The 72,089-nt window shown below is 36.0% G+C and overlaps 1 protein-coding gene across 2 annotated transcripts; it reads left to right on the plus strand.

Moving 5' to 3' along the window:
• The first annotated feature begins 14,516 nt into the window (after positions 1 to 14,516).
• Positions 14,517 to 58,403, plus strand: LOC122404105 (gamma-aminobutyric acid receptor subunit beta-like). Of its 2 annotated transcripts, none has more exons than XM_043407999.1 (6): positions 14,517 to 14,920; positions 16,062 to 16,199; positions 21,253 to 21,537; positions 23,427 to 23,575; positions 39,212 to 39,356; positions 57,176 to 58,403. In XM_043407999.1, exons 1-6 carry the CDS (start codon positions 14,794 to 14,796, stop codon positions 57,319 to 57,321), a joined length of 990 nt encoding a protein of 329 aa, XP_043263934.1. In that variant the 5' UTR covers positions 14,517 to 14,793; the 3' UTR covers positions 57,322 to 58,403. The 2 variants fall into 2 exon arrangements, with proteins under 2 accessions (XP_043263934.1, XP_043263935.1); XM_043408000.1 differs by having other exon boundaries at positions 39,215 to 39,356.
• The last annotated feature ends 13,686 nt before the right edge of the window (positions 58,404 to 72,089 follow it).

Below are 72,089 nucleotides of genomic sequence, written 5' to 3' on the forward strand. Positions count from 1 at the left end.
TTATTTTCTTCGAATTAACGTTTTTAGAGGGTGTACGAAGACTTTCGTGACTGTGTGTACATATTTGAGTAAGATGAGCCGAATATAAAAGTTAAAGATGCAGTTGATAGCAAAAATAAATAAAAACAAATGGAAAAATAAAATGAGTAAACACTGTAAGTTTTTAAAAAGTGTTAAAAAAAAGTAGAAGTTTAGTCATTAAGTGTACATTGAGTTCGAATAATAGATTAAAGTTTAAAGAATATCATCTCGTAACTTATGAAATTAAATGTTTGTTCTTTTAATCTAATGATAAAAAAAAGAGTTAGAGTTATAAATTAAAATCGCTAGTATTAATCAAATTCTAAAAATGGAGGCAATGCATAATCACGCTGACCATCAAGTAGGTTTGTAATATGGTAGTATAATAAGTGGATAAACACTGATAGACAGAAATCATGATACTTCAAAATTTTTATATTTTCTTTTTTAAAATTTTCAAGAAATTAGAATAATCGTTCTTTATAAATAAAAGTTATTCAAGAAGTACAGTACATTGAAAATAAGTTATATAACAACTAAGATTGTAATATGAAAGAAGTATCCACCTAAGGATCTTAACTAATTATTTATACAATTATTCAGTGCTCACTCTTGCAAGTCTTTTTATTTGCTAAAGCTACTTTCTGTCACAAATTACAAATACATTGTGTTAATAGTAAGTATTCCGGAAAAGGAAGAAAATGCTTCTGCTTAAATTTTTTGTAAATACACATTTTTCAAGATCACTGGATGATTTTGTTTTCACATTTATTTTTGCATCATTAAATTTAAAATAGAAATACAATATCTCAAATATTTATATGAGAAACTACTGACAATTATTTTTTTGCGCAAATGCTCTCTCTTAACCCTTTATCGCATAATATATCTGATTTGGAACTTAATAAAAATACTCCTTGTAACGTCCACTGTGGAAATTTTACAAAATTTTCGCATATTGTTTTTTTTTAAATTGTCTAATAGCTTTACAGATTCAGCTACTTATTATTTAGCTCGAACATTTATTAATTCGTAACTGTATGTACATACAGTGTGAACCACGTAAATTGTTTACTCTTACTATTTTTATTGTTTGACATGATTCGGAATTTCTAAGCTTTATGTGACATTTTTTTATAAGTTCTCGAGGTCATCTTTAATTTTCGTTTATTTATCATTTGACAGGAAACTGAATAATGTCTATGAAAACATAACCATGAAATGTTTATATTCAAAGTCATTTGAAGGTCATGTTTTTGTAACTATTGATTTCAATTCAGCTCTTGATAAATGATAGGCAAAAAAATACAAAGTTGTATGCACAAAAATTAAATATGACCTTGGAAACTTGTTAAAAATAGGGCACATATAATAAAAAATGTTTATCTGTTTACTAACAATAACAATAAGAGGAGTAGATATGTCAAGTGGTTCATCCTATATAAATACCAAAGAAATAATTTTCATTTGCGAAAGATAAAATTTATGCGATAGAGGATTCGCGCGTCAAATGCCGCGTCTATCGTTCGCGTGATTCGTCGTGTTTACAGGAAGCAAAACTTTCGTTTAACGGACGAGCGTATTCCCTAGTTCGATGTTGATACGAGAAAATGAAAGATGGAAGCACGAAGAACTTGCAAGCAGCGAGGTAGCAGAACAATGGCGGACTCATCGATTTCGATAAAATTCTTTGTGGTGCGTCCAGAACGAAAATAAAGAGACAAGCGTTCGAACGTTTGTGCTAGTGCGCAATGTTTAGGAAGATATTCACTGTTAAGGAATTGTAAACTGAAAGTGCGACTTGATCATTACAGTAAGAGATGGAGTTATGCTGTGTATCAAAAAATGAGTAACACAGATGCTTAACATATGTAAAAATAAACAAAAAACGTAAAATGAAATTTGTTCGCACGATGCTTCCTTTTCGAGAATATTGATTTTAGAAGTATGTACGTTATGTACGCCCGTGCCCCAAATATATTCAAAATCGTTTTTATCGGAAACGAAGCCACGTACAATAAATAATTATTATATGTTTTTGATTTACTTTTGTACGTAGAATTGCCTTCCTCTCGATTACATTTCTCGTTGTTCAACATTCTATATATATATATAGAATACAGATTATATATATAGTATTATTCGGTAGTTTGTTTACTTCTCTTGCATCACATTGCCTTTGTTACATTTTCTGTTGTTTTACATATAATTGTTTTAACAATTATTGGTATGTATTGTTACTACGGTGATATAAAAAAAAATTGTTTGTATTTGTTTATGTATAAAGATTAAAATTTATAATTATATTTTAATTTTTTTTAACTTTATTTTAGAAATGAAATATTTTACAATGAATTAAAGAACAATACGTAAATTTGAAAAATTTATTTAGTTATAAATTATAGTAAGATTAACGTAGTAATGTTGCAAATGCAAATATTTCCTACTATAAAAGTGTTTCATACATGCAACTGTTCTTGAAAGAAACTTCGATTATTTAATATTGTTTCAGGAGAAAAATTAATTTATATCAACTTAATATCAAAATGAATTATTTTTTTTTGTTCTTTCCTTACTTCATAAGAACAACGAACTTTTACGTACGTAAATTTATTTGTTTTAAAAGCAATAATACATGCAGTAGGAAGTCAATTATTTTAATGATACTTTCAATATTTCTCTCTTAATGTATGCCCTCTGCAGGAAAATACACAACAATTCTACAAATAAACCTAATGAAGTATATAAGAAACTGTATAAATAGCAATATTTACAAATTATATTAGTGAAGACAGAGAGACAAAATGTAAATAATTAACAACAGAAATTGAAAATATACTTATGTCATGTAATTATTACGTTTTATAACATTTAAAACAAAGTTTATTCATTAATAACGATTTCCAGATTTGCAAAAAATGTTTTTCAAGATATTAACTTACTTAAAATATTAACAAAAAAAGTGAATGTATTGGACATATATACATGATTGTTTGTCATTAACATTTAAAACGAATAGATTTTTCATGTTAAGTAAACAATTTAAGATAAACTTTCTAAAAATTCTCGTGACACGTGTAATCGTAATTGATCAGAATTAGCATCTGGAAGAAGAAAACAGAATCTAAAATAAGATAAGTTTGATTTAATCTTTCAGCGTCAGTTAGCTGACTTGAAGTGTATTGTTGAAAAGAATTGATGTGGATCATTACTGATTGTTCATTATCTTATGGAGGTCCTATACGAACCTCAAAATATCAAAAATATCTTTAAATTTATTTACTTTGTACAGCACTTATTATTTCTCTTAATACCAGCCAATTTACTTACGTTGATGATTTATAATTTATATGAATAAAAATGGATTATTGAAAAATAACAAGAGAGATATTTTATCGCGTCTTTCTTACGTAAAATTTCCCAGTTGTAAAACATCGATAAAATTTTCTAATCTTACTATGCATATCTCAACTCGACGAAAGAAATTTCATCGAATTTAATATAGAGGAATAATTTGTATAGTTAAATAAAAGCTTGTGTTACGCAATAAGGACAAATAATAGTATAGAATTAAACTCTTACGTTTGCGTAAACGTCTATAATATATTCCGCACACAGCATGTGTCTTACATCGAATTTATTCGCGGTAAAGGTTAAAATACTCAAGGTACGCTTCCAGTTTTCTCAATCTTCAACACTGAACGCCTTAATAAACAACGCGTATTGACACAAACTCTGAACACGCGTTTTTCTTATTTTCATTTTAGATACATCGGATTGTAACAAATCGAAATCGACGACCACCGCTGCAACACTCTGTCCTTGTTGATCCCAATCGCTACATTCCCACAGTTGGTTATTGCAACTTTTTGATTCGTTTCTACGATTCTACCAAAAACCTCGAAATCGTAACGCGCTGAACATGTTCACATTCGGTTCCTTTGGATGACACATTGGAATAGCTCAAAAACGCTGCTATTGTTCGTTTGATACCTGTCTCACGTAATTTTTGCTTATGCTAAAACGCGCATCGGTGTCTAGAAAAGAAAGAAAGGACGAATGAGAGAGAGAATCTGTGTGTGTGTAGAAAGAGAGCGAGAGAGATAGAGTAGAAAGTTGTGCACAACAATCGTTAATACCGGTCCAGGCTTAACAGAACCCAATAATGGCTTACTTTGCAAACGCGAATATTCCCCATCGCGAGTAAAAAAAGAAGTTAAATTCCCGTGTTCAAAATTCGTGTCACTGGTAAAGCACAAAGCATGTGGCATCCGTCATTACGTAAAAAAATTACGTGGCACGAAGTATGCTATTGTATACGCTGATGCATGCATTTACGTGTACGCGAAGGTATGTATGCGTGCGTGTGTAAGCGCATTCGCGCGAAACCAACCTATTTTCCAAATCCCGCATGCCGAAGCACAAAACTTTTTTTCTTCGCTTCTCCATATCTACTTATATACACTTTCCACTTATCGTCTTATACCTAAACTTTTTGCTACCACCACTACGACATCCTCGGTACTCTGCTAATGTTGCCGCAATCCTCCTTTCTACGGCGTTCAACAGCCGTTACTCGAACCTATCCCTCGCTCCAGTTGTATCCCCTACGACCCCCCTCACCCCGCCACGCCCCCCTTACCAGTAATGCTTAACGTTGCCCCAGTCACGGATATTTTTATTGAAATGTTTCAACTGTATCAGTTTATGTATGCAGCGCCAAAAACGTACAACGACCCTCGGCGAAAAAGAATATTGTTTCACTTTGATCGAAGCTTTCGCCACGAAAAGTTGAAATACTTCTATTATACGTTCTTTACCGCGAACTACTTTCGTTCAAACGTCTCGCGCACAATTCCGGTGCTTTAAATGCCGCACGGTGCTCGATATCGTACTTGCAACTAAAATCAGTGCGTTCCGTATTTTCGCGAGTTCGATACAGTCGTCAGGAATTATTGACGTTCCGCTTCGAGTTCTTACGAACGTAAACGCTTCTTTAAAGACGACGTACACGTTAGTTTTCCGTTTTCGTTGCAGCGTGGGAAATTATATTCTAAAAAAAGATTCGAGCAACTGATTTCTTAAATCGTACCTCCTCGAAAGGTAGTGAATTTGTAAACGAAAATTATGAAAAATATAGTTAAGAAGAATGATTTATTTTACGAGTATACAGTTTAACAATAAGTAACGAAAAACTTTTCATGAAGCATATTGTCTCAGTAGAGACAATAATTAATTTTATGTTTTTTTCATGCTTCACAACTTCCATGAATTTTATATTATGCACTTGATCACCTTAAATCGTACCTCCTCGAAAAGTAGTGAATTTGTAAACGAAAATTATAGAAAATATTGTTAAGAAGAATAATTTATTTTACGAATATACAGTTTAACAATAAGTAACGAAAAACTTTTCATGAAGCATATTGTCTCAGTAGAGACAATAATTAATTTTATGTTTTTTTTATGCTTCACACTTTCATGAATTTTATATTATGCACTTGATCATCTTAAATCGTATCTCCTCGAAAAGTAGTGAATTTGTAAACGAAAATTAAAACAAATATTGTTAGAAAGAATAAAAAAATTGTTTAACAATAAGTAACAGAAAATTTTTTATGAGCATAGTGTCACAGTAGAGACAATAAATTTTATGTTTTTTTCGTATTTCACAACTTTTATGAACACATATGTAGATATTATGACTAGATCATGTTTTCTACACGTGTTACCATAACCTGTGTGATAACAGGTTAACTGATATGTGTGAGCAAGCATATTAAAGCATAAGTAGTGATACAATTTATGAAATTTTTTGACGGTACGGTTTAGTAATCGTGACAATTTTTAGAAAAATATTTTATTGACTGTAATTCGTGAAATAAATGTAACAAATTTTACTGTGAACTTACCTTTATAAAAATGTAAACATGTACAATAAGACTGAACTGTTACATTTTTATATGCTACATAAGTATGATAAAGAATTATTTGTCAATTTGTTGTCTATACTTTTCATTACTCGGTTATTTTGTACATTCACTACTCGATGGTACTTACATTGAATAATAATAAAGAAATTGATGAAATACAATTTAAGTAATAACTCTTTAATATTTCTTGAAAAATTAATTGGTTTAAGCATTTTATCGTAGAATGCTTTCGACTCTGTTTTTTGAGTCATTTTCAGTATAAAAGATACTTGTTAAATATCTAAAACATAGTGTTTACAAATAAAAATGAAAAGAGGAGAGTGCTCGTAAATGAGTTAAATAGAAAAACACAATTAAAAATTGACATTTCATATAAATTGTAATTTTCATGTATCAAAACGAAGTATTAGTATATGAACCAAAGTATGGAATATAAAATTAAGAAAGATACAAATATTGGCGATACTGTATAAAAAAAATTCAAAAATGGTGAAAAAAGATGTGGCAGATTTATTTTCTACACAAGACAACTTCTCTTTCTTGTATGAATGTGGTTACTTATACAAGCGAGATTAATATCAAATTTTCATTTTATTATTCTTAAATATTATGTTTTAGATGTTTAACAAACTTCGATTATACTTGGGATAATTCCAAAAAGGAGACGTTCTATAATGAAATGCTTGAACGACTGATTTTTCAAAAAATTTATTCTGCAACACGAGTAGATGTTAATTAATCGAAATAGATAGTAGCAATATAAGCAAAGTTATAAATTCTATTACAACCATGAATTCGTTTTCTAGACTACTCTTCAATATGCAAATTATTGTATTAACTTTAATTAATTAAACAATAAAAATAGTATATTTATAAGGAAATTCTAATATAACAAAATAATTAGTTTTTATAGGAATTTGCAAAATTGTAGACACTTACATGTATTCACTTAATAGACAGTCGGATTCTTAAAAACCCTTGTACAGAATTAGAAGATTAGATTTAGATACTAATCATAAGCAATTGAATTAATATGTTTATTGTTAAAGTTAGAAAATGTTGTGTTATAAAGAACATTAAATATTATATAATTTATACAATATATAATTATGTAATTTTTCTTATGTGTCATAGGAAGATTAATGATATACAGGGTGTTCGGTCACCCCTGAGAAAAATTTTAATGCGGAATTCTAGAAGCCAAAATAAGAGGAAAATCAAGAACACCAATTTGTTGATGGAGGTTTCATTAAAAAGTTATTAACAATTAAATTCAAAAATTTCAAATCGTTCTGGAAAAATTATTTTCGGTTGCGGGGGTCAATTACAATCATTTTTGGTGAACAGACATACCCCCGAAATCTAGCGCATTTTGGAGAAAAAATTCGGTACGAGCGGAACTTTAAACATTAATAAGTTTTTAACGTAACCTCCATCAACAAATTGGTATTCTTCATTTTCGTCTTATTTTGGCCTCTAGAATCCCCCATTAAAATTTTTCCCAGCGGTGGCCGAACACCCTGTATAAACAATGATAGATAAATAGTATTATAAATTGTAGAAATGTGTTCGCAAGAAATTAAGAATGAATTCCAGAAAAAACCAAAATGCGTTATTTTGGAAAAACTAACATAATTCACGAAGATTTAAACAATTTTCATTCCTACGTGTCATATTATTTACCTATTGTTGTTTATTTACAATATTTATTCTATATTACATGCAAAAAGAACTAAATAATTAGATTTTTTATGGATTATATAATATATTATATCAGTTATTAGACAATATTTTCTAACTTAGACATTGTACATACTATTTTATATTTTCTATAATTATTATCAAATTTATCCAATTTTTCCAGTCTCTACAATAATTTAAAAAGAGATGAGAGTTCATTAGATGAACAAATAATTCTATTATAATTTCCAATGAAAAACTATAATATTTTTGTTACATTAGGTTTCTTATACTATTTTTTTTGTTTATTTAATTATGTACGTTAGTTAAGTAATTTCTATATTGAAGAGGGGTTCAAAAAATGAATCGCAACCTTTGATAACAATCAAATCTAAATGTTAAATCTGACGTAAATTCATAGATACGCGATTACGTACGTATTAAATAAAGATTTCTGTTTTCAATTTTTATTTTATAAATAAACACACGAATTCGGTTAACTTTAATCAACTTGTGAAACTAAAATTTTAGACTAAATCTATTTTAAGAAGAAAGTAAGATTAGTTCTAATAAGAGTTGCTAGTCGGAATAAGAAACATTTTAATTAGTCTACAAATAGCAACGAGACTAAACTAAAATTTCTCGACACCCTTCATATTCTCGTTACACAATACTTTATTCGGCATTTCTACTATCTATTTCGATTAATCTTCCATCAAAACACGCACTTTACATTGCAAATACAAGTAATAATTCTCACAATTTTTAAGATATTAATGAAAATCAAAAGGTAAGAGTTGCTTCTTTAGAGCGTTTATCTCAACTAAAATCAAGGCGAAACAACGAATTGCCTGCGTCTGTATCGAACTACCATAATTTCCAAAGGAAATTCCGTAGTCGGTGAAGAGTCGTAAAGAGCAACGCGTCACGGAACAACGAGAATTACGAAGTTCGGAATCGGCTCGACCGCGGACATTGTACAGATAAATCTGTCGTAGTGGATTGCGACAGAGCATTTGTCAGCCGAAAATGAGCAGACGGCACGGGACGATAGTATTTCCGTGTTCCAAAAACAAAAGCAGTTAATCTCGAATACTCGGTCGTGGATCGCTTAATCCACGTTTCGCCGATGTTCGCGCAATGTAGCCGCCACCGCAATGGAATGTCACTTTGGTGCCTGGAATGCGATGTAACGATCGTAATCACCTAAGATTCAGTTACTGAGGAATGTTTCTCGGGGCGTGGTATGCGCGCGCTCGAGGCCGCGGTGAGGAATTAGAGGAACATAAATACGTGCGAATTCCAATCGATCGTGAAAATTTACCACGCTGTTCGTCCCTCGACGACTGAACGAAGGACGTTTCAGATCAGTGCAGTGTTGGGAAACCTGCGACTTTTTTAAGCTTTCTCTACAACCTTTTGGCATATTTTTGCAATTATTTATCTTTAAGGGGTAAGACCACTGTAAAAACCTGAAATAAAGCGTTTTTTTTTTATGGATGGAAGAGTATGTTATTAACCATGTCATTAAGTGTTAAACAAAAATAGTTATTCAAAAATAGTGCAAAATGACGACGCTGGACCCATTCTCGCGAGGCGTGTTGAGTTTCAGACACATAGTGTAACTGACGCAGTATCCAGAGAAAAACAAAAAATGTTCTCTTACTCTACATGAGTATAACTAGAGAAATACGTAGGAGATTTTTGAAACATTAATTTTGGTGTGATTGGCGAGTATTTGAAAAAGTTTAATTTTGTACAAAAAATGGGGCAATCATATGCCAATAAATAATGTTAAAATTAATTTATCGAAGATCCCCTACGTACTTCTCTAGCTATACTCATGTAGATTAAGAGAAAATTTTTTGTTTTTTTCCAGATACTTTGCGTCACGCCCCGCGAGAATGGATCCAGTGTCGTTATTTTTCACTATTTTTTAATAAATATTTTTTTTTAACACTCAACAACATGGTTAATAACATTCTTGAATATTATTATCCTCTTACTTTTCCATTCATCATAAAAAAAGCTTTATTTTAGGTTTTTACAGTGGTCTTACCCCTTAATTAGCTTTCGGTTTGATAGCAACTGATCAAGGACGGATAAAATCAGAGATAGCGACTTTTTTACAAATTTTGTAACTTTGAAGATAGATAACGTGACGACTCGAAACAACTCGTAAAATATTTGTTATAGGAAGAAATAGTTTCACAGATTTTAGGGGCATTTAGTCCTCTAATTCGTTTCTTGCTACTTTGCAAATTTAGATTAAACACCCAATTTTACGAACAGAAATATTATTATAATGTACGTATCTCGAGAGAAATGAAAAGCAGCGAGGAACTAATTACAGTACTAAATGCACCGTTCAAAACCGTGTAATTTCTGTTCGAAACATTTTTCTGTAAATCAAATACCTTACGAGTTATTTTGAGTCGTTATGTTGCATGATATATACCTTGTTTAAAGTATATGTAGATATTTATGATTTAAAAATTTAGGATAAGGCGTGGAAATGAACCTTCGAATATTCGGCAATTTTTTAGTTTCTTGTTATAATTCGCAAACTACACAAAATACAACAAAGTTTATAGAGGAAAGTTAACATTTAAAGTAGATCTGTCATGTAATAAATGATTTGTCAATTTTTTAGGCAACTAAGGTTACAAACAAAAATCCATATTGTCAAATGTTTCATTTTTTAAGTGGAATTTTAATCAGTGGTTATATTTATGACAGACAAAATTAATTTAAAAATTCAATAGATTTTGCTTTCTCCTAACAAGATACATACGTAGTAATCGTGCTACCATACGATGAGCGTGGTATAACAAATTTTTATTCTTTAAACATTACTTTGACAAGTTTGTTTTTGATCATGAAGAATAATTCTTATTGTTAATGTGGTCCGATAGTAATATAAAATGTAATTTATTCATGTCTAATAAACCATACAGCGAAATTACAAAGGTAGCAAAGAAGAGATGTTTTATAAAACTATTTCGATAGTAATACCCAGGCACAGAAATTCTCCGCGACCGACTGGCCAGCTTTATTTGGGGGTTCCCCGACCAGTACGTAAAGCACCATCATGCGGCCATAAGCGTGCCACAGTTACCATTCAAGTTTATTAAATATTCTTAACGTGTTCAAAATCCCTGTACTGTCTTATCTGTTTAGCGTAAAAGCATTATAAAAATTCAATACTTAGCTTAAAAGTTGCTTCTTATTAAACTTTGAAAGAACATTTCCCTTCATAACGCTTACAAATGATACAATGAAATCGAGAAGTTCTTCGATTACCGACAAAATTAATTCAACGATACAACAAACATTTTATTTCTACTAAATAAGCATTTTTTATACTTATACCACTGACTGAAATTGCACGTGAAAAATAAAGAGTTTGAAAAAACTATCGATTTTTGTTTATAATTATAAATTGACAAATCATTTACTACACGACAAATCTAGTTTAAAGAACTTTAGTTTGAAAACTTTCTTTACATCTTGTGCAGTTTGTGAATTATAACAATAAAATAAAAAGTAATTCAATATTTATGGCAAAAATTTCTGGATTAAGTCTTATCAATGCCATCAAGTATATCTGGTATTTTTTCAAGTTCCTTCGATTATCTTTTTGATTTAGTGATAAAATGAGTCATTAAGACTGGAGTCAAAAGATAAAAATTGAGAAAAGTCACTAAACTGCAGAATTACATAATGGTTATTTAGTATGAAAGAAACAAAGTTCGCTTACAAGGGTTGGATACGGATGTGGAAATCATGTTTGGAATGACACTAAGTGCAAATTATAGTACAGACCTAGTACTATTAACAAACCCTAATGGGTTTTGTCACAATAGGCCTCCGTTTTCGAGATAATTTAGTTTCATGTTTTATGTACTCACAATGATTCAATTAACAAGCAAACGTGGTCACAGTAATAAAACAATTATCTACAGCGTTGTCAGTCACTGGATCGAATGACCATAATGAACTGTTCCATTTTTTGTTCATTATATTCAAATGAATTGTCTTATAATTTACGTAGATACAAGTTTGTAACTTCATTTTTAAAAGGTATAAGCAATAATATTTTTCTATTAGTGATTTCAATGTCAGCATTAGAACGTTTGAACTATCGACTTGAAACTGGTAGAATGTCAGACATACTTGACCAATGGACCGTAGTATTATACTTGATAGTTTTACACCTATTTTTTCTAATCATAAATTTTTCTGGTTACCAATAGAAGCAAATTTCTTTATTCTATATTCTTTATAAATTGTATATAAATGGCTTTATAAATTGTATACAAGGTTTATAGTAGTATAAATTATAAAAACATGAGAAGCACAAATTTATAACGTGCTATACATATTTTAATAGTACTGTTTTACTACATTTAAAAACTAACCCAGGCAGACCAATATTTAAAATCATTTCTAAGCCCGTCGAATGTAATATATTACTGTATACATTTTATAAATGCATTTTCGAATTTAGAGTTTGTATAATATAACAGAAGATACTCGAAGCTCTAAAGATATGACTATAATTTTTTTAAATCTGAACAGTTCATCATAAGAATTTAAACCAGCGACTTGTAACACCATAAATAACCACTGTACTATTGTAGCCATAACTGTTGGCAACAACACGTACATAATTGAACTGCTATGAGCGTACAAGACATGAAATTAAAATATTTTGAAAATCGAATCCCATTGTAACAAAACTCATTAGGGTTTGCTTATACTAGGTCCCTATAATCTAATGCCATTTCAAAAGTAATTTCCACGTTTATACTCACCCTTTGTTAATTAATTGTTGTTATGTATTAGATGTAACATATCTTACTCGAGTGGATTCACAACTATAAATAAAAGTTTTATAAATGAGAAGCTATACCTAAAGCTAATATTTTACATATAAGGTGAGGCATTTGAAGTGTTCATTTTAAATGGTTTATAAATTATATGTCGTATGAAGAATTGTTATATACAAAATTTGTGTGACTCGAGTATGACATTATTTATTTATTTGACATCTTTATTCGCGATGCAAAAAAAAATATATCTATAATACTATTAAAAATATAATTATTTCTGGAAATTATGAAGAACTTACCAGTAAAGTTCCATCTGCAAAATCAAAGCATGACGTAATTATAGTAGCAATGATTATTAGTAAAGACGAAATTAGGGTAATTTAAATAGCTAATTTATTATATTAATGTTCTTATAATTTGCAAATTAAACTTTTTTTCTTTTATAAAATAATAAAAATATTTAAGTTTTATTATTGCTACAATATTCTTAAAAAATGTTTTTTTTATTAAACTTTCAACTTTTTTAATTGAAATAATTGCTATATCTTATATTTTTAATCAACGTTATATTGATTACATCGAAAATATTTTCAATTACAATTTTACTCTTTGTTACTATAATTTGAGGGAATCTAATCCATATGCCTAATTAGTTTCATACTTTATGTTATAATTGTGTTAAATATATAAGGCAATAGCATAATGTTAAAAATATTTTAACGTGTCATTGTATCTTTAAATCTATCTTTTTAAGAAACAATAAAAATATACAATAGGCATGTTGTAGGTCATTGATGTATTAACCATACGATAATATGTAACACCTACATACGAAATGTTAAAATGAAACAGATATATAGAAAAAAAAATCTTGAAATTTGGTAATATAATGAGAGGGTATAAAAAGATAAAATTTGTTCTTTGAATCTTCAAAGTGCCTTTACCTAAAAAAGTAATTCATATACAACTTCTATATATAACAATTCTTTGCAAAACGTAAAATTAAAAAAATATTTAAGATGAATATAGTAGGTGCCTGCCTATAATCACATGACTATTTAAAATATTAAAATGACTACGGAATATTTAGTTACAGATATGCTCGCCTAAAAGGACAATAGTTTATATTTACGTAAATATCTTTCTTTACTTTTGATGAAATAAAATGCACATGAACTATATAAAAAATTCGTAAAGTGCTGTCTCCAAATGCCAGAAGGTTTCCCAACACCGATTATGCTAAAAAATTCTCGGGATTTAGTAACAAATTAATCTTGTCTTTTAAAAAAGTACATTCGATGAAAAAAATAAAAATAATATTAATATTATCGAATATTTAGTTTATTTTCTATTTAAATTTATGATTTACTTTTCAATTTGTTTCTCGTTTCTGAAATTCTGTTTTCATATTCTTCATTTCTCGTTTGAGTTAAAAAAAGATAATTGGTTCTCTTCTTGTCTTTTTCTAATAACAATATCGATAAAATTAAATATACAATATAGATGCTGTTTCCTAATTTGTATTTCAACAAGGACAATATTATTTTATTCTTCAAATTCTTGAGACTTGAAAATTTTTATAAAAAATTTTCGAATCTCAAGAAGCAGAAAAAGAATTTAAGAATTCCCGAATCTCGAGAAACAAAAAATCCCGAGAAAATGCAATCACTGTTCCTCAAGCGTGTTTTAAACGAATAAACCGATCAGATCACGTTAGACTGATACGAAATTCAAATTGCGCGTTCGATAACGCGCGATGGCGCCTGCCGGCCTCGATCGTTCGTTCTGCACCGTACATCGAACCTCGCGGTACGGTTATGGACGTATGACAAGTGAATTATCGAACGACAATATTGACGAACCGACGAGATGTTTCGAGAGTCAACAACCGCGTAGACTGAACTGGGTCCGATAAAGTGCTTCTTATGCGTCCATAAGGATGAATTTTAAACGCTGCACACGCGCAACAATCCAAAGTGTCATCAAGTTCGATCGAGTAAACGTTGGCTGAACTGATTTAGTCACCTCGATCGGATTACAATGCCTAGGCCGAACGATTTTGCAGCTGAGAAACGCACCCTAAGCCGTCGAAATTGTTATATTCGAATATAAAAAAAAAACTAGCAAGAATTGGGAAGCGGCTTAGGGTGCTCGATAAATTTTTGCTTGTATCTACCATGTCTGATCGCCCTAACCCCTTTACCCTTGGAACAACACTTTGCTCCTAAAGCCTATCCGACCTAAACACAAAACTTGAGTGTCTAATTATTGTATGTTAGAGCGAAGATATTTGTGTTCTTGTTCTCCCGGCAGTTGGATACACAATGCGCGATATTCGGTACAAATGGAACGCCGGCCTACAGTCGGTCGGCATCTCGAACGAGGTGGAACTACCGCAGTTTCGCGTGCTCGGTCACAGGCAACGAAATTCAACCATACACCTATCTACAGGTAGATATCCCCCTCTTATTAGTTCTTCCTTCAGAACTTCGTCCAGAGGCTCGCGCAGACGACGAATCATGAACTATTTTACTGTACACACGCCGCAACGGTTCGACATGTGTGGACCACTCATTTTGAACGATTCGTGCGTTACCTACCTTTCTGTTTCGTTCTTTACTGTCTACTCTTTTCTTTTCTCTTCTTTTTTTCTTTTTTTTTCATTAGTTTGCACCAATATGCACCGTTCACCGTGTTGCCATACCGCGGACACGTTCGATTATTTCCGATTAAGAAAGAGCTTACCCGCTAGGACGATACGTCTACGGAGCTAATTCATCCGACAAATCGACCGATCGACTAATTTCGACTTCACCTGTATAATTCACGGAACAAAGGACGAAGACGTGATCCCAAGTCATACGAAATCCATCGATCCCCAATTTAGTCCTTAATCACGATTGAAGGTCGACGACGTACTATTTTGTGACTTTGTTCGTTTATTTGCGAATGGAAATCTGTTCTCTGTTGATCTTTTGCTTATCGATACAAAAAGCGTAACGGTCTTGTAAATGGTACCGAGTCAATCTCCGACTTATCATCCACAACATCAGATCAAACCGACACAACGGGCTCTCAGAGAAACGAAAGTCCCGCGGCCTGAAAACGGCCACGCAGGACGATCACTACACCTAAAGGATGATAGTAAAACGAACGAACCGATATATATGTCTGTATATATGCATATATATATGTACTTAGAGGAACTCCGTTCGCATGTTCTCTGACGTTCGTTTGATTCTTATCGTCCCGGTTATGGGAGCAAACGTTCTCTCGCAATAGATATATATATATATATATATATATTCATATATTCATAATATATATATATATATATATATTATGAATAACTAAACGAACAAAGAGAGACAGATAGAATGTAAGACACGAATGAAGGAATGAAACGAAAGGAAAGACAGAGAAAAATAGAACGAACACGAATGAGAAAAATAGAGGGAATAAAGAGAGAGCGGACTTGTTGGGGTGTTTGACGGGGGTGCGAGGTAAGTGGAGGCCCCCTCGGAGCTGAAACGCGTTTGAGGGCTTCCGCGAAGGTACGTACCAACCGCGGGGGGTCTCTCTATTTTTTCAGTCGGATACACGATGAGGGACATCCGGTACAAGTGGAACGAGGGCCCGGACAGCGTCGGTGTCAGCCCCGAAGTCTCCCTCCCTCAGTTCAAGGTCCTTGGTCACCGTCAGCGAGCCATGGAGATTAGTCTTACTACCGGTAACGTATGAATAGAACCCCACCCCCACCAACAACCAAAATAATTCAACCCTCGCTTTTAACGGTATGGGTAAGGTGGAGAGACACGTGAGCGTTATCCGATGTCCGCAGCCGCGATGTCGCTCTAAGGACGTTACTACGTTCAGTAATCGTCGATCGATCGATCAGTATCTCTCTCTTTCTCGCGATCTCGTCTTCCGTGCAGATACACGAGCCTGGTGGATGTTATAGAGCGATTAGGTTCGGTGTTGCTTCCATCGGGAAACATTGATCGTTACTCGAATGCTGCGAATGTCACGTACGCTTCCGCCATCTTGGTTCGTACTATCAAGTTTTACTGCCACTTTAAATCTTCTATCACTCGTCTGTATACGTCTACTTACTCGTCTCATTCCTCAACCACGCATCACGCTCTCTTTCGCAAAACAAAAATACCCTAGCATAATACCTATTAGCATCCATTTTAAGTGAAACAATTATTCATTACATTTTTTTGCAGAAATCCGTGTGGACAGCAAGTAAATTTGCTTCCCGACGTCTTGTGTCGATCCAATGTTTATAATCACAAATTATTTCTTGGTTATTTATTGAATATTCGCAAAACAAAAATACCCTAGGCACACAAGCATAATACTCTATAATAGACTATTAGTATTTATTTTAAGTGAAACAATTATTCATTACATTTTTTCCTCGACCAGAATTTACAGAATCGTAGAAGAAACCCAAGTGGTCAGCAAGAGAATTTATAATGTTTTACACCTTATCGTGTTCATTGCAAAATTTTTATTTTTGACGATTACACCAAAAAACGGAAACCCATTCTCTGCAAGATGATTTTATTTTAGAAACTGGAACAAGTTGCAGTTGTTTGACATTTTTCTATGTAAAGATATAAAAAAATTTATACAGAAAAAAGTTGAATCTCTACTCACTAATAAGCCTGGAGATTGTTATATTGTATTTTTTATAAGGTTCGGTTTTGAAATTTTTAAAATTTCAATTTAAATTTCGGCCAAAAAAAAGTATTCAAGCAATTAGGCTCAAGCACGACCAAGAAAATTTCATTTCGTAAACCAGTGTGAATTCCAAATTTCGAACTTTGATACAATATTTATTTATTTCAAATTTGTACGAATTATTGATGTTAAGATGTTTAAAATATTAGATATCCTCTGAACTGACAAATTTGGTTTGTTTTTTATTAAATTACAAATTTCATTCGCATCAATATCTGAATATCGAACGGCACGAACTTATGATATACAAGGTGTTTGGCCACTCGTGGGAAAAATTTTAATGGGAGATTCTAGAGGCCAAAATAAGATGAAAATCAAGAATATCAATTTGTTGATTGAGGCTTCGTTAAAAAGTTATTAAAAAATTAAATTAAAAAATTTCAAATCATTCACGGAAACATTATTTTCGGTTGCGGGAGTCAATTGCCATCATTTTTGGTCAATAGATATACCCCCGATATGCTACGCAGTTTCGAGGAAAAAATTCCTTACCGGAAATGTAATGTCTGACCATGCATTGATATGTTTCACTGAAATTTCATGCAAATGTTTAAAATATCATAACTTCTGAATGGATTGGAGGATTTTAATGTTTCAAAAGGCAAACAACACGTATTTTAGTGTAGAATATGTAGCAATTCTGAAAATATTTGAAACGTTGCCCCCATAAAGTGAGAAAACCCCCATAAAACTGGTGCAATATTCAAGCAGCAATAACTTCTACAATTGTGAAGGGATCTCATTGAAATTTAGTCTGGAAGTAGAAGTTATGGATAGCTACAAAAAAGTATTAAACAACTTTTCCGTACAGCGTCAATCAAATTTATTAAAAATTAAAACGAATTTTTAAGAAAAATCGACAGGAGGTAGCTGCTGAAATTTATTGGCGAAAAACAATTTTTTCAAATCGTTCTAAAAAAATTATTTTCAGTTCCTGGGGTAAATTACAATCATTTTTGGTGAATACACATACCCCCGAAATCCTACATACTCTCGAGAAAAAAATTCTTTACCGAGAATATACTGTGTGGCCTGAAATGTTTCTATAACTTTTTAACGAAGTCTCAATCAACAAATTAGTATCCTTGATTTTCGTCTTATTTTGGCCTCAGGAATCTCCCATTAAAATTTTTCCCAGGGGTTGCCGAACACCCTGTATATGTACACTCATAAGAACAGGAATTGTTTAATTTCGAATTTACTGTTCCTTTGTAGAATAGCGCCTCAGAGACCTCTTTTAATGTAAATAAAATATTAGGTGTAGGTATTTAATAGTTTTTAAAATATAAATAATTAAATTTACATACCGCGATACAGATGGATAACGGCGGTGGTGAATTAGCATAAACATTTAATTAGTAAACTTGGGATCACCAGATCGAATCTTTTCATACAGAATATTCTTTATTCATTTTTTAATTTTCCGTCCTCATTAATGCGATAATGTACTACATGACGACGAATGATAGCCATCCTACATGTTACTAGAAACGTTAAACTAACAAATATACGATATTAAAAATTTATTAGGTAGTATATGTTAGTCATGTATAGAATGTTTTTTTCTTTGTGCTCAGAATAAATACATCGCTGTACATACCCATCTGTATTAATTTATGTAACTTTAATTATTTAAATTTTAAAAATTATTAAATATCAACACTTAATATTTTATATTAGTCAAAAGAGATCTCTCTATCACCATTCTACAAAGGCAGATTAAAATCAAAGTTGAACAATTTGTGTCCTTTCTTTGTTAAAGCCGATGTAATAAAGATGGCGTTAAATATTTTGAAGTAAAAACTCCTACTGGAATTATAACCGCTACCGGCTAACCTATCAAGGTCGTCTCTTTAGCATGATGCGGTCTTCTTGATGATGAAAGTGATGCGTGAAAGGGCAAAGGGAAACAACTGCGTGAGAAGCTATTGCAGTGGGTCAGTACTAACTTAATTTATGTCACCTCTTTTCATTCGCAATACGTTCCCAGTTACACGACTAGAACGCTAAAAGATCATATTATAAAATTGCGACATAGTGTATGCAGTAGGGTGGCCTTAGTTACCCTTGGTGGAAATTTTTTTTTAAATTTTAATATTCAAATTGGACTATTTAGTAAACAAATAAACTCTACAAAAAATCAAGTCGATCGGACCAGACCATGTTACAACGGCATTGTTTATACAAAAGAATTAAATTCCACTAAAAATAGGAAAAACATAGATTTTAGCACGTTATTTGATTATTAGATATCATTTTAGTTATTCAATAAATTTTAGTTATATAAGAAAGTTATTCATTATCAATTAAAATAATTTGTTTAAACAAATATTGTGATATTTTTTATTTACAAAACTAATATATTTTAGTACTTCTATCTTTATTTTACAGTTTAACAGTCTCACAAAGATATGCCTCAGACAAAAGTTGTGCATTTTTTTACGTAGAACATGATTCCAAAATAAAAAATATTATGATAAAAAAGACAAGATGACCTTAAAATAACCTTGACAACACCCACGCATTAAAAGAGTAGTGTCATTTGACTCCTCACTCGAAACACTAAAAGACATGTGTAAGTTTGTTTTTGTTTAAATCACATGTTTTCAAGATTCTTTACAATCTCAATTTAAATGGGGCACTCTGTATACAATCACCTTGCAAAGACCAGTTAAAATCAAAGTCGACCAATTGGGGTGATTTCCTTGTTAGTGTCTTGTTGCTTCTCCCACCACTTCGCTCGGTCGAGACAGTAGTGGGTAACCATATCATACTACCTTTCCTCATTTCTCAAAAATCGGATTCGGTTTATTTTTCTGGCTACGCTGTTTCCAACCATTCTTTTGCGCAGCCTGTTTTCGTTGTCAAAGAAATTCATTGCTCGAACTGGCAGTTTCACTCAACCCCTCAAGGACCTCCATTCCTTTCCTACTTGCGCTAATTTAAACGGCTATTTAAGCTACTTTCTATAGGGTGCGACTAAAACTGTAATATCTCAAAAACTACTGAACCTAACCCAAACCTAACCCAGACACCACTCAGATACAAGCGAAACAAAAGTGACTTCTTACGTAAGAGTAACTCCAAAACTTGAAATTCTCGATTGAACCTATACATTTTTTGTGATTAATGCATCATCATAAAGTATCTGACACATGATTCGGTTTCAAGTTGACTGTAAATCATCACTTGTTTTATTTCCAAAGGAAACTATAAACAGACATGAAATTTTAATATCCTGAAATATGAAAACCTGTACGCTCCACCCCAGCTGCACCTTTGACACTCCTTTAGTCATCACTGTGACTGCTTTGGAGGTGTGACTTATTTACTACTACCAATCGTATCCACGTTCCTTTTACTCATAATCTCTTCAGCTCTGCACAATATTTGATACGTACGATACACCACAATTGCATGTTTAAATGAATCTCAAACTGTTTGTAATCACTCCACTCAGTTAATACGAGAGACACAGTTCCTGACGTGATCCTACCATACCTGTATAGTCTTTGTCTAGTCACAAACTTGGTAAAGGTGGCGTCAAATATTCTGGCGTACGAGGTTCGACGCAGAAGATCCGCCTAACCAAGGCAGGTTCCTTATTCTCCGTACTTTACTTCTTCGCGCAACCACTGCGTTCCCACTTCCAAGCACGCCTCGTGCACCACGGGCCCATCAATGGCACGAACTTTGCTTAACATCTCGCCAGCTCTCGTGCGTCGCGTATTCGTCTCGTGCAAACGAAAATGGAACGGTGAGAGGGAAAGAGAGAGACAGAGGGTGGAAGAAGATGGAGAGTCGCTCGCGAGCTACGAGTCCGCTTTTCCCGGCCTAGACTAGTCGATGACAGTAGTAGAGACGGCAAAGGGGATATGTGAAAAGAAACCGTCGGAGAAAGAGAGAGATATAGGAGGGAAACGAAAAAATAAAAAAAAAGCAAAAACTAGGGCAGAGAGAAAGAGAGACATAAAAGAGACATTTCATGGCGCCTCTCCGTCCCCCTGTCTTAACTGTCGATCTTTTAATCGTAGGGAATTATTCGCGGCTGGCCTGCGAGATCCAGTTCGTACGGTCGATGGGCTACTACTTGATTCAAATCTACATTCCCTCGGGCTTGATCGTCATAATCTCATGGGTGAGCTTTTGGCTGAACCGAAACGCGACCCCCGCTCGGGTGGCCCTCGGAGTAACCACTGTGCTCACCATGACCACTCTAATGTCCTCGACGAACGCGGCATTACCGAAAATCTCCTACGTGAAGTCCATCGACGTCTATCTGGGAACCTGTTTCGTCATGGTGTTCGCCTCGTTGCTCGGTGAGTACCGTTGCGTACTCCTCCACGAGTAGTGATGGGCGTTCGAATCACTATCTCGAAAAGATTTATTATACTCAAGACTATGAAGTCTCGAATTGCTTCAAATATTATTCGAAACTAGTTCTTGAAAGTCATGGAAAATCTTGAAAATATTTTTCAAAGCTTGGTCTTGATGAGTCTTAGACGCCTTGGTCGAGTGCTGCAGGTAGCTCGTGCCTAACCCCCAAACTCCCTAGCTTCTAGTAATCGCTAGGTTATGGAGAAATCGTTTCATTCAATGGTACCATAATTCTATTACCTAGCTAGTCTGCGTAAGTAAAATTTGCATAATATAGGTCGTGCTAGTTTGTAACTGAATTTTGTCCCAAAACTTGATTTTTTTCATCCGCAACATTTTTGAAAGTAAGGACAATAGGAGCATTATACATGTGAGTTCCATTTAATAGATGTTGAGGACTCAAAAGTGACGACAAATAGTTCATGAAAACGTTCGCCCCATTGGACCTTGTTCCCGAGTTACAGCCATTTTTGTACTCCGAACATTCTTAATCATAACTAATTTTAAAGAACTATGTGTAAACAATGTGCAATCATTCATTTGCCTCAATAAGAAATTAATACATCAATTTTTTGTCAATATCTGAATTGTCTGAATTATTGGAAAAAATATAATTAGACTTCTTGACCTGTTTGTTTTCCAGATTAAAATTTGCTGAGTGTTTTTGGGGTCACTTGAAAACATTCATTTATTCGACATCCATTACTAGTTTTGAAATACTTCGAGAAGGCTTACTAGCGAATCCTATACAATACCTGGAATACTTGAAAATTTGAAAAACTATTGGAGACTTTTATTGGAGTCGAAGATGGCCGTATCGAGCACTTAAGGTCGAATAAAGAACATATTTATATGAATTATCTCCATCCTTTTGGTATCTTCGATCACATAAATGGGCCCCACATGTTAGGATACTCTTATTGTATATTAACAACATGAATTGTTCCTTCGAAATTCTTGTTAAACATTGCAGAAATACACATATGACTTCAATTCATTCGTTGATTTTTTTTCGAGTTTGGAATATAAAATAATAAAGTTATAAAAACAAAATTTACGTTTCCAAGTTTTCCCTGACTAATCCCGCCAGTGAAATCTGAACAAACCAATTTTATTTTTATAACCTTATTATTTTATATTCCAAACCCGACAAAAATTGCAATTCTGTATAAGAATTTCAGAGGTACAGTCACGTTGTTAACATACATATTGCTTTCCACAGCAATTACTATCAGTTTAGCTCTTTAATTATTTAAAATATTCTAACAATTAAATTTCCCATTGACATAATATGACAATATAGCCACAGTATTGATGGAAGTCATACATCAGTATCAATTTATTTTTGTGTTTGTTTCAAAGTAATTCGTTCTTGAAGATGTTGAACGTTTGAACAGTATCAATGATAAAGCGTATCGTTACTTCTGAAAGAAAACCTTTCGAACATTCGAGACTTTGAAGACATATCAAGACTTTCAAGCTAACCCACAATTTCCATGACTTTTCTGTTCCGAATAAAATTCGAAGCAGTTCGAAACTGACGTCACAAATTCGAAACGATTCGAAACTAACATCACAGATTTAAAACGATTCGAAACTGACGTCACAGATTCGAAGCGATTAGATCGATCTCGAGCCCAGCACTATCCACGCGTGTCACCTGCATATGTTCTTCCTGATATTCCACTCCTCGACACACGAACGATCCCTTGGTCCTCGAAAGAGAGTATGAATTCGTTCAGCGTCACAGAAACGCGTGACGTTGTCCTTGCAATGTCACACGCTCTGTCCGTCCTGTCTCATTATCTCTGTGGATTCTCTGTCCTCTCAGAATACGCCACGGTGGGCTACATGGCAAAGAGGATTCAAATGAGGAAGAACCGCTTCCAAAAAATAGCAGAAAGTATGAAAGCAGCGAGAGAGAATACAGGACCGCCCGGAGTGCCCGGCGATCACGTAGACCACGCGCCTAAGCAAACTGTGAGTAACATCGGCCAACCTGTCACATCCCTTTTTGTCTTTCTTTCCAATTAGAACCTTTCTGTTGCCGTCGTCATCATCACACATTCTGTCTTTAGCTCTATCTAGGTTGATGAAATTTACAAAGTTTCGCAACTCAATAGAGATCCCTTAACAGACAATGATCGTGTTATTTTTCCTGGTCATCGATCGAACCTGTTATCAAAGAACAGCAGTACAGAATTTGATACTCCTCGGAAGAGAACAATTTTTACACAACGTGTATCTAAGGAATCAGGAAACGGTAGTTAATCAACGCGTAATAAAGAACTGAAGAAAATAATATAACTCTTACTCTGAGTAGTCGAAGACATTAAAGTGTTTGCTTGTGATTGTTTAAAAGAGATTTGTGACTAAAATTAATTTTAATTCAATGTTTCGACATTAATTTTGGATCCTTTTCGAAGAATTATAGATTACACTGTTCAACACGAATTTTGTTTTTCCGTATCCACTAGGTGATTCTTGTAGAGCTTCGTACCCTAAACACGAATCTGGAAACGGAATTGCTGTATCACCCTCAGTTTTCGAAAAACACGAGTTTTTGTGAAAACGTACAATTTTGGGTAAAAACGAGGTATTACGCGAAAATTAAAAACATCAGACAGTTCCAATTAATCTTAAAAGATAGAGGAGAGATTCCTGAATATGCTAACATCGATAGTTATAATATTTTGTGCTTTTGAACGGTTGTAAATGATCGCCAAAGTTTGAAAAAGTGTCGAAGTACATACTTTATACACAATACTTTTGCATATTTACGAAAAGTTGTTTACCTGACACGAAATCTATACACAGGATCTGATTCTGCAGACATTTCTGAAGAAGAAACTGTCCAACAGAAGTATAGAATCCGTTCTCAATTGTCACAGGTCGAAAAAATGTGTATTGGCAACGCGTGCACGGCGTTTTACCACCACGCGGCCATCGCTAGCCTACCTCGGCTCGGCAGTGTCGTAGCTACGCATAATGGATGCGACACCGATAATATCTTAGGCTCCTAATTCCTGTATATGTTTATCATTTTTTATTTTTTAATCTGTTTGTGGATTTGTACAAAACATTTCTCGATCATTCCCATTACTAAACAATTTCAATGTTCATTGTATATATATGAATGGTTTTTTAAATATAAAGCCGTAAAAAAATAAACAACATTTTATTGTTGAGTTGCCTCACAGAATAGGAATAATATTCCTAAGAGCGAAGTGTGAATAGCAAGGATTTACTCCAGATCTTTCTTAGAAAAGCGTACATGTTCGAGTGATTCCATTGATAAGTTTACATGGATTTTAAAAATATAATTCAGTGATTAGTATCCTAGAGTATACAAATATATTAAGCAATAAAAGTTACAAAAAAAAAATCAAACATACTACATATACAGTGTGTCCCGTAAATAGTGTAAGAACCGGAAATGGGGGTTAGGTGAGACGATTCTAAATAACAATTTCCTTTGCAAAAATGTCGGATGGGGCTCCGTTTTTGAATTATTAACGAAAAACACTGACCAATCACGGCGCTCGCCTTCCGCGCGCTCAGGGCCGTCCGACCTCGGAGAGCCACCGCGCCGGGTAGGTAGCAAGATGCGCGTTGAAGATACATCGAGCAACCAATACAAATAATTAAAAATACTACCACTACAACTGCTACCTAATTCGTTAATTACTACGTAATTAGTACGTAAATTACTAAATCGAATTTATTAATTATTTGTATTCGCTGTTTCCGAGAAAGAAGGAATAAAATCTCGGAATTTTTAGGAAATTAACCCTTCGCAACCGAGTGACGCTTCTCGCCAGTGTTTTAAAATTAAAATAAAAATTATTATCAGAAAATTAAAATAAATACGGTAAGAACCATTTGTAACCGTTTGTTATTAAAAACTGTACTGCAAAAGCAGACTGGATTTCTGCGTACCGAAACATTTCTCGAATGCAAAGGGTTAATAGAGAAATAATTGAAATTCGACTTACCCATTCATCTGCAAATTGACCTACTGCGCTGACAATAGGGCCCGGCCAATGCACCGCTGTCGATCATGGCAAGGTCGAAGACCCGAACGAAAATCAGCTGATGGGCCAGCCCGGTCACTGTACCTGCTTCTCACCCCGAAAACACTTCACAGCACGGTCACTAACACTTTTCACTTTCGCATACCGATGCGTTCCGTTGCACCCTTCTTCGATTGTTGCACCTTCCTGGGTTGATAACGGTGTCTGGATGTTGCTCCCTCCTGAATTGTTACTCCTTCCTGAATTGTTGTTGCTCCCTGAATTGATGCTCCTTCCTGGATTGTTGCTTCTTCGAACCTTGCTCCCTTCAGGATTGTTGTTCCTTTTCGCTGGGATAATGGGCGCGATACGTGCGGGCGGCTTTCTTCGCGTTCCCCTTGGACTCCGCGAAAACGAAGAACGAACGATAATACTCTGCGTTTACGCGTTCCATCGCGTGCGTCCGCTTCTGTTCAGAAACGCGTAGGTTCTGTGAAAAATTTTGACTGACAAATTGCATTTCCCTCCCCGAAAAAGTTCCAGGTAGGGCAACCCATTGTCGCGCGATTCGGAATTACCTGCGATCGGCGAACGTGCAGACCATGCTTTTGCCGTGTATCGCACAAAGCCGAACGTCTCTTCGGCTAGTTGACCCTGGCGGAGTTATTTTTTTATTACTGCAAAACTGCCGCAAATGTTTGCTGCTAACCGTGCGTTCGACTCTTCTATTCGAATTTTTATGATTCACCGTGAATATTTTTTCATGGAAAATTTGTTGTAAAAAAGAAAGAAGAATATACCATGAAAAATTCCATGCTTTTAAATTTTAAGAGTATAAAATAAAAAGGTATTGTTTATAAAAAATAATCCACAAAGAAGGAGGCAGTTACATAATAGATAATATGCGATAATAAAAAATATTGGAGCAACAAAAAACAAAAATATTTAACAAAAATATTAAATAATATTTCTTCTAGTTTTTATTTCTGAAATAAAAATTCCAAGAAGAAATATTTTCTAATATTTTCGTTAAATATTTTTGTTGTACAATTAAATATGTTTTGTGTACAAAAATATTCACGGTGAATCATAAAAATTCGAATAGAAGAGTCGAACGCACGGTTAGCAGCAAACATTTGCGGCAGTTTTGCAGTAATAAAAAAATAACTCCCCAGGGTCAACTAGCCGAAGAGACGTTTGGCTTTGTGCGATACACGGCAAAAGCATGGTCTGCACGTTCGCCGATCGCAGGTAATTCCGAATCGCGCGACAATGGGTTGCCCTACCTGGAACTTTTTCGGGGAGGGAAATGCAATTTGTCAGTCAAAATTTTTCACAGAACCTACGCGTTTCTGAACAGAAGCGGACGCACGCGATGGAACGCGTAAACGCAGAGTATTATCGTACGTTCTTCGTTTTCGCGGAGTCCAAGGGGAACGCGAAGAAAGCCGCCCGCACGTATCGTGCCCATTATCCCAGCGAAAAGGAACAACAATCCTGAAGGGAGCAAGGTTCGAAGAAGCAACAATCCAGGAAGGAACAACAATCCAGGAAGGAACAACAATTCAGGGAGCAACAACAATTCAGGAGGGAACAACATCCAGACACCGTTATCAACCCAGGAAGGTGCAACAATCGAAGAAGGGTGCAACGGAACGCATCCGTATGCGAAAGTGAAAAGTGTTAGTGACCGTGCTGTGAAGTATTTTCGGGGTGAGAAGCAGGTACAGTGACCGGGCTGGCCCATCAGCTGATTTTCGTTCGGGTCTTCGACCTTGCCGTGATCGACAGCGGTGCATTGGCCGGGCCCTATTGTCAGCGCAGTAGGTCAACTTGCAGATGAATGGGTAAGTCGAATTTCAATTATTTCTCTATTAACCCTTTGCATTCGAGGAATGTTTCGGTACGCAGAAATCCAGTCTGCTTTTCAGTACAGTTTTTAATAACAAACGGTTACAAATGGTTCTTACCGTATTTATTTTAATTTTCTGATAATAATTCTTATTTTAATTTTAAAACACTCTGGCGAGAAGCGTCACTCGGGTGCGAAGGGTTAATTTTCTCAAAATTCCGAGATTTTATTCCTTCTTCCTTGGAAACAGCGAATACAAATAATTAATAAAAAGTAAATTCCATTTAGTAATTTACGTACTAATTACGTAGTAATTCACGAAATTAGGTAGCAGTTGCAGTGGTAGTATTTTTAATTATTTGTACTCGTTCCTCGATGTATTTTCAACGCGCATCTTGCTACCTACCCGGCGCGGTGGCTCTCCGAGGTCGGACGGCCCTGAGCGCGCGGAAGGCGAGCGCCGTGATTGGTCAGTGTTTTTCGTTAATACTTCAAAAACGAAGCCCCATCCGACATTTTTGCAAAGGAAATTGTTGTTTAGAATCGTCTCACCTACCCCCCATTTCCGGTTCTTACACTATTTACGGGACACCCTGTATACAGAGTGCATACCCTATTGCACCATTATACCAGTTTCGCTTGTAGGTAGCTACGGCACTGCCGCGCCGAGATAAGCAAGCGATGGCCGCGTGGCGGTCAAACGTCGTGCACGCGTTGCAAATACACATTTTCTCGACCTGTGACAATTGAGAACAGCTTTTACACTTCTGTTGGTCAGTTTCTTCTTCAGAAATGTCTGCAGAATCAGATCCTATGTATAGATTTCGTGTCAGGTAAACAACTTTTCGTAAATATGCAAAAGTATTGTGTATAAAGTACGTACTTCGACACTTTTTCAAACTTTGGCGATCATTTACAACCGTTCAAAAGCACAAAATATTATAACTATCGATGTTAGCATATTCAGGAATCTCTCCTCTATCTTTTAAGATTAATTGGAACTGTCTGATGTTTTTAATTTTCGCGTAATACCTCGCTTTTGCCCAAAATTGTACGTTTTCACAAAAACTCGTGTTTTTCGAAAACTGAGGGTGATACAGCAATTCCATTTTCAGATTCGTGTTTAGGGTACAAAGCTCTACAAGAATCACCTAGTGGATATTGAAAAACAGAAAAAAAAATTGAATTTGTAGAACAGTGTTATTGATGAACGACAACAGTGAAGAACACGTAAGTATCACAACTAAAAAATTAAAGAATATTAAAGAAACGCCTAAAGGGTTACGTGTCTAGTGAATGGAAAAATTGATATATGAAAATAATTTACACAATATCAAATTAATATTACAAAGTTTGTTTTTATTTTTTTTAATACTAACTCGATATTATGTAAATTAATTTCATGTATTAATTTTGCCACTCATTGTTGCCTAGTAACCTTTCAGATTATCTTTATATAGTTATTTCTTCATTACGAGATCACTGCTCGAAAAACTTACTACTTAAAAAAAAAAAACTTACTAACGTACTATTGCGAGCTGGTAAGTTGGCGAAGTCTGAGAAGTACAAGTCTGACTGGCTACAGTTGACCATTTCTCATTTCCCATCATCTCTCACACGCATTTTCGGTGTTGACCTATTTTGTCAACACTACAAGTGGGAATAGGTATGTGGGGTTCTGTTGATGAAAGATGGAAAAGGAAAGAAGAGGGGCAGACTCTGCCTTAGACACCAAGATATTGGATAGTCGGTTGAGGAGCTTATATACAGGGAGTTCAGCCGGTTATGTTCCCGTACAAGCCACCAGGGGGACCACCATTCTTCTCGCTAGCGCTCGACTGACCTTCCGTTTGTATACAGGGTGTTCGGCCACCACTGGGAAAAATTTTAATGGGAGATACTAGAAGCCAAAATAAGATGAAAATTAAGAATACCAATTTATTAATTAAGGTTTCGTTAAAAAGTTATTAACGTTTAAGGCTCCGCCTGTACGCGTACGCGTGATAGTGGTTTTCACTTACAAGACTGTAAGGCTGTCGATACGTCAGTAAATAGAGTTTCTCATGCTAAGTGAGAACCACTATCGCATGCGCGAAGCTGTTCGCAGATTGCCGTTCTTAGATTATGTTCTTGATAATGCTTGAACTTCGTTATAAGATCGGTTCTTCGGGGGAACGTTAAGATGTCATCTACGTACACGGCAATGTACAGCAAGTCTCCCCCTTGCTCGAATCGGTATATGTAAGGATCTGACTTGGAAGATCTCGCTCCGAACTCTCTCAGTACATCGTCTAACTTCTTGTGCCAGCTTCTTCCATCTTGGCGAAGGTCATATAGTGACTTTCTCAACTTGCAGACTCTGTCCGCGGTTTGCAAGTCCTTAAGCATGTTTCTCGTCTTAACCTCGACATCGCGCTTCCCACAGCTTCTGTATCGCTGATTAATTTCAGCGCTTTGGACAGTAAAAGCGGCACTTCTATGAAGATTTCTTCTTCCAGCACTCCATTCAAATAGGTTGTTTCAACATCAAATTGCCTCATCATCCATCCCCTCGCTCGCAGCCAATACAACTAGCAGGCGAATCGAGCTCAAGCGGGCAACTGGTGCGAACGTCTGATTAAAATGGATACTGAGCGCTGGGCGAATCCTCTAGCGATAATTTGTGCCTTTCTTCTTTCGAGCGTACCATCAGGATTGTACTTGTTTCGGAGTACTATGCGAGATCCGATCACTTGTCGGCCCTCAGGGCATTTTACCAATTTCCAAGTATTGTTTTTTAGGATGGATTTCACTTCGCTCGTTATTACGCGGTGCCACTCTTCAGCATCCGGGCCTGAAATGGCCTCCCTCATAGGTACCTCCGCTAGCAAGGCGCATTCGGCGTCTGCGTACTGGGTTTCTTCTCGACGGACGTGGAATAACTTCCGAGGTCTTCCCACTCTTCCGGTCCGCAGCAAGGTCAGTCTTCTTGGTCCTCTTTTCGGTGTCATCCCTATCTCGTTCACACGATCTTCTCCAGTGTCTTCAAGAATTGTCCGAACGGCCGAAACATCGTCCCCCACTGCCCCTAGAGGTACTAATTCGATGTCCAGATTCTCAGCTCGTCCTTCGTTCGGGTCAGAGGTTTCGTCTTGGACAAAATCTTCAAAAACTGATTTCGACGATGCTCTGTAGGTTTCCAGGAATTTGACGTCCCTCGTGATTTCGATTTTCCTTTCTTCAGGGAGCCACACTCTATACCCTTTTGCATTCAACGCATGTCCCAGGAAGATTCCCTTTCTGGCACGGTGATCTAGGTTCCCCTTGCTAGGTAATCTGTTGAGATAAAACACCTTAAATCCAAACTCACGGAAAAAACTTACGTCAGGAGCTGTTCCTATCCACAGTTCGTGCAGTGTCCGACCATCTAAGCTCCTGGTTAGACATGTATTCCGAATGTAGTGTGCAGTTGAAACTGCTTCGGCCCAAAACGACGGTGGCAGCCTTGACTGAATGAGTAGGCATCGCGCCATTTCGATGAGCGTTCAATTTTTCCGCTCGGCAGTGCCATTCTGTTCGGGGTTGTATGTAATGGAAAGACGTCGTTGAATTCTGTTTGTCTTCAAGAAGCGATCGAACTCGAAGTTTATGTACTCTCTTCAGTTGTCCGATTGTAGAAATTTAATTTTCTTTCCCTTTTGACTCTGCGTTGACGCCTTGACTTCCTTGAATGCTTCGAGAGTGTCGCTTTTATTTTTGAGAAAGCGTACTTCACACCACCTGGAATGCTCATCTATGAAGGTGAATCCAGCTTGTCCCCGCTTTTGCCGAGTTTCAGACCTTGTATAGCCTTGTCTCGTTCGGCCCTCTTCAGATCCTACACATGCAGATGGCCCATACGACGATGCCATATTTCCAGCAAACTCGATGACCTTCCAGCTTCTTCTCGTTCGAAGATTGCGCTGCATTTGGCTTGCTCGCGTTCACGTACGTGGTAGAGATTGCCGATTCGATTCGCGTGCAACTTCACCGCACCTCTTCGGTCGATCACTTCCGCGTGGTTTTTCTTGAAGATAACCTCAAAACCTCTATTCGTCATCTTGGCGAACGATATTAAATTCGTGCGGAGATCCGGCACGTGGAGCACTTCACTCAAATGTACGTTTTTCTTTTCACCGTGAACTTCCGATTCGAAATCAACCGTACCTTTCGCGAGAATCTTCGCCGATGCGTGATTTGCCAAATTTAGCTTGCCACGTTTGGAATCGTTTATTTCGATAAAATCGCGTAACTGCCCACACATATGCGAGGTTGCACTGCTGCCCAAGCACCACGTCGCTGCGAACGAACTTTCTTTTGCGTCAACGCATCTTGTTTTTCAGAAAACGCTTCCGTCGCGCACAATGTCACGCTTTCCGCGTTGTTCGCTGTTTGCGAATTGTCTTGTTTCTTGCTTCTGCAATCCGCGACTTTATGTCCCTTCTTCTTGCATCGATGACGCCGAAACTGAAATTCACTTTTGTCCTCGGACTTGCCGCCGACCGGTTTCCGTTTGCTCGAATATCGACTTTTACTCGCGATCATCGCGTCCTGTAACATGGCGCGCGTGTCATTCTTGCGAGCTTCGCTGTCTTCGATAATTTTAACGCGAAGTACTTTCGGCGATGGCAATTCATCTCGCGACTCGATGGCACAACGAAAATTTTCGACAATCGGTGGTAGACTGTACAAGCAATGCTCCATTAGCATTTTCCATTTATCAAAATTGTCTTTGTTCAAGGTCTCAATTCGGACGCAGCTCAGCATACTCATCTTCTCGCTTTCGATGCACCACACGTAATTTCGACGCGCACTCGAATAATGACATGATTGATTCCAACTTTTATATTTCCGACACTCGTTTCTTAAATCCTTTTGTCTGGGTTATAACCTATTGGTTAGTATACGTAATTAAAGGAATATTAATTAAGTGCCCGATATAATATACGCCACAAATATAGAACAGCTCGTCGGAGACTCGACATGTGACACAAACGGTTGGATAAACAGTTGTAAGAAACAGAAATAAGAACAGATGAGGCTAATGCCTGTACGAGTACTTACGAGTCGAAACCGGAAAGACGCGTTCGCCAAATGTCCGTGCATCGTCGTGTCAACACACCCAATTGCTTACAGAGTTTAATTCCGTGTCAAAAAATTATTAGAAAGAAACTAAAAATAAGGTATCGATGGCTGCTTATTTTATTATAGATTGTTTTAAGATCGAAGATTGTGACTTCAATTTTTGAGGCATTTATAAGTAGATCATTGTATAACATTAGATACAATTGAGGTCGTAAAAGTATGAATCGTGAATGAGATATGGGTTCTATTGGACAGAATGTTGACTCCTTTGCAAAGCGGGGCCTAAATACAAGGTGTTCGGACACTCCTGGGAAAAATTTTAATGGGAGATTATAGAGGCCAAAATAAGACGAAAATCAAGAATATCAATTTCTTGACTGAGGCTTCACTAAAAAGTTATTAAAAAATTAAATTAAAAAATTTCAAATCGTTCAGAAAAAATTAGTTTTGGTTGCGGGGCGCAATTACAATCATTTTTAGTGAGTAGACATACCACCGAAATCCTATGCATGTTCGAGAAAAAAATTCGAATAGGTAGTGAAATTTTCGACGAAATTAACAAATTTAAAATCGTTTAAAAAAAATTATTTTTGGTTGCAGAGGTCAATTGCAATCATTTTTGGTGAATAAACATACCCCCGAATTCTAGCGCATTTTATTAATAACTTTTTAATGAACCATCAGTCAAGAAATTGATATTCTTGATTTTCATCTTATTTTGGCCTTTAGAATCTCCCATTAAAATTTTTCCCAGGGGTGGCCGAACACCCTGTATATATGTATATACAGGGTGGTCCACACAATATGTGCAGCTCTGTGACTTCCAAAATATGCATTGCACAAAACAATTTCGTATACAAAAGTTGCATGATTTAAAGAGGTACAATACGTAGTGCATTTACTTTTTCTTATAGGTGGAGGCATTTCTGAGATTTGAAGGTCAACTTTAGTTTTTTAAATACGATACTATATTTTTTATATGAAAATATGGAAAAATATTGAATTCTGAGTAAAAAAGTATTGACCTTTATTAACCCTAAATCTAATAACTAACTAATAATTTCACTTCATTTCTTGACAATTTTCTTCACGTAATATCAAATTGGAGAATCAACCTTATTACAGATTTCTACAGAATAGTGAAAATTACCAAGAAATAAAGTGAAATTACTCGTTAGCTATTAGGTTTAGGGCTAATAAAGATCAATACTTTTTTACTCAGAATTCGACATTCTTCTTTATTTTGATATACAAAATATAGTATTCTATTTAAAATAACAAAGTTGACCTTCAAATTTCAGAAACGTCTCCACCCATAAAAAAAATAAATATACAAAGTAATGTATCCCTTTAAACCATGCAACTTTTGTACATAAAAGTTTTTCGCGTGACGTATATTTAAGATATTACAGAGCTGCACAAGTTGCGTGGATCACCCCGTATATGTATAACAACTATGGTGAGGCTGGATTTGCTACAATGATAGATTTACTACTATATTCATCCCTTTCTGATGGACTGTTTGAAACGAGAACAATTTTGAAAATAAATACAATTCAATTATAAATTCCATTCTAAGCATAATTATATGGTAGTTTAATTAAGTACAATTCATTTAGTTAAATAATTTTCAAACACAGTAGAATTACGATTGTCCGATATACTCGGGACTGGAGCAATTCCGGATAATTAAATATACCAAATAATTGGACTGTACCTACACATGAAGTGATAAAGATGAACAATATAATTACAAGAGCATCGATGTATAATATAATAATGTTATTTATTAATAAAAAATAAAATGTATAAATAAGAATTCTTATTAATTCTTATTAATTTCAATTTCAATTAATTCAGTAATTATTACGTCAAATTATTTGTCATTTTATTTGAGCAAAATAATTGATATAAAAAGCTATTTTCAAACAATTTATTTAGTCTTCTACATTATTTGTGAAATAAAAATAATAAAATATTACTTCAAATAAAATGTGCACAGACCTGTTTGAAACGACACTTTAACAATGACGAGACCTTCATTTGAAAAAAAATGTATGTTATGACATTTTTTACTACATTCAGCTATAGTTTTTTAATATTCACGAATGAGAAAAGCTCGATCGAACGGGGAAAGATTACAGAAGAAATATGTAATTTTTTCACCTTTTCTGAGAATTCTATCAGCGGCCAAAAATTTGCAAAATAAAGGTATGTTTATTATTTGTATATTAATATTTCCAAAATTAAAAATTCATTTATGAAAATAGTTTTCAAAAAGATTCATAAAAATTACAAATTTTAAAGACTTGTATTCTTTAAACAATTACGAACATATCTAAATGATAACTTGACTTCCCCTAATTTCATACGGGCTGCAACATATTCAAATATCATAAAAATGTCTAATCTCGAAGTATAAAAATGTTCAATTTGGCGTGAAGTGGCCCATAAATGGAAAGATAATTACGTATATTACGTATTATCTTTATAATTACGTATGTATCTATACTAAGTAACATTGTATAGACAAACAAATACATAAAAATAACTTACATAATATCGATACGTTTTAAATAGTTCAACAAGTGTCTTCGACTACCTAGAGCAAAAATTATATTATTTCCTTAAATTGTCGATTAAGCTACTATGGCTTTTTGATTCCTTGAAATGCACGGATGCAAGTTACGTAAAATTTGTCTTCTTCGTGCAGCACCAAAATAGTTAATTTTCTGCCATCGACCTTCATTTCTTCCGCCATGCTTCCGTTTCATTGTTCGCTGCTTCTTTCGCTACGATTTGTCGCGAAATTGTTCGCGATCCCGCGACAGCGGTACGGTTCGATTCGCCGTCCGAAAAAAGTGTTTTTTTCATTGCTCGAAAATAAAAAAACGAACGAGCCGCGAAAGGTCAAACGCTAAAAGGTTCTGTGAAATGAATTCCCATTCGGTCGCGTTGCGCTGGACGGCGCGTTCCGTGCACGAGAACACGATGCACTATAAATTTTCTTTTAATCTCGCGGATTGTGAAACGGGAACGAAAAATATTAAAGGGGCGAGAAAACGCCGGAGACAGAAGGCAAGCTGGAAAGGAGACGGTAATGGCAGACAGATTGTATGCTGTATGTTGCGCGTTAAAATGTCGTCGGGTGTACTCGTTTTAATTAATTCCGAACGAATTAATTACTCGTTCTTTGACACGGCGTACACGAAATGGGGGAGTGCGTATAAATCGAATTTTTCAACATCACGAGTCACTTCATCCACCCGTTTTTATGGCCACGGAAAAACAGCCGACGTTAATGAAAATGACGCACGGACAAATGCGACATCGTTAGTATCCTCCCCCACTTTCTACTTTCAAACGCGTTTAAACGGGAGTAGCACGAAACGTGACATTAATACGGCAAGTACCTCGTGCGTCGTGAGTGTAGATTCAATTGCATCTTTGAAACACGAATCGAGTAAAACAGAACGCTTTGAAACAGAGGAATAGCAAAAATCTATCCCACGGTCAGGTGAGTTTTATGTTGCTCGACTTTAACACGTTGACTGTCACGTTACCCCAGGTAAATTTTATTCAGGAATAGCGAATAAAATTTATGAACTAAGTTATGCTCGTTTAAATGCCCTTTTGAAAAATACGTGAGAGATTTTAATTTAGAAATATAAATTTATAAATATTATTCGGGAATAAAATTCGCTTAACTCAACTTTATCCATGGAGCTGGATAAATTTTATTTACGAATAATGAATATAAAGAACAATGGTAGAAATTGGCTAATTTTGGCACTGTCTGGCAATAAAAGTTATCGAGATTTATTTCTACAGATTTTAAGGAACCCAAAGTGCATAATTATTTATCCTGGAAAAGTTATAAAAACTATCAAGACTCTTTGAAATGTCGTGGTTAGTCAAAATTGCCTGATTAATAGCCATTGACTTTTTTAAATTATAATTATTCATTAGCAAAATAATCTTCCAGAAAACCAGTCAGTATGTGCATCGTAGATTGATGACGAGTTTATTGGAAACCTATAAAATTGTTATTTTATTTTTCACTAACTTGACATCCGCTCGTTTGTTCAATAATAATCAATTTGATATTTACGTGTGACTAAATTTTGCCTTGTTATGCCATTGGAAAGTTTAATTATAAATATTTATTCTCAATGATAGTGGTTAACGCTGCTTTACAATGTTTAAAGTCACTGAAAAATGTAAATTTATTAATTTAGTAAATGTCCCTCCCTTTAAAACTTTGAATTCAGGAAAATTGTAGAAATATATTACTTAGATTTCTGTAATTTTCTGTGTTATTTCACATTATTTGAATTTTACAAGGTTATATCTCGAAATTCATAAAATAAAAGTCTTAAAAAAAGTTAAATGATATGATAGTGACTATTTTTCTACGAACCAAATTTTGTAATTAGTGCAACTGTGCACCTGAAAAATGCAATTATATTGTTTTTCAATGGGATCGCATATTTTTCTACTCCGATTCTTCGAGTCATTTGTTGTAAAAATATATTAAAATACCAAGTTCGAACAATGAATATTTCGTGTGATATTCCACATTTGTTGGCCCATGCAACGTGTGCGTCTCTATAACTTCCAAAATATGTGTTACACGAAAAAATGTTGTATACAAAAGTTGCATGGTTTAAAGGGGTACATTTACTATTTTTATAAGCGGAAGCATTTCGGAGATTTGAAAGTCAACTTTGTTTTTTTAAATAGAATACTATATTTTGTATATCAAAATAAAGAAGAATGTCGAATTCTGAGTAAAAAAGTATTGACCTTTATTAGCTCTGAACTTAATTGCTAAGGAGGAATTTCACTTCATTTCTTGACAATTTTTTTCACGTAATACCAAGTTGGAAACCTAACCTTATCATAGATTTCTGTAAAACAGTAAAAATGATCAAGAAATAAAGTGCAATTACTCATTAGTTATTATTACTCATTATTTGATATTACTTGAAGAAAATTGCCAAGAAATGAAGTGAAATTATTCGTTAGCTATTAGGTCTAGGGCTAATAAAGGTTAATACCTTATTACTCAGAATACGATTTTCTTCCATCCATATTCCATATTTTGATATAAAAAATATAGTATTGTAGCGGCTAGCCGTGAAAAGTATAAAAAGACATCGGACAAGCAAACGTCTAGCACGGTTTATGACATGGACGACAGCGAAGCTATCTTGGAGAAAGCCGTTTCGGTAATTAGAGTTTTTAAAAAGCATGTCAGTAGCAAGAATTTGTTAACGGCCTCGATGATAAATCGCTAGTGTCATAAACCCTGAGTTTCCCCAAGGGTCTTCGATGCGAGGTCAAGCGATCATCGGCTGGTCACGCTGCCGATCTAGGACCTTGGGAAATTCCGTGGCGTTGCCACTTTCGCCAGCAAGCGCAACCCCCGTCAAATCGTAGCCCCGCTTCAAGAAAGCGTGCTGCAGGCACAAGAAGGGGGACGGTACGATTTGGCGGAATTCTAACTCGATAATTAGTCAAACCCACCTTTTAGGGGGTTGTCCAAAGAAAACGGCGACAGCCCCGTAAAGAAAAATGTAAAAGAAAGACCAAAGTCCTCTCGAAACCTTTGCCCGAGAACGACGTGCAAAAATAAAGAACTTCAAAAAAGTGAACGCTGTGATTGTATAATACTAACACGCCTATTCCTTCAGTATTCTATTTAAAAAAACAAAGTTGACCTTCAAATCTACGAAACGCCTCCATTTATGAAAAAAAATAAATGCATTACATAATGTACCCTTTTAAACCATGCAACTTTTGTATACAAAATTTTTTCGTGCAACGCATATTTTGGAAGTTATAGAGGTACACAAGTTGCGTGTACAGAAAATCCCCGTTAATCATCTTTCCAACTCTACACAGTACGTTTTCAAATGTTCCTTTCCAACCTCTTACCGTAAAATGCATATTTCCTATTTCCACGTTCCAATAATAAGCAGATATTGTTAACGACATGAGAATTATGCTTTTTGAACTAGATGAATACTAAAGATTTTTACTACGTCTGTGTCTACAAAGTAATCTTTGTTGATATTAGTAATATAATCTTGTGTCTGTCTTTAACTAATATATTTTTAATGTATGTTCAACATTTTGAGAAGAGATTTCCTATATGCAATGGTTTGAATAATAATAACAAAAATCGATTTTGTTACCTAAAATCAGCAATTATTTGAAAACCTATTATTAAATACTCTGACTTTTGTATTTACTTAATAATAAATGACAGATTAAAACAATACATAGCTATTCGTAACACTCACACAATTGAATAGTTAAATTTTAATTTTTGAATTGTGACGTGTTTTATTCTGTAATTTAAATTCTAATTCTTCTTCTACGTGTAACAAATAGAAGAAGTTGATTATCTTGTATTATAGTAATGTTGCTCGCTTCTGCCTAGTAACGTAATGTGGGAGTCAGCGTGTTAAAGTAATAATTGCATCATGGTATGAACAAAAATAAAAAAGAAAAAGTAGTAAAGTTCACGTTTGCCCATCCTCGATGTCGCATGCCAATCTACAAAAGTAAGGGGTTCTCCTCGAAGAAGGACACCCCACGCCGAACTGCCGTGTCTCTTGTAAGTGGTCCCGTGTTGTCCAGGAGGTGCGGTTCAAGGTACACGACCCAAAGGCACACAGCAAAGGTGGGACACTCGAGAACACCATAAACGGGCGAGCCGATGAGGAGGCAGCGCCGGCACCACAACACCTCATTCATCCTGGCAAGGATATCAGCAAACTTTACGGTACGACTTTATATATATCATTATTCCTTCTTAACACATTGCCAACCAATTAGAAAATTATCCCTTTTATTTGTATTTAATGGCATCATAATTATTTAATCGCATTATAGCGAAACAATGTGCTGTTGATCGAAAAAAAGATTCCAAAGTCTGGATTATACACGGCGAAACACATAATTTGATCAGCTTAATTTATTCTATTATAAATAGATCGTTCAAAAGTTTTTTGTCAAGTATAACATGACCCAGGGAGAACTTTCAAATAATTATACTACATTTTTCGCAAACTGTTGAGAAACGAGTTTATAATTCGCGCCCGACTAATGCAGAGTCATCCAGTGGGTGACCACACCGTTCTTTTATTGTTTGTTGCAATATGGCGATATAGCGCGATGTGACTTTTTGCCCCTTAAGAACACGCTTTTGTATACCAAGTGATCCATACGATAATAAACTGCTTTTTTCTCAAAGTTTTGCTGATGAACATCGTTTGAATTAAGGTGCAAAATACTTTCCTTAACGTTCTTTTCCATTTAGATGGAAAAAAGTATTCGTTATGATTCCTGTCGAATTGGTCCTAATATTCAGTAATGTAAGGATGGTCGAAAACGGGATAGGGCAGAAAGCGTATACAAAAATGCGAAGAGCTACTGAGGACGGTTATCTTTTATTTCAACTGCCCCTTACCGCGGGCCTAGCTCGACTGACTCCTCGTTTCTCAATTTGGAAAAACGGGACCCACCGCTAGGGTGGGCCATGTGCAATCCGACGGAGCGCTTTCCCTAACCTTGGCGACTACGGGTCTCGCTCAGGCTAAGTGCCATAAACCAACGGCCAGGAAGGTCCTTGGTGCCGTACGCGCTCTTGTGGTTTACAGCTCGGCCGTTCCTGACAATTTGTTCGTCCTCGAACAATCACAAGTATCGACTCTTGTCCGTATACCTGACTTAAGGTTACCTTTTCTTTTCCCTATGCTTAAGAACAGTATTTCTATAATTTACGCTACATTCTAAAGCAGAAGAAGAACAAAAAAAAAACGCACATTTGTTACACGCAAGAGTTACTTATGTACTATATCGCTGACAAGTTAATAAGTAAAAATTCGCGCATTACAACTACATAAATTTTCCTTAAACTACAGTAATAATGAAAAACAATAAAAATAGAAAAAAAACTAATTAATATAAAATACTATTCAGTGGCTATTTGCCACGGACGCATATTCGCCGGCTCCCACACACCCTGGTATGGTTTTTGAGCTAGCTGAAATCCTTTTACATCAGCTACAACGTAACGATTATTGCGCAATTCTTTAATAATCTCGTAAGGACCTTTAAAATGTGGAATTAATTTGTGTGCGACCCCAGGGGTTGAGTCAAAATTTCTTATGGCTATCAAGTCGCCCACTTTATACTTAGATGGTGGTTTCCGTTTCTTATCATAATATCTTTTATTGTATTGCTGTGAGTTTTTGATTTCTCTACTTGCTTTTTCTCGGAGTGTCTCTAAATTTCTTTCCTGCGCGTTTGCCTGATCTAAATATTCCTGCACCTTATCCGAGATTTTACCGTTTTGGTTAATTCCGAATAGCAATTTACTTGGAGATTCCCCCGTTGATTTATTTATAGAATTATTTAATGCGAATTCTGCATCGCTTAGAACTTGGAACCATTTCCTCTGGTCCTTCAGCTTCGCAATCATAGGTACAACGATCCTATTAACTCTTTCGACTTGTCCGTTGGCTTGCGGTGACGCTGTAGCGACTAAGACATGTCTGATTTGTAATTCGTCAACGATATCTTTAAATTCTTTCGATGTAAAACATGTTCCGCGATCAGAAACTATAGTATTTGGTTTACTGTAATTCGCAAAATATTCATTTAAACATTTCACCGTTTCCGCCGTAGTCGTCGACACGACCGCAAACAATTTCACAAATTTCGTAAATGCGTCTACTACAAGTAGTAAATATTTCTTCGTGCCTGTCCCTATCGCTAACGGCCCGCAATGGCCTATGTGTACGGTCTCAAATGGCCTGCTCCCCCTTTCTGGTGGTTGTAAAAATCCCTCAAGTTTCCCGGACCGTGGTGAAAAGGCTACACACTTAAGACAGTTTTTCACGTGGGCCTGGACTTTTCCTCTTAGTTTTGGAAACCAATAATGTCTCGAAATGTTCTCGCACACTTTGTCTATTCCCATGTGACCTAGTTGATCATGATATTTAAACAAAATATTAGTTTCCATACTTTGCGGAACATAAAAAAGTAGGTCATCATTTCTTTTCCGATATACTAACCCTTCCCGCATCTCAAAAAATTTGTCCTCTCCGTTTTCCAATTTTTCCCTAATTTCTTTAATTGTAGGATCCTGATTTTGGCATACACTTAAATTGAACTCAAATGAATTAGCCTCGATTACCCCAATACTGATTCTACTTAAACCATCTACATGCCCCATTCGCGTTCCCTTCCGGTGTTCTATCACGTAGTCAAAACTTTGCAATTCTAACACCCACCTCGCAATCCGTGGGTTTACGTCCTTTTTGCTCAATGTTAGCGTTAAAGAGTTGCAGTCTGTAACTATTTTAAATTTAATACCATGTAGATATACTCGAAACCGCCTAAGTGCATATATTATTGCTAACGTTTCTAACTCAAAACTATGGTACCGACTTTCTGTTTCTGACGTTCTCTTTGAAAAATAGAATATAGGGTGCATTTTCATGTCTGATTTTCTCTGTATTAGAATAGCTCCAAACCCAAGTGCACTGGCATCGGTGTGCAACTCTGTCTCATCGCGGGGATCATAAATTGACAAAATCGGTGCTTCTACTAATTTTGATTTAAGCTTTTCGAAAGCTTCTAATTCCTTTAACTCGAATTTAAATACTGCATTTTTCTGTAGCAGATCGTAAAGGGGCTTTGCTAATATAGAAAAGATCTCAATAAATTTTCGAAAGTAGGAGCATAAGCCAACGAAACCACGCACATCGTGCACGCTTTTTGGTAACGGAAAATTGGACATGGCCTCGATACCGCGTATAGTGGGAGAGATTCCCTGCTCGCAAATCAGATATCCTAAATATTCTATCTCGCAAAACATAAATTTACATTTATCTACTCTTAATTCTAGCTTATTTTCCACGAGTAATTTAAAAACTTTTGCTATCACGTCCAAGTGATGTTCGATAGTCTCCGTCGCAATCAGGAAATCATCAATATACGCAACTACATCACCTGTATCTATAAGGGGCTTTAGGACTTCGTTTACGAATCGTTGAAATCGCGTTGGCGCCGTTTTTAATCCAAACGGCATTCTCAAATACTCAAATTGCCCCAAAGGCGTAACAAATGAGGTGTATTTAATTGAATTTTCCGCGACGCGTATGTGGTGAAAGCCGTCTTTTAGATCCAAGAGCGTAAAATATTTCTTATGGTTCTGTACATCCAACTGGTCTTCGATTAAAGGTAGAGGGTAATTATCTTTCGAGAGCGACTTGTTAAGGGTTCTGTAATCAACGCACATACGATATTCATCATTCTTCTTTCTGACTAGTACAATTGGTGACGCGTATTCTGAATTGCTGGGCCTAATAACGTTCTTTTCCAATAGATCGTCCAGAATTTTCCGAACCACTCCTTTTTCGGCGTATGACAATCTTCGCGGTGAAAAATGAAACGGTTGGTGTTCTTTAATCGCTAACGAGATTTCTGCGTTTATTTTGGGTTCCGTGGGTCGAATCGGCTCTAGATATTGACGCGTAAAAATATTTCGAATTTTCGCTTTGTTTTCTTCCGAAATTTCTTGATTAATGTTTAAATTGGCTACCGGCGAATCTAATTTATCGTTAATCTCAATGTTCATAATATCCGTTACAAAATTTTCCATTTCAGGGTCTGCAGCGGTTGCACTTTTGATTTTATACTCCGTTCCCAAAGAAATGTTTACCTTCGCCGACAAAATATAATCACGTCCAAGAATTATCGCGCATGACATAGTGGTATTCGGTACAACAAAAAAATTCATATTAAGTGGTAATCCGTTAACTTTTACCCGTTGCTCGAAAATGCCTTTTATATTCAACCGCGACCCATTTACGCCGCAATAGATGTGATCGTTTGACGAGATGCGTTTATACGACTCGCCTCCTAATACATTTTCTTTCATTAGACTTACCGGCGATCCTGAATCTAGCATTGCTACCGTTTCGATTTCTTTTGGCCTACCACAATTATCGCCGACCATAAACGATATCGGTACTGTAAACGCATTCTGAGTGAGCATGGTTGGACGAGATGGACGTTGGTTGCCTCGGAAGCCCTCGCTGCTCTAGACGTCCCGGTCGAAGTTAAAGTTGAGGTGCAAGCGTTTGCACGATGCTCGTTGCTGCCACAGCTGTAACAAGATCCCCAAGTCCTCAGCGGCTTCGGGCAATTCCTCTTAATGTGCCCCGTCGAATGACAATTATAACATCGAAATTCCTGATCGATCGCATCCTGCCTTGTCGGTGGTCTCGGGGTCGGCTGTCTTTTCCGGTCCACTCTGGTGCTTTCTCCAAGCCCCACTTTCCTGAACGCACGTAATAAATCCTCGGCACTTCCGTAGCAATTCATCCGCGCCTGGTCTCTTAGGCGGATGTCCGGAATGCCATCAATCAGCAGGTCCACTAATTCTTCGGAGTCTATGTTGACTTGGTTCGCCAACGTTAGCTTCTCTATATAATAATCGTAGAACGTCTCATTCCGATTCCACGCTCGAGCTTCCATTTCTCTTCGTAGCGCCAGCTTGCTCGGACGATGATCGAAAACTCCCTTCATCTCTGCGAGCAATTCAGTAGCGGACATCGAGAGATGACTCGGTTTTGATTGGCACCATTTTAATGCCTTGCCTTTCAGTCGCAAGTTTATCAAAATCTTAACTGAATTGTCGTCCAATTGATAGCTGTTGCGTAACACCTCCACCTGCTGTTTCCAAGTTTCGAAATCGTTAGATTCCCCCGTAAATTCTCGTAACATTTCCGAAATCGTCCTCAGATTCATTGTCATTTGGCTGCTAACACTGCCAGTATACGGCGATGCAGATTCTCTCTGCCACAATTGTCTTTCGCGCTCTAGCAATTCTCGCTCCCTTCGCAACAGTTCTCTTTCCTTCTCTAACCACGGATTCACGTCCTGCGCACCCATTTCCTATGGAACGTCGACCCTGCTTTCTTCCAAACTTGGCCCTGCTTGCGCGGCCACCCCATCCTCTAATTGCGGATCGTTTTCCAGCAATCTCTTGATCAAGTCAATTCTATTTCCACTGATGGTTAGGCTCCTTTCTTGTAACATCCCTCGGAGTATCGCAATCGAAATGTCGTTCAGTGATTTCTTTTTTACGGGTGCCATTTCTTACTCACAAACACAAACTTCGAGACACAAAATTCCGCCAAATACCGCGGACGAAAACACCAATCTGCTGTCACTCTGTCACTAAAATTTCACAATTTGCTGATTCACACAACTTAATCAGAACAAAATGAGTCACTAAGGTTACTATCCCACTTCTGAAACTGTAAGGATGGTCGAAAACGGGATAGGGCAGAAAGCGTATACAAAAATGCGAAGAGCTACTGAGGACGGTTATCTTTTATTTCAACTGCCCCTTACCGCGGGCCTAGCTCGACTGACTCCTCTTTTCTCAATTTAGAAAAACGGGACCCACCGCTAGGGTGGGCCATGTGCAATCCGACGGAGCGCTTTCCCTAACCTTGGCGACTACGGGTCTCGCTCAGGCTAATTGTAAGTGCCATAAACCAACGGTCAGGGAGGTCCTTGGTGCCGTACGCGCTCTTGTGGCTTACAGTAAGAGATAGGTGTGAAAAAAAATATAAATTTTTCTAAAAAAATCTGAAGATAATCTTGAAAATTCCGGGACAAAAAGCAGTTAATAATAGACGTAGCATAATCATTTTAAAGTTCTCCCTGAAGAACAGTGTTATTGTTGGGAATTCCCCATATTCAAATGGTTAACCTGGGCATGTGGCAGCCCTGGCGATCGGAGCGCCGTCAGATGCCCATGTTTGAAGAGGACTCGACAAAGCAATACGTCTTGTACAAACTCCCCAAAAAGACTCGCATAGTAAATTATTGTTGTTCCTAGTATTTATTAAAAGATCTCCCACAGGTCGCCATCCGGTGGTACCATCTAACTACATACGCGTGACTACAATGATGATGTTTTTTTTTTATGTTTTTCCCCTCTGCAGTGTGCGTGAGTTTAACTACGTTTTTTTCATGTCGAAATATACAAGGTGTTCGGCCATACCTGGGACAAATTTTAATGGGAGATTCTAGAGCCTAAAATAAGACGAAAATCAAGAATACTAATTTGTTGATTGAGGCTTCGTTAAAATGTTATTAACAACATTTCAGTAAAGAATTTTTTTCTCGGAAGTGGGTAGGATTTCGGGGGTATGTCCATTCACCAAAAATGATTGTAACTGACGAAGTTTGTTCCGAATTTGTAACGAAGCCTGAATCAAGAAATTGATAGCCTTGATTTTTGTCTTATTTTGGCCTCTAGAATCTCTCATTAAAATTTTTCCCAGGGGTGCCCGAACACCCTGTTGAACTAGAGAAGAGATACAACAAATTTTTAAATATTCGCATTTTCCATATTGGTGTATAGTTTCTATTGATGAATGTATAAAGTTGCAAAACAATAGATAGAAAACAGTATAAAAAATGATTATTTTTTAATATATTATTTAACTGTGATTTCACCCCCTAGTTATGCACCATAGCAGATAAAAAGAAACACGTGTCAACTATTTTCCTAAGAACTATATTATGTATATGTAAGTTTTATTAAATTCGTAAGACGAAATTGAGATCCAAATTGTTCGAAGAATATTTTTAAGAAACGAATTTTGCAAACACCTGGAAACACTACAAAACTCTTTTAATAATTATTTTAGTCTCGATTACATTAAAATTGAACGTGGATCAATAATCCTCTGTCTAATACAAATTATCCTCGTTTCATAAAGAGATTTGTGTAGGTATTCATCCTATTTGGTGCATTATATCTAACCAAATAAGAATTTTCAGCACTGGTAAAAAGAAGATTTATTTAACTCACATTTAAGAATATTATTCTGAGAAACATTACATAGAAAAAGTCTACTATTATCATTGGACTGCCAAAAAGAATCCATACAAAAGAAAGGTTAAAAACCACTGTTTTATATTATTTTCTTCATCCGTGGAGGTGAAGGAAAATCACAGGAGAATTGGGCGAGTAACGAGAGTGAGGAACAGGCGCCATGTTTTCTTTCATCAAAAACTGTTGGACAGATAATGTTTCTCGACATGTCCTTATCTGTCCAATAGTTTTTAGCGACAAGCAACATTGTGTTTGTTCCCCACTCTCCTTACTCGCCTAATCTCGCTCCGTGCAACTTTTTTTATCACCACGAATGAAAAAAACCATACGAGGGAAGCAATTCGTTGATGTAGAGGGAATTAAAGAAAAATCGCTGGAAACTATAAACAGTATACCCGTTGTAGTGGAAAAAATATTCGAACTAGTATTAACTAGTACAGTATTGTCTCTATAGAAGCGACGCTCTCGGGGCTCAACGCTCGGCTATATCGTGGACGAGAAACGATTCTTGATACTTTGTTGACGCCTACTGGAGGCGGCGAGTATAGAAAAGAACAGCGAGCATATGACAAAGAGGGACTGAGCGGCCGAGCATCGCCGAATTTGCTATCGCTTCCTTCGCTTCGGGTCGGCTGTAACGAAACACAGGCGATGTTTATGCGAGCCTATACGAAATCGGTGTTCTAATTCTGACTTCTACCTCTCTTGGTAGAGGTCGCAGAATGAAATACTGATTCTGTATAGGCTCGCGTAAACATCGCCTGTGTTTCGATACAGCCGACGTGGAGTCACTTGAGCCGATGCATGCCTTTGATTTCTTATTGCGTTAGTAAATAGGACCTAAATTGTATATCGTATTTGGTGTCATTTTAATCAGAAAAGTGTCACGAATATGTTGATGAAGTTTGAAAAAAGGAAGAACAAAAATAAAGATGAATTTCGTTGTTGATTTAATATTGTATATGTACTAGTTAAATCGTGTCATAACTTCAGTACATATATGTATGTATCGATCGTTTACTGCAATAGTGATATAACCCGAAAAGATATACATAACTTGCGAATTTAAACTGTTTAACCAACTTATTTTACTCTGAGTTGTCTCACGATTTCGGCAAATAAATGATAGGTCAATTAAATTACAATTCCTTTTTTCAGATGAGGATACACTTTAAAGAAAGGTCAAATGTATATTATAATTTATGAAAAACAATAATAAAAATTATGTTGTACTTGATCTTAGTTAAATCAGAAAACTGTCACAGACATGTTAAAAGTTTCAAAACAAGAAAAGGAAAAATAAAAAATTTGTATTATTGCACTAGTGTTGCCTTAGTAATTTGAGCCCGTATCGTATGACAATGTTCGACGACCGACTGTCAAACGCGCCGCTATCTTGGGGAACCGCCCATAGGAAGGCATACTCGCCGATACAGCGAGTGCTTAGTTCTAACGGTACGCAGTGGGGATAAGTAGAGGGGATATGATATTTGCCTATATCGTGGACGAGTTCCGAGCTTATATAGAGAAAATACTGTATTAACTTACGTGGAGAGTACTTTGAATAGGAGTAGAATATAAAATTGTTTAAATAAATAATTCTAGTTATTTTTGGTCCCCCTCGTATTGTTTCTTAATCTTCTACAATACTTGATTTTACGCTATCTTTCCTGAAACTTGTTCCAAAGAATGTCGGTAAATGTCAATGAAGTTCAGTTAGGGACAAACTTGAGTGGATACCTGTTTATTGTACATAAAAGAACTTAATTAATTTTTCTACTTTAGTTCTTGTTTTGTTATTTTTCGTCATAGTTTACATTGTAACGAACAAATTTTGGTAGTTTTAGAGAATAAAATGGTTCTTTTTAATTAGGGATCATTGCCAACTAAAACTCGAAAAAAATATGCACAAAATTGATTAATCATCGTTTACCGATTGAAGTCAAGGTTAAACAATAAGTTCTTATTGTTTATATATCTCTAAAGAGTGTTTATGACTATCAGTACAAATATCCTGGTGCGCTGTCAAAAATGTATTTTTAAAAGTTTTTCAATTAATCTATAATATGGTATATCGCAGTATAAATTCGCCACAAATACAACAATTAATTATTTATGATCGTCGAAAAAGTTTCAGTTATAGAAACATTGCAAAAAGCTACAGTATTTCAAAGAATGTGGTTAAAAACGTTTGAAAAAATTTAATATTACCGAATATATTTGGAAGCTGAAAGTCCTACGAAGTATACCATTGAAAATTTTGATAAAAGGATTGTGAGAGTGTCAAACAAATCCAAGTGTTATTCGTTGTGTAATAATTGAAAATCTAAATTTAAATGTATCAAGGTAGAAAATATTTCGTAGATTCAAAGTAACTTTGTTCATTTTCTATTTAAATAAACGAAAACTGAAACTTTACTAAAAAAACATGCATCAAAGTTGGAAAATAATGTAGACCGATGAGAGTTAGTTTGAACTGTTTCTCGAGAAAAAAGGAAAAAGAGTGTAGAGAAACTTAAATGAAGCACGCAGATAAAAATTCATATTGTAGACGATGAAACACGAAAAAGGTTTGATTATGACGTGAAACTGTTTTTCTTAATCCAGTGTTGAAAATATAGTATATCACTATGGATTCATTAATGCCTATCGAACGTACATACAGGGTGTTCTGCATTTTTCCGTACACATTTCAGCAGTGCGTTCTACAAGAAAAAATAAGACTAAAGTGTTATAGAACAAAAAATTCATAAATGCTTTATTAAGAAGTTCTAAGAATGAAAACCGAACCGGATTTAGGTTATCCAATTATTTTTTTAAATATAAAAAGGAATAAATTCTGTCGTAGGTCAATAAGCAACATACTAAAAAATTAATTATGAGTAACGTAATGTAATCGAGGTAGGTGACTTAACTTATACATTATTCCCAAGTTAACATATTACCGACAGGAAACGAGTATTCTCGTTTTACGATAAATGTCTGTTTTTCTAGTAATTTCTTCGATAACACAAGAAAAAAATTCTAATATTATCCACATACAACTCCTGAAAATTTCAATAAAATATTAATTACAAAAATATTTATCACATTTTTGGTATACACATGCTGAAGGAATCCTGTATTATTGAGGGGCCTCTCTACTTTGTGGGATTAAAAAAATCGAAGTTTTTTTTTGCGTTTTCTAGTAGTATGTAGTCTCGAAAATATATCTACCAAATATTAAATTGAAATTCGGAAAAGTAACAAAATTATGGCCTGCTGAAATGTACCATACACATGTATAACAACTGGACGTAAAACTTTAAAGCTGTTTTTCTCGAAAATAATTAATTTACGTCGAAAATTGGCAAAATGACGAAAATTTAAATTAAAAATTATAAAATTTTGTTATTCTTTCCGCAAACTTTTTAATACAAATATATAATATACTCATTAAAAAACTATCAATTTTGGTACGAACGAGAGCTATTAGTATGTGAAACAAATTGTAAAAATTTCAGAGCAATCGAACGTATAGTTTTTGAGATTTTATGTACGCCATTTAAGAGAGTAACGTCTGCAAGATCATACTAATCAATCCCAGCTCTATACAGGGTGTTTAGTCACCCCTGGGAAAAATTTTAATGGGGGATACTAGAGGCCAAAATATGACGAAAATCAAGAATACCAATTTGTTGATGGAAACTTCGTTAAAAAGTTATTAACAATTAAATTCAAAAATTTCAAATCGTTCTGGAAAAATTATTTTCGGTTGCGGGGTTCAATTACAATCATTTTTGGTGAATAGACATACCCCCGAAATCTTGCGTATATTCGAAAAAAAAATTCAGTACGGGCGGAACTTTAAACGTTAATAACTTTGTAACGAAGCCTCCATCAACAAATTGGTATTCTTGATTTTCGTCTCATTTTGGCCTCTGGAACCCCCCATTAAAATTTTTCCTAGGGGTGGCCGAGCACCCTGTACACAGGGTGTCCCACGCAACTGAAACAGACTATACCTCTTAAACGGTTGGGAATAGAAAAATATTTTATAAGTCAAAGTTAAATGGTTTTGTGCATTGTTTCGTCATTGGTTCGTCAGAAAAATGCAACTGCACCTTTTTTTAAAATGGAAACCTACATTTTTGACTGCACCAGTCGATCTAGTTTCTTATGCTCTACATAAAAGTACTAACATACTTATGACCTAAACTTATTCGTTAGGAAGTTATCGAAGATAAAAGTTTTCTGAATTATTTCGATCTCTCAACAAGCGTTCTGTGTACTTATGTTACAACAAGTGTTCGAACGGTCCTTCATTGCAGTCCAAGCATCTTTCCATCCGTTTCTTGATGTTGCGCAATGCGTTCCTGATGTCTCTTTTCGTAATTTTGGATATTTCTTGTTGAAAGTACCTCATGTTTTGCCGTACACTTAGAGAAATCTCTGTATCGTGGAAGAGAACTGGTACGTCGGATTCCAGAAAGTTTAGGTACCTTTGACCAGTCAATGTTCCGTTAAAGAAATGTGGACCGATAATCCATTTGTCAAAAATTTCACACCAAACATTTACACTGTACCGTATTTTATTGTTAGCGTTCCTTCTGAGGCGTAGATTTTCAACGGACCATGTATGTTCATTATGTCGATTGAACATCCCATTGTTTGTAAATGTCGCCTCGTCTGTCCACAGAATTTGAAATACAAAATTTTAATTTTCCTGAACACACTGTAAGAAATATCGACAAGGGTTCATTCTTCCGATTTCGTCTCCAAACCGCAATGTTTGCCCAACGGAAAACCGATAGGGATAAAAGTTCTGCGTTCTTAGAATGCGTTGAAACGAGAATTTTGAAATTCCACATTCTCTAGCCAGATCTCTCATAGATGCATGTGGATTTAATTCGATGTTCGCCAGCACTACTGCCATAGTACCTTCATCTTTAACTACTGGTTTGGGCACATCGCATTTTGGTTTGAGGAAAGACCCGTATTGACGTAAATTGGACTCCAGTTTGTAAAAATATGAATGCGAGGGTTGTTGCCGATTGGGATACGGCCTCCGCACTATTTTGATTACATTTCCTAAACAAAATGAACATATCAACTGCTTCACTATTTCTAAATGCCATAATTTAAAAACACTGGGACAGCAAACGATCGCACACGAGTAGTAAATAGTTACTGAAGGAAATCTTACAGTGACTAGTATTAGCAGCCGCGAAACATTGTAAGGCAGCACAAACATTCTAAAGCAACAGAAACATTGTAATAGATTCGGAGAACTTTTATCTTCGATAACTGCCTAACGAATAAGTTTAGGGCATAAGTATGTTAGTACTTTTATGTAGAGCGTAAGAAACTACATCAACTGGTGCTGTCAAAAATGTAGGTTTCCATTTTTAAAAAAAGTGCGGTTGCATATTTCTGATGCACCAGTGCACAAAAGTGCATAAAATTAGTTGCATATTACGCATCGTCTGATACCATTTAATTTTGACTTATAACATAATTTTCTATTCCCAACCGTTTAGGAGGTAAGCCTGTTCCAGTTGCGTGGGACACCCTGTAAAATTCCTGCCAGAATGTTGGCACCCAGGTGGCACAAACGCTAGAATTTCGACTTTTAACACTAGAACAACCGACGGTTGACGTTGTTACATATCATACATGTATGGAGCTGAAACGTTTGGTGACTTGGGCGTTGACCCGAGCATCTAGCGTACAACCCTTTGAACGGGGTTGACTCATGCCGTATGCGAGCACTCGGTCCAATTTCCACTACTTTATATGGTAATGCCCCGCCTACGTACAGAGCATTTTACGTACGGCCGCGTTTCCTCACTGTGGGAGCTCAGTTTTCCTAAAACTCTCGGCATGACGTTATTTTGACACTCAGGGCAAGATCGGGCTATAATCCCCTTCAAGCAACTATCTACCTTAGGGGGTTTATCAGTGAGTGTCCATTAATCGAGGAGCTGATACAGATCTTTGGCCGTCAAGGCAATTTAGCAATTGTACCAGCTTTGTAAGTCATTTAAGAAAAGTGAGGAGGCTGGTGGTTCAAATAACGATCCGACTATCTACCCCACAATTATTAACTGTTTATTTCCGCGGGTGTGGGTGTGTAGCCACACGTAGGTTAATGTTAACTCCGATACTATCACGTAGTCAATCGACTGACTCTTACGGACTGTACAACAACGTCTTTACCAGAGTGATCGTGAATGTGTCTTCACAGATTGATTTATGGACTTTGTGTCTTTAACAGACTGAGCTCTTTTCTTAAAACTCTCTTCAATATATACATGACCTTACCCTAATAGCAAAGGGAGAGAAAAATAGACAAGACAGAAAGACGGAAAAACGAAACTGGAAAATTCTTAGTGCAGGGGAAGTTTAGTTACAGCGGAAGACAGTCATAAAAGTCGAGAGGCTCACCGGACCCTGGGAAAATGGAAAAATAGAAAGCTTAAAACTATCCTTGCATTCCATTCCATTCATACCATGGCAAGGGCGTAGTGGCTATACAATGGCCGCTACAAAAAGACATAGCAATTTTTACGTTTTTATGTATTTTTCTATTTTATGAGCGAGAATTGAATATAAACTGAATAATAATAGTAATATAATAACAATAATTTAATAAATAATTACACATAAAAGTCAAAGACATTTTTTGCAAGTTACAATTGTTTTAGCAGGGAATTTGCCACAGACTCATTTATGACATGTACCACAAATATTGTTCGTTTTATTATTAGTACAATATGCTATTTGACACCGTTTACGTTTCATCGAAATATGCGTCTGGTTTTGTGACGGTGTACATGATGATATTTCTTCTACTTCAACTGAGGATCGACCGGTTAGTTCTTTGTAGTAACCTATAAATTCTTCGGTCAACTGGAATAAGAAGTCCTTTCTTGAAATATTTTCTCTTGTTGTTTCTTTATTTAATATCCAGACACTTATTCCGGCAAGATCTAATATATTGTAAAATATTTGTAATGGCCATCTTCGGGATCCAGCTTTCACAGTATATTTTCGGGCCATTTGATCCATCATGTCTACGCCTTTGGTATTATTATAAAATACCACTGTTTCAGGTAAACGTTTACCATCTTTTTCAATTTTCACGGATTTGTGTTTTCAGCTGAGTAATAATACTTTTTTATTGGGTTTACTGTTGTATATGGTCAGAGTACAATTTTCTGTTTTATAAAGTATTGTCGAGAACCGGGGCATGTTGTCCTTTTTTGATTTTGCAGGTTTAGGTATTTCTCTCTTATTTTGTCTAATGGTGCCAACTAAGGAAGTTCTTTTGGTTATCAGTTTTGTTGCTAATGGCTTTGTAAAGAAATTATCTGTTCATAAGTTTTAGGACGACAAATTCACCTAAAGGTATGGATAATCTCATTCCGTATTTTCCTATGTAGGGAAATGCATTTACAAGATATTTACCTTTTACATCCGACGCCAACCAAAATTTTATACCAAACTTATTCGGCTTGTTTGGCATATACTGGGTAAATCTACATCTGGCTTCGGCCGAGAATAATTGTTTATCAACTGTAATGGCAGCTCCTGGTTTATAACACATTCGCTATTTTCAATGAATTTATTCTACTTCTGAAACTAATGCAAAGGACCCCGCACAGATCTTATGGAAAATGCCCCCCGGTTAAATTAGCTGAACTTTTGATATGATGTAGTTCATGATGTCTTGATGAAAAGTTCCAATGGGCCCAAGCTCGTAAATTGAACAGTTTCCGAGAAACGGTGGATCAAACGTTAATAACAGTGTGCCTTATTCTAGACTACCACGTTTGAGCATGTTTGAGTGTAAGAAGCTGTACATTAGAATAAGAAGTTGTACACTGTCCATTTGTTTGACCCCTTAAAACTCAGTAGTTGTACTGTGGACCCTTAAATATTACCCCTTGAACCCCTGGCCCTCTGATTCCTATTCAGGAGTCAAAATAAAAAAAAGCTAAAAAGGTAAAAAATGGTTTTCTTTTTTATTGTACAAACATGAAGCACCATCGACATTAGCATTACCCAGTGTGCACTACGAGGAGGTTGCCCAATCGGATTTTGCACACCATGTGGTCCTGAAGAGGGCCGTTTTTATAGTTCTTTCTATTCGACCATAAGAATCTCAACATTCATATTGTCTTGATGGTCTTTATTAGCGGCATCTCTGGTCGTATTTAGAAGATTGTCATCCGAATATTTGACATGCCTTTGATGACGAGCAAATCCTAATAACCTTAAAACACTTGCAATATGTGCGCATGTACCCAATGTTTTGGCACTGGATTGATAGATACAGTAGTAACCATTAATTATTTCCTCTTCTAGTTCTAGTTCATTTTTGCGAATGTGAGAAATAAGAATTTGATGTTTGGTACGATTCCGAAATCGCGAATAAACATTTAGTCTTCTAAGGCTATCTACCAACGAAGTGTCAATCTGCGCTAATAGTGGGCATTAAGACAATATGAATGTTGAGATTGTTATGGACAAATAGAGAGAACTATAAAAACGGCTCTATTCAGGGCCACATGCTGTACAACATCTGATTGAGCAACCTCCTCATGGTGCACACTGGGTAATGCTAATGTCGACGGTGCTTTATGTTTGTACAATGAAAAAAAGAACCAGTTTTTACCTTCTCGGCGTTTTTTTATTTTAACTCCTGAATAGGAGTCAGAGGGTCAGGTGGTCAAGAGGTAATATTTAAGGGCCCACAGGGTGACAACAGTGCTTCTTACACTCAAATATGCTCAAACGTGGTAGTCTAAAATAAGGCGCACTATTATTGACTTTTGATCCCCCATATCTCGGAAACTGTTCAATTTACGAGCTTGGGCTCATTGGAACTTTCTATCAAGACATCATGAACTACATCATATCAAAAGTTCAGCTAATTTAATCGGGGGCCATTTTCCATAAGATCTGTGCGAGGTCTTTTATTTGTTTGCAATCGTTGGCATCTTTCGTTTTTTTTATCAAAACGAATTAGCTGAAGAATTTTGGCAAATTTATTCCTGCTCATTGTTTTAAAGAAAGTTCTGGACCCCCGTTTTTGGACCATAAATATGAAAGTTTTAGGTTTTTTGCTTCGTATGCCCCACGGGCATATAAAATTGCTATAAATGCATTCAACTCTGCTAACGATAGAGTCCAGCCGTTATCCAGAATTCGACAGGCTTCTGCTTCGGTACAAGTTTTTATATGTCTCATAACACTATTGTAGAGTATCAGAGAATATGTTGTTCTTACACTGCCTTTCATGAGGTGTCGTTTCGCACATGCTGTTGATCCTGACATTTCTTTGAAAATGTTGTGCACTGGTAATCTTCCTGGCATTGAGCCTTCTTGCTGTTTTTGTCACATAGTGACGTCAACAGATATTTCAGTATCCTGATCGATTTCACACATTTCAATGTACTAATCACTTTCATTTTCAGAATTAGAGAAAGCTTGGGCTCTTCTCGTTTTTCTACACAAACGTCGAAATCTTTCATCTTCACTGTCAGTATCGAATGACTCGCTTATACTTTCGTTGTATGATGGTGGATATTCATTTTCACTGCCAACTAGATCACTTTCACCATACTCGATATCAGAACAATTTTGCACCAAATTATTTATTTCTTTCAGTAATTTACTGCTTTGTGAAAATTTTCCCATAGTTTCGAAGTAATTTTATGGGTTCAAATATTTTTGCAGATCGCGATAAAATATAGACTTCCGATTTTCTAAAAGTATTACGGCACAAAATAACGTTTTCTCTGTAAGTGTTCCTTTCAGACAAAATGTGAAACAGTTTGCGCGATGCAACAGCATCGAAAACAGAAGCATACCGATATATACAGGGGTCATTTGTTTTTATAAACACGCGACGATATAGTTACAGCCACATAACAATATGAAGACAGTAAAGGACGAATTGAAAAATTGAGCAAACATAATACATGTCTCTTATAGTAATTTTGTACAGCGTACATGTACGAAAATATACTTAGTTTTCCAAAAATGTATTTGAACAATGCAAAGATAATATGAGAAACTTCCAAAATCACAAGTATACCTACGTTCCGTGGGGGTCAAAATGACTCATCTTGGTATATGAAGGTATACTGCATAAAATTTTATATCAAAAAGACAAAAAAAAACTGCTTTATAGAATTAATTCTTTGCATATTTTAGAAAAAGTCATACAAAATTTTAGGAAACAAAATGTATTGAAAATGAATTATAAGTACAAGAAATCCCAAACAAGTCATTTTGACCCCCTTGGTAGATCCAGAGTTAAAAACAGCAGATGTCTTTTGATCCTGTCGTAAACTTTTCAAAACAATAATGTCACCCGAAGCAATAACTCCGGTAATTACCGCGGGGACTATACAAAAAATGTTTTACAATATTTGACATTTATCTCTCAAAATTTAACAGTGTACATTCTTATATATATATACTTTCAAAAAATGAAATAAAAAAAATTGATTTTGTTGAGGTCTCGCATAAGACTACCCCCTTAAAATCACCCGTCGTATAGGAAAATTTTAATAAAAATGGCCCGTCATTAATGTGTTAATACTTCTATGAATGTAATGTTATAAAATGTATTCTAGGTTCTATAGAAATAGCGTAATATATGGATTTTCCTCTTCTTCCAGGTATTACGCCGTCAGATATCGACAAATATTCCCGCATCGTATTTCCGGTATGCTTCGTCTGTTTCAACCTAATGTATTGGATCATATATCTGCACATCAGCGACGTCGTGGCAGACGGTTTGGTGGATCTCAAGCAGGGGAATTAAATGAACAAACCCAACGGTCGCGCGCACACGCGCACGCCTCCGACGAAAAGGACGTGCGGTAAAAGACAAACACGAAAGTATAAAAAAAACTGAGGGTGGGGCAGACGGTGAGACCAGTTCGCAAGAGGAACTAAGAAAAAAAATAGAAAAATCAAGAATCAATATTCTGCGAAAGGGACAGACCGAAATAACGCTGTGATTAGTTTGAGACGTGGGCAAGTAAATGAATTCGTATAAATTAAATCGACATGGCCGGTGGAGATCGACAATTGAAGGAAAAACGGAAAATATATGAAGACAAAACGAATAGTGAAAAGAGACTGGGAGAGCTGTACGGAAGTTAATAGCTCTCCGCTGATTTAACCAAAATATAATTTCGATTCGAGATAAAAAGTGTCAGATCAAAAACGTCGGAGACTCGAACGAGTCGTGTCGTCCTACGACTAGGAGATTAGAGACTGTTACTGGTCAGGCAGGTCTGACGACTAGAAACGCGCTGTGGCTGCTTCGTGTCATTCCGCGATACCGATCGTGTAATCTCCCTTGCGAAATGATCTTCAATTTCCGCAAAACCCCTCTCGCTAACTGTCCCTGTGGAACAGTCCAATTGCAATGCGAATCGTGATGCTCGCGCGAGAACGAAAGTGACGGGAACGGGCGGAACACGCCTGTGCAAAAATATTCAAACTAAACGGCGAATCCACGAGCGTGCATACTTTAAACATTGCCAGTCTAGGTACATACATAGCACTTTAAAAAAGAAAGAGAAGAAAAAGAAATACTTATATAAACACTTGTCAATTTAGCTACCATGATATACATACATATATACATACATATATACATATACATATACATATATATATATACATATATATATATATATATATATATATATATATATATATAGTAAAATTAACTAAACGTAAGGGAGAACGCAAAGTTCGAGACGACGAATCGGAAGAAATGTGATGGAAAACGAGAAACTTTGGGAACGATTAAGAATCAACGATCATCGCTCGAATGGCGCTCGTGCGTGCGTGTGCGTGTGTACGAATGCGCGCGAGATCGATGAAAAGGAGGAAAAAAAGTCGCGGACGTACGCGTACTAATTACGAATGCGTTACGTGTGCCTGTGCGTGTATGCGCGCGAGTGTGTGTCCAGCGAGCGCCAAAGCGTGTACGTGAAAAAAAGAGGTGGGTTTTTATTTCGAAACGAAAACGAAAACGGTTTACTATCAGAGACTGGTACGACTTAACACGTTAAGTGCGTACGTTGTATCTAATGTATGTAAGGAGCACATGTGCGGACGCGTGTTAGGTACCTTACGTGCAGATACACGTACACGATTATCAGCGCGTCGACCGTGACGGCTCGATCGTCGACGCGAACACGATCGATTCACGAGAATCAACGATAGATGTACTTGGTGAAACAAATATAGCGATATCATAGAGACTGCAGGGCGAATACCGTGACGCCCTCGGTGGCAGCGATTCGAGGCTGGCCTGGAGACGTTATTTAGAGTATTAGAACTACGAGGACCTCGACGACAGTACTTGCGACCCTGTAGCAAAAAAAAGAAAGAAAAAAGGAAAAGCCTATTTATCGGATTGTGTCAATTGAATTTAGGAAGATGGTTATATTTGTTCCCCCAAATATGGCGACCGTCTATACCACGTGACCGTCGAACAGACGGGCGAAATAGTTTCGACGCGAGTCTCATCATTTCGAGGTAGAGCTGTTTCACGAACGTCTTTTTTATTGCCACGAACTTATGTGTGTCCGTTTCATTTTATACCACTTTTTTACCATTTATAGAACTCGTCAGATGAAGCGACCTTTTTGTATTTCCGTCACTTCTATGACCGCGATTCTCCCTCGGAATCGTGTAACTTCCGTGGAATCAGTCGCGACGCGCGACCACCCTGTACGTGTTCGTGTACGTAGCTCAATGGGGAGTACTTAGCTCGTAACTACGTAGTCGCGGAACGTTTGTGTAAAGATACATACTCCCGGGACGTACAATTCAATCGGGCGCGAGTTATTCGAATCGAATTGCAAACCAGAGAACGGATGGCGAGCCAAGGAGGACGCAACGAAATCAAATAATTACGAGGGTCGTTCGATAAGTCCTTAGAAAAAGATAGAGAAACAAATTATTTTAGGTAGATTTCTTTTTATTTTTCAACATAATCTCCTTTTAGCTCTAAAGCCTCTCAAAATAGGCGGTGACCTCCTCGTTCGACGTGAGCCATTTTTTTAAGTTTGGAAATAAAAAAAAGTCACTGGGGGTCAAATCTGGTGAATACGGTGGATGTTGTAATAATTCGAACTTTAATTCCATGATTTTGGCCATCGAAACCCATGGCATTGTCTTGATGCAAGAGGAAGTTTCTTCCTTCGATCGGAAATAAAAATAAAACCATGTGGTGGTTATAACTGAGACTTTGACAGCTGTCTAGTGAGTCATAATGCTTACTAAAAACAAACCATTTTGATGCTACGAGCGCCAGATCTTGGATTTTCTAAGGACTCATTGAACGACCCTCGTATTCTCTGTTGTGACGCGGGCGTGGAGACGGTCTCTCGCCGGAAGCGACGGAACGGGACCGGAAGGGAAGAGCCAGAGCGAAACGAGAAGCTTGGAGTAGATAGGTAAATGCTGCGACCCCTCGAATATCGAGTCATTCGATCGGATTCGTTCTCGCGCAACTCTGTCCTGTGTTGCTGGTGCTCCTGTCCCCACACCCCCCTTCCCCCCTTCCCCCTCCCCCGAGAAAAGAACAATCAAAACGACGGTTAGCCACCAGCGGTGCGCGATGAAACGAATCAGAATCGCGTTTATCCTCGCGCGTGAATTAGCATCGTCGCGTCGAACACACCTAAACACGGTCCTTCCGTTGGAGTGGCCCTTCGTCGTCCCCCCGGGTGGCTATTCCGTCGGTGCGTTTTCCCCCGAGTTAATTAACGCCAATTGTATGCCGTTCTACTTCCGTCTTATGGATAACTCCGCGCTACCTGCTCGCGTATTTCCATCGCGCGCGTGTGTGCAACAGGGCGCGTTTACGTACGTGGAGCACTCAACGCACACCGACGAGAATCTTTTCGATTTCTCGTCCCGCGACACGCGTGCACGCTTGTACGCGTCTCTCGTTCTCCCTTTCTTCGCTCCGGCAACCCCTGACGGTTACCATCCTCTGTCTTTCTCGCGCACCCTATCATCCCCCTCTGTCTCCGCTGGCGTGGGTGCCGGCTGTAGACTGGGTCGTGGAAACTTGCCATTCAGGATATCGACCAGCCGACACGCCCCGCCCCCATCGCCCCACGGCCTCTATCCTCCACCCTCGTTCTCGATCTCGGCGCGTTCTGTTTCCGTCTCTTCCAGGGCTCTCCGCCGCTCTTTTTTCTACGATCGCTAAACAGTCCGTTCGCCAGACGCTCTTGCTCATTGTGCATTTAATAAGGAACTTCTTGCCCCGGTACTCTGCGAGAATTCTTTATAAATGTAGGTAATCTTGCTCGAGGATCTCCTTGTTCGCCCACTAATATATATATATATATATATATATATATATATATATATATATATATATATATACGGAAGAAGTGACCGAGGTAAGCTCGTGTTTTGTCGTCCCGTTGCACCCTGCCATCCCCTCCCCGTTGCTCCCGACAACCGACAGGATAACTGAACGCTTCTCGATTAATGGCGCAGTTATCGACGCCGGATTCCAACGTGCGGGTGGCTTATTATTTTTCGAACACATCAGAATCCTCTCCGCGTGACCGGAGAGCGTATACATCGGCGGGATGAGAACGGTAAGGTCGAATCGATTCGTACGACGGGTCGTAACGGGACGCGAATTAACATTCTCGAGCCCTCGTTCGTCTCTTCGTTCTGCACGTATTATGATATAATGTAAGTATCGAGATACTTCCACGTCCGCCCCACCGGAAGCATTATTAATGCGATTTATATAATTGTACATCCGTTATCTACTTGAAATCTCTATTATAGCGTGAATGAAAGGGAAAAGGAAACTAGCGTTTTATCGTTGTGATATATTCTATAGTGTCTATGATGCATCTACTCATACGTGTATCCGCGTATGCATTCATACCATACCCACGTGTTTTCACGTACGTACGTTAATATACGTGTGCCTATTATTTACGTTTGATCTACGTGAACTGTGCGTGAACGCGTACCACGAGGAACTGGCACGTCCCGAAGGCGACGAGGGTTGAGGGAGCTCTTCCGTAGCTAGCAAGAACTAGGTAGTTAGGCTAACATAAGCGAATTATACCTACGATAGAAACAGAACGAGCAAAATGAAAGGGAAGACCCTTTAATCGTTTCCCCGTGATAGAATGAATTCAGAGTCCTTCGAAGCGCATCCAACATCGAAACGATAGATAAATCGCGGGTCTAGCGTCCGGTCTAAATCACGATCAATCGTACACGCACGGAAGATCTGCTATCCATTTCCGAAACGGTACACATGCACGTAGGATATCGACGGAAAGTAAATGCGCACACGAAGAACGAGAATGCGTGGAAACGTTCCAAACGGCGAAAAATAGAATTTTGTAGGAGAAAACCCCCCCTCGTGTACATTGTATATTTTAGAAACTCCGTTTGAGAAATGTCCCTCGAGCTCACCGAGCCCACATTCACTAACGAACGTGCGATTCGCAACAAAAGTATTCGAAATGTTGACACTTGGAACTGTTTCGACGCCTTCCACTCTGTATGGCCGTGACGCGTCTAAAACTGCAGAAATGATTCCTCCTCGCAATGTACAATATCATATAAATAAGCGTGCTCGTGTCGCGAACAAGGTAACGCACGCGTTATGCCTTTGAACCACGCGCCAGTTCCTCCGAACCGACCACGGTAAATTATTATTATTATTTTTATTATCGTTATTGTTATTACTGTTATTATTAACGTCATCGTCATCGTCATCGTCATCGTCATCGTCATTATTATTATTACTATTATTATTATTATTGATATATATATATATATAAAAAAACGTTTTAAAGGAGTCGAACAAATTTACCACGACCTCTGTCCTCTGGCAGGATGAAAACGAAAGAAAAATAAGTGAAAAAAGAGACAATGAAGAAAATATGAATTCACGTTATCGGCGGGCACCTACATATTAATTATCGCGTAATTATATTAACAATATATATATATATATATATAAACGATATCGTTAATTACCAAAGAGCACTATCGACGCGCAGGCATCTCGGGATTTAAAAACAATGAAACAAAGAGAATCCAAAAAAAGAAAAAAGAAATACAAAAATTAAATGAAAAATGAACCTATTAATACTATACAAATCGATCATCTTGTAAATACGAGTTTTATACAGAGCGATTGTATTCGTTAAAGAACAAAAAAGAAATGAGAGTACCTACTGCGAAGTAATATATACATATATATACATATTATATATATATATAAATATATATACGCAAATGTAGTGCACACGAGAATGTGACTGTTCGCACATATTTAGGTAAATCACTTTTAAAGTATAGGGGAAAAAAAAAATGAAAATAAAGTAGACTGGAGAGGCACGTCGGGAAACCGGAAGTGAGAGTACGTACGTTCGTTCGTTCGTTCGTTCGGTAGCGCGTGTTTAAGCCGGGAACGCTGAGCTTGAGAAAATAAAATAACGAAGTAAAATAAAAGTAACGGATATTCGACTATCGAGGGAAGCGTAGTGGATGATTGGTGCGCGGCGAGCAAGAGTATCTTTTAAAGTCAACGAGAATCAATCGAGAAACTTGAACCGGGGAAACGTAGACGACGATGGCTTCGAAGGCTAGGATCCGTTCGCGGCTCTTCTCTTGCCTGCGAATTGTCAAGAAAAAACGGCGAACAATCGCGAAAAGCTGAGAACGCTGATAATCGTATTTACGGAAAGAAAACGTTTCTATGTTGAAAACCGGATATTTGTGGATTGTCCACCGAATTCACGGCTCTGTGCGCCGCACAGCGGTCGGAAATACCCCAAACAGCAAGGAAAAAATACCAATCTTGCAATCTCTAATTTATTTCTATGTATTCGGAGAATCTCTCGGGCTAAAGAATGTCAATAGGCTATTTTCGAGTTGTAACTTCACACGGCTTACTAGCAAAGATAGAGTAAATATAATTTTTAATGTCTTTAACCCTTTGACGACGGCGGTCGAATAAAAAAAAAACACCCGATGAGGCGCTGGCAAAAGTACGAACGACTAAACTGTTATATAATAGTAGCGTTTAAGAAATTTTGTTTCGAGCTTTTATATGATTTGTTATAGCGTGCACGTTTTGTTTCTATGTTAATTATTATTGATGCACGTATCTTCTAGAGCAGTGTTTCTCAAATTGTGCTCCACGAGCTTTCAGAGAAAAACAAAGGATATTGTATAATGGAATTAGAAACTGTTTTTACCATATTATTGAAAACATCCGTGAAAAATGTTCTATCGTCAGTAGTGAAAATATAAAAAATGGAACATCCCCTACGTAATTTCCGAGAAGCAGCATCATCCATATGTTATTAAATTTGGGTTTATCCAATTTATTGTATAGATTTATCAATATTATTTTACGCTTATAAGATGATTATTATTTTTATTCTATTTTCGTTAAAAGAAATAGATCAGATATTTCATTTACAATGAGATAGTTTCAAGTAGGTAATAAGAATTTTTTGATACTATTAAGTAGAAAGATAAATGTATTATTAAATACCATTTAATAAATTCCAAAAGGATGAATGTCCATTTTATATTTATTTTCGTGTTATTGCTTTAATAACAAACGTAAAAAATATTTAAAAAAAATATATGGAATTATTTTAATTAAATAACTTTTTAAGCAGAAATACTTCTTTTAAAGTAGTTTCAAAATATATTTAAAAAAATAATGACTTTCTTTATATCGAAGAGGTCACACTGTCCTAAAGGTTACATCCGAATTACTAATACTGTTTAATAAAATCCAAATAATTCTGACTTTAGAAACAAATCTTTATATTCTTTGCAGATTTGCTTCATTTTATTTTCACAAACTTAAATTCCTATGCCTACTTGTATTATTGTAAATAAAATAAAGTTCATCTTTAATGTAAACTATAGATTTCCACATTCTCGAATGAAATAGGTAGCCTGTATTACAATATCGCTGCTTATTTCGTGAACAGCATGACCAGCCAGTTACATGTGTTCATATCTCATATTGACGCAAATGAGATTTGAAAAAATCATCAATATTAGAGTATGAATCCAACGTCAAGAGGTTAATTTGTTTAACATATATATTCAAAGTTCATTGAAGATATTAACACCCAAAATAAGTAATTAATCTGAACAATATATCGTGATTTGCAGTTGACCTCGAATACTATCTTGCTTACTGTGTCTGACACATTTTTGATGTCTTTGTCTTCAACTTCTGCAACTTCCTCCAAACGTTATTCAATTAGAAATATGTAATACGCAAAAATAATATCAGTATCATGAATTAAAAGTTTGTGTACAGATAATAGTGTTTTTTACAATGAAACAAAACACTCTGCAGTTTGAAAATAATATGCACTAAATATTTCCATATTTACTTCATATCCACAATCAAGTTTTTCGTCTCTTGTGTAATGATGCTTTCATAGAGAAAAAAATTACTACATTGAAAAATAACGCGAAGAAAACACGATAGTTGATTAAGAGATAAGAGAAAATCTAGATATAAAATAGTAGATATAAGTATATACTTAAACTATTGTTTATTGCATAAAAGGTGAAATACATAGTTTTGAAAGAAACGTGAATAAGGCATTCAGTGCACACGTGACACATTACTAAACAGACTCTGACGCTTAAGAATACAATTTATTACAGTCGATATTTCTTTGTCCCAATTTTGTATGGGCCGAACTTTAACCTTTTTGCTGCTGAATAAATCAGTGGTAGAAAAGCCTCTGCGTCGACTTAATACAAAACCTACCGCGACCGATCAAATTTTCTTATAGTATGCGTGCAATGAATTTTACAATATTCACTTCTATTCTTATTGTTTGTTTTCTGAGAAAAATATGTAGTCTATCTTGCCTGCCACGACTAGTCATCTGACGGGTTGAATGATTTATATTTTTTTATAAAAAAACTGAACAAAATTCGGTACCAAATTCTGGTTAGCTGCCGATATAAATAGGAAATATATGTACAGCAAAGACGAAAGGAGAGAATCTTCAGTTTCCACTGTCTTAAAACAGTAAAAATAGTAAAAGTTTAGACGCATGCAATTCCGAAACTATTAGTGTTTTTTGCATTATTGTGAGCCATCGTTGGAGACGGTAAACCTTCCCCTTTAAAATAGCTTCTGAATTTTGTTGAGCCGACTTTCCGTTTTCGAGATATCGTAATTTATGTAAAAGATAATTTTTCTAATTCGACTGTATCTGTCTCCGTCTAACGCGTTGCGCCGGACGTCTCTTTCTCGTAGTACGTGACTCGTGACCTAGTTACTACGAGCACGTGCGGTCAACGACCTTGGCAAGGCCGTAGTAAAAATGTAAACAAACGCTTCGAACCCTTATATCTCCGGAACTAGCCACCGCATCGACTTGAAACTAAAATCGCTATATCTCTGGAACTAATAAAGCTATCGACTTGTTCGAATGCTCGTTTTAAAGGGCATTTTATCCCCTATCTAATGATCGTATCATCTAGTATAATTTAGGCTGTCTTTTATGTTTATTTTAAAATTTACTTTGACGCTATATACCTAAAAAAGTTTCAATAATTCCTATTGATTATACGACTCGTGCGCGATGAAACTGAATTATAAATTGTTTATTTAATTAAAAATTAATTTAAATTTGTGTACAGGGTGTTGGCATAATTAATATGTCATTTTTCGTGAATAATTGTTTTCTCCGGAATTAACTACGGTATCGACTTGAAAGAAAATTAGTTTTCAAGAGCGTTTTATGTTCTTTCCGATGAAAATTACTAATTTACTAATACTATTATAGTACTAATGCACGTTTAGAGTAAAAGTAGTGAATATTTTTGTGCAGGTTCTTAGAATTCAATGCTTTAAGAAAAAATATGCGACATAAAAGGGAAGGATATCTAAGGAATAAAAATCAAAACACAACTTTCTATACGTATAATGCAAACATTAGAAGTACGTTGCTTTGTAAAAGAGAAAAAAATAGACTGGTCATTTGACCGGTCATGGTAGGAATGAGTATACATGAAGTGCCGGTAGGTTTAGTGTTAATTTGAGAATTTATTTTTAAATAGTCATATTTATAAATGTATGTAAAAATTCCATACGAATGTAAATAATCTTACAAGATTGCCCACAAAAGCCAAATTTACAATAACTGATGGTTTTTTCAACCTGAGCATCTAGAATGATAAAAACAGTTATTCGAGCTCAAGTATACTCAACTGCAGCAGTTAAAAGGTTAAATTGACCAAAATAAATCTATTACTTTGCACGTCAGAATTTGGTAGTTGCCTTCGTATACGTGAGTTTCGATAATTGCTCATGACAAGTAATACCTAAGATTAAAACTGAATAACAATATAACTTTTTTAGAAATTAGGCTTTAACGAATCTACAATTATTATCAATATGGCCAACTTAAAAAATCTATTATACGTAACATTCGATTGAATACGCACGTTAGCTAAAGGGAAAACGTTAATCGTTAAAGAATAATAATCACAAAAATCAAGTGTCAAACTTAATAACACACGATAGTCTGGATTCCTACTGATAACTTTATGCGGTAACTATTTAGAAGTTTGCCCTCCTTGCAGATTTTCGTGACTTTGAAATATGTTGTCAACAAATTTTTCCTATACATATTACCGCCTCTCGGCCTTAGTTTCCGAGATATTTGCAAAAATCTTTAAGTAAACTTAAATTACGAGCACTTCATTTTGGCATAGGCTATCGCTTAACGGCGTTTGTAACGTATTCTTCTCGTTACAACAGTTATATTTTTGCGTTTGTTTGGATATTTGATACGTATTTCTTCCAAGTGATGTCTTGTCATTAGTTTACGAGCGAGCTGTTGACAAACTCACGAGTACAGGTATACAATATACAGGGTGTTCGGCCATCTCCGGGAAAAAATTGTAATGGGAGATTCTAGAAGTCAAAACAGGACGAAAATCAAAAATACCAATTTGTTAATGGTGGCTTCGTTAAAAAGTTATTAACATTTAAAGTTCCGACCGTACTGAATTTTTTTCTCGAAATTGAGTAGAATTTCGGGGGTGTGTCTATTGACCAAAAATGGTTGTAATTGACCCCCGCAACCAAAAATAATTTTTCCAGAACGATTTGAAATTTTTTTTCGAAGTAAAATATTCCTGGTCAGACATATTTTCAATAACGAATTTTTTTCTCGAAACTGAGTAGGATTTTGGGGGTGTGTCTATTTTCCAAAAATGGTTGTAATTGACCCCCACAACCAAATATCATTTTTTCAGAACGATTTGAAATTCTTTAATTTAATTTTTTAATAATGTATCAACTTACTAACGAAGCCTTAGTGAATAAATTGATATTCTTGATTTTCGTCTTATTTTGGTCTCTAGAATCTCCCATTAAAATTTTTTCCAGGGATGGCCGAACACCCTGTATAAAAATTGAAAGAAAAAGTAATTGAGAGAGATTGATGAGATTCTATTAGAGATGCTGTAAGATGGTGACGTGAAACCATCTCAAATAGAAGTTCATATATTATATTTGGGAAGGGCCCTCTCCCAAACCCCCTCGCCGTCAGAAAATATAACCTTAAACCACTTCAATCATCATTCAGTCTCCATTTTTCTCGGAATACAGTGTACTGGTGACATAAGTATAGTCCGGACCACGATATAGCGATTGTAAACTAAACTCTTGAGGGTTGGGACCGACTACTGCTGCGGCACTTAGAGCCGCACATGACATCTTGCTTGAGGGTGCCTTTCTGAATGTCTTTCTGTGTCCGTAACTGCACTACCTTTTCCATTTTCTACATACATATATTATAAGCAGGTAAATTAAGATATTAAAAACTTGAGTAAGTCCTTTACCTGTTATGATACCTCTAAAAATGGCGGCACTAGATAAAACATTTCTTCGTACGGCCTTGAGTATGGTCTAAGGTCCTTAGCTACTCGTATTTCTGTCAATTCACTTGTTCCGGGAGTTGAAATTTGCAAGCTTTGACACCTACTCGAGTTTACGACCTTGCTATATCGTGACCCGGACTATATAACTACAGTTTTTTACGAACATCTCGGAAATTAAGGTCGAGCGGCGGTAACATGTATAGGGAAAGTTGTTCAGAATGATGGCCTTGACAACATATTTCAAGGTCACGAAAATCGGTGAGGAGAGCAAACATCTAAATAATTACCCTTTATGCTATTTATAACAGCGGCTTCTGAAGTTAAAAAAAAAAGAAACAAAAACACTTTTAGCCAGTATTTGGGGATTTCTAACCACTGTACGACGATCCGAATCTTTACGAAGCAATCAAAAGCTTGAGGGATGCATAATTACTCAAAACGGAGCTTCTCGATCGCTCGGGTGCCGGTTATTCGTTACTATTAAATGTTCACGCGTTTTCGTTTCGTATTAGAAGATTGTTTCGCGCAACATATCGACTTCGAATGCCAGTTTTCTTATCGTTTGCGGACGTTACTAGGGAGAAGACACGGCAGACGATAAATGTTCCTATCGCGTGCGAGATACCGTTTTCTTTAAAAACGCGATCGTTGATCAAGGGGCATGGATCCGGCCTCGCAACCATCGTCGTCGAGATATCGAGCAGAGTAAATGCACAAGTGCACATGAAAAGACCATGTGAGTTCAAATCGCGTTGTAACGAAAACTGCCAACTTCATATTGCAATATACGTTTTAGTAAATCGTGGCGATATACGGACAAATAGCGAAACGAAATCTGGAGAGACGGGCAAAGGAAAAAGTGAAAAAAAAAAATCTGCCTGAAAGGGGTATCGAACACCGACGTTTTCGGTCTGATGATCGATCGATCGATACCGGGGAAACTCGAGCTCGTAGCAAACATTTCTCTCGTGTGTATTTTCGTTGCACGCTGTTAAATTAAACGACAAATGATTCGCGGTCTCTGCTCCGTGCCGCGTACATGTTTTATGCATAACGCTTTGCTCCGTACGATACGCACGCGCACGTTCGATAATATTTTCCGAAGCGCGACGAAAATTTCGGTGAATTCGGTATCGCTGTGCCTCCAGGCAAACACGAGCTCGCTGTCGTGCATTTTGTAACCTCGGTCTCGTTCCCTTACCCTTTGGTAGACGGAAGAACGATTTTTATCCCGTCCCCCGCTCAAAATAAAAGACAAACGGTACCGAGTTATAAAATGCAAGATCGAGCGTGTCTAACTACTCGTACACGTATATATATATATATGCACACACACACACACACACCAGGATGACTATCTTTAAAAGTTTCATTCATTTTGCGGAATGGAAAAATCGAGGAGGACCAGTGCCAAACGATACACGTTTCTAAATAGAAAAATTGGCCCACAAAACTGAAACCACTTCGATGAATTTCGTAAAAAATAATTTTAATAAATAATCAATAATAATAAACGTTCAAGATAAAAAAAAGTAATCATCGCGCCTTGTTCTTGTAATTTATAAGAATATGTAACGTCTCCGTTGTTTTATATTGTATTATCCGGCTACTTATATTGTATTATATGACACAGATCTCGTTCATTATGTTTAGTCATTTATACTCTTCTCGAATTATTTTTTATCTTTTCATATTTTTGTTGGAATACATTTAAAGAGGACCATGCCACCCCATGGTCCAAACGACGTGTAAATAAAAGATTAAATTAATTCTATCCCGTTTGCTAGTTAAAATCAAACAATGTACAATTCCCTTAAAATAGAAAAACATTCGTTTTAATGGAAATTGGCACAAATACGTGTTGTGTATGTTCAAACATTATAATTCTGTCGCGGCTTCGAACGTGTTAAAGTAATAAAACTTTCTGTGGCTATTTGTTGTTAATCGAGTAAAATTTACGTTTCAACACGGAACAAAGACTCATCATCCACAAATGCAAATTTTCATTACAAAAGAAAAGATATAATTTTGTTGGTTGATAAGCAATCAATCGTGTTATATTTCTCAATGCATTGCGGGATGTACTAAAAAGTTCTTTAAACAAACCTTCCCGAACTAATAGAATAATTGTAAATAAATTAAAAGTCATCAAATTAAAAACTATAAAATGTGTAGCTGTGTTATTACGGTATTTCAAGATTTTAAAGCTACCTCCAGTGTGTGTGTATCTTTTTTTTTCCTTATAAAAATAGTTTTTCCTGTAACATAAGTTGTAAATAATACTGAACCAAATTCATCATTAGTAAATAATACGATCGTTTGAAAATCTTTAACAAATTCAACCGATGAATGTATTGAAATGTACAGACACCTCGCACGATAATAATAGACAGGAGAAGAAAGAGTGCTCGATTTCTGTTTAACGTTATAGTAATTTTAACGGTGCGTTGTATGGTTCCCCCGTTAAACTGTAAACTTTTGCCTAAAAGTGAAGTGGTTCCAGTTACGGGCTCCACCTTATAGATCAGTGATGATAAATCTATAGTAGGCGTACCAATTTAATTACACGAAAAAATTTCACTGGCACGCGACAAATTTTCCAGCAAAATTGTATCTTAATTATATTTTGTCTGTATTTATTTTAAACTTAAGTATTTTTATGTTCAAAGACTGTATTATAGTTTTCTGGAACTAAACAATGTAAAATATACTGCAACACAAAGATCAATATAGCACGACAAGAAATACATGTTGTCTGATTCTCCTAGTTTTGCGATGTAAACGATGTTTGATTTGTCATCACTGCTGTAGATTACCAAGAAATTATATGCGTAGCAGTTAAAGCAAACTTACACAGCGCGGCAAGAAGGTAACGAGTTTAAGAGGAACGCAAAGAAACAATATCTAGAATAATATATATTTTTATATATTTTATTCGAACAAACCCCTATGAACTAAATACACACATTGCTTGCCACGTTCATATGATTTGTCGAGAAGCTTTGAAAATTTATTTGTCTTAACCTCTTCAGGGACAAAGTATGTAAATTGTTTGAAATAAACGAAAATTCAAATTAATTTGTTTATTTTGTTAAACTAAGAACAATTACGCTGAGTTTTTGTTAACCATTAGTCGCACCAGTTAATTTAATATGCTATTCCAGCACCTTAAAATAATAAAAAAAAACCTAGTACTAATAGAGTTACCATAAAATTAATAAATCACGTATAAATAATATTACAAATAAGAATTATCCTCCGAAAATTTTTAAATTAAATGAAAATGTGTGACGATGATTGTATGTCGTGATAAGCATGTTGATAATACAATATGTTTGTATTTTAGAAACATTGCTAATGAAATTTTGCGAGTGGATAAAAATTAATTGTTGGCAAAAATACAGCTTAACTGTTCTTATGGCCAAAAAATAAACAAATTCTACTATATTTCTTGCCTAGTAGTATTAAGAACAGAATAAATACACGCCCTAATTCGTTTATTCAAATTAATATCGACCGATATTTACTAATTTTATAGGTATATTGCCGCGTTGTATCTTTAGAAAATTCAATTATAAGTATTTATTCACAATTTCAGGGTTTACTTCCGCGTTATAA

Source organism: Colletes gigas, unplaced genomic scaffold, assembly GCF_013123115.1.
Source record: "Colletes gigas isolate AHSC1104 unplaced genomic scaffold, ASM1312311v1 Colletes_gigas_Sc00103, whole genome shotgun sequence".
Taxonomy (NCBI): Eukaryota; Metazoa; Arthropoda; class Insecta; order Hymenoptera; family Colletidae; genus Colletes; species Colletes gigas.

Bases quoted from the DNA above. Each gene is read 5' to 3' on its own strand.
- LOC122404105 (XM_043407999.1), top strand. From the start codon at position 14,794: ATGCGCGATATTCGGTACAAATGGAACGCCGGCCTACAGTCGGTCGGC. The intron at 14,921-16,061 runs GTAGATATCCCC...CTATTTTTTCAG, and splicing joins AACCATACACCTATCTACAG to TCGGATACACGATGAGGGAC. The intron at 23,576-39,211 runs GTGAGTAACATC...CGTGTTGTCCAG, and splicing joins ACCACGCGCCTAAGCAAACT to GAGGTGCGGTTCAAGGTACA.